At 37.0% G+C, this 71,410-nt stretch overlaps 3 protein-coding genes, 2 long non-coding RNA genes and 1 pseudogene across 12 annotated transcripts in view; 3 read left to right on the top strand and 3 right to left on the bottom strand.

The window, feature by feature from the left end:
- LOC110760735 (uncharacterized) overlaps positions 1-6,208 on the bottom strand; it is a 10,989-nt pseudogene extending 4,781 nt beyond the window's left edge. The window contains exons 1-2 of the transcript XR_015833669.1: positions 6,016-6,208; positions 5,794-5,932 (exon numbers count right to left, since the gene is read on the bottom strand). The product of XR_015833669.1 is annotated as an uncharacterized LOC110760735 (transcript). The remainder of the gene's footprint in view (positions 1-5,793; positions 5,933-6,015) is intronic.
- A 7,363-nt stretch (positions 6,209-13,571) lies between these two features.
- Positions 13,572-15,731, top strand: LOC110760741 (small ribosomal subunit protein uS15y). Of its 2 annotated transcripts, XR_002527294.2 has the most exons (5): positions 13,572-13,759; positions 13,843-13,981; positions 14,075-14,124; positions 14,434-14,620; positions 15,532-15,731. XR_002527294.2 is itself a non-coding variant. In XM_021963058.2 (4 exons), the coding sequence occupies exons 1-4, from the start codon at positions 13,664-13,666 to the stop codon at positions 15,563-15,565; spliced, it is 456 nt and encodes a 151-aa protein (XP_021818750.1). In that variant the 5' UTR covers positions 13,573-13,663; the 3' UTR covers positions 15,566-15,731. The 2 variants fall into 2 exon arrangements, 1 of the variants encoding a protein (XP_021818750.1); XM_021963058.2 differs by lacking the exon at positions 14,075-14,124 and having other exon boundaries at positions 13,573-13,759.
- Positions 15,732-22,691: 6,960 nt separating this feature from the next.
- XIF (myosin-like protein XIF) lies at positions 22,692-43,212 on the top strand. Of its 3 annotated transcripts, XM_021963057.2 has the most exons (40): positions 22,693-22,966; positions 23,085-23,213; positions 31,969-32,112; positions 32,236-32,381; positions 32,501-32,657; positions 32,807-32,865; positions 32,988-33,147; positions 33,602-33,751; positions 33,843-33,979; positions 34,069-34,215; positions 34,593-34,694; positions 34,797-34,854; positions 34,932-35,033; positions 35,116-35,153; positions 35,471-35,597; positions 35,676-35,846; positions 35,921-36,052; positions 36,263-36,369; positions 36,937-36,997; positions 37,108-37,285; positions 37,353-37,558; positions 37,933-38,052; positions 38,191-38,289; positions 38,570-38,785; positions 39,196-39,335; positions 39,439-39,540; positions 39,873-39,981; positions 40,098-40,142; positions 40,260-40,319; positions 40,395-40,565; positions 40,664-40,816; positions 40,891-41,097; positions 41,172-41,321; positions 41,416-41,486; positions 41,595-41,694; positions 41,792-41,848; positions 41,958-42,014; positions 42,253-42,333; positions 42,430-42,512; positions 42,615-43,211. In XM_021963057.2, exons 1-40 carry the CDS (start codon positions 22,964-22,966, stop codon positions 42,736-42,738), a joined length of 4,659 nt encoding a protein of 1,552 aa, XP_021818749.2. In that variant the 5' UTR covers positions 22,693-22,963; the 3' UTR covers positions 42,739-43,211. The 3 variants fall into 3 exon arrangements, with proteins under 3 accessions (XP_088104519.1, XP_021818749.2, XP_088104520.1); XM_088248393.1 differs by lacking the exon at positions 40,098-40,142 and having other exon boundaries at positions 22,692-22,966; positions 42,615-43,212; XM_088248394.1 differs by lacking the exons at positions 22,693-22,966; positions 23,085-23,213 and adding an exon at positions 24,834-25,075.
- A 2,113-nt stretch (positions 43,213-45,325) lies between these two features.
- Positions 45,326-48,963, top strand: LOC110763523 (uncharacterized). 4 transcript variants are annotated; one of them, XR_015833372.1, is made up of 7 exons: positions 45,326-46,089; positions 46,396-46,483; positions 46,742-46,868; positions 46,973-47,072; positions 47,360-47,437; positions 47,578-47,639; positions 48,694-48,963. It is a non-coding gene; the product is annotated as an uncharacterized LOC110763523 (long non-coding RNA). The 4 variants fall into 4 exon arrangements; XR_002527750.2 differs by lacking the exon at positions 46,742-46,868 and having other exon boundaries at positions 46,929-47,072; XR_002527749.2 differs by having other exon boundaries at positions 46,826-47,072.
- Positions 48,964-52,969: 4,006 nt separating this feature from the next.
- Positions 52,970-53,868, bottom strand: LOC148296175 (uncharacterized). The gene is made up of 3 exons (XR_015834146.1): positions 53,595-53,868; positions 53,226-53,503; positions 52,970-53,044 (listed from the first exon to the last, which is right to left on the bottom strand). It is a non-coding gene; the product is annotated as an uncharacterized LOC148296175 (long non-coding RNA).
- A 1,614-nt stretch (positions 53,869-55,482) lies between these two features.
- Positions 55,483-58,354, bottom strand: LOC110760739 (uncharacterized). The gene is made up of 4 exons (XM_021963056.2): positions 56,975-58,354; positions 56,622-56,886; positions 56,454-56,542; positions 55,483-56,350 (listed from the first exon to the last, which is right to left on the bottom strand). The coding sequence occupies exons 2-4, from the start codon at positions 56,857-56,859 to the stop codon at positions 56,309-56,311; spliced, it is 369 nt and encodes a 122-aa protein (XP_021818748.1). The 5' UTR covers positions 56,860-56,886; positions 56,975-58,354; the 3' UTR covers positions 55,483-56,308.
- Between the last annotated feature and the right edge of the window lie 13,056 nt (positions 58,355-71,410).

Genomic DNA, 71,410 nt, shown 5'->3' with positions numbered 1-71,410 from the left:
AGCTAACTGCAATGCATTGTCAATTCCTGTCTATTTTCAGCAGTCAACTTACAAGGCCCAAAACGTATACTTGTACTGCTCAGATGGGAATACATTCCCCATAAAAGTTGTTCCAATGGGTGTCTATTATGACATATCCAAATTTGAGCCCCATTGAAGACATATTGAAACCTCAGGCCTTCCTACACCAAGCCTGGTTCAGAAGAATCGTTTTTTTCAGCAACCAAAAGAAAACCCACATGGGTTGGTAGCAAAAGGCAGCCACAATTGAACACCTTTGAAATCCCATGTGAAGAAAGCTAGAGGTGCAGCAAAAGAAGTATGGGATGGAATTGATTCCAACCACACTAACATAGACAAGATGAAGTGGGAGTTATGGATTGTATTAAAAAAAGAATGGTGGTGTTGGAATTCATCATGATGTTCCTCCCTCTTAGCCCTATAAATAGAGAAATCTCCAAGCTTCATAAAACACCCCCAAAGAGGGGAGCTCTCAAACACTTCTCTAGAGAATTTGATTTATTTTGTTGCTTGTTACTTTAAAGCATGAAATTGGACGTGTGTTGATTTTCCTTTTCATTTTAGTTTTTATTTCCTAATCCTTTAATTCTATTTCAAGTGGAACTAAGAAAAATTTAAGGAGAATTTCAACACAAAGATTTCATTACAACAATTGAAAACTAAAAAGAGAAACTATGAGAATTTGAGGAAGAGAAGGGAGGGGAGCTCTAGAGAAGTGTTTGAGAGCTCCCCCATTTGGGGGTGTACTTGAAGACTTTTCTATTTATATGGCTAAGAGGGAGGAACATCTTGATGAATTCCAACACCACCATTCCTCTTTTAATACAATCCATAACTCCCACTTCATCTTGTCTATGTTAGTGTGGTTGGAATCAATTCCATCTCATATTTCTTTTGCTGTACCTCAAGCTTTCTTCACATGAGATTTCAAAAGTGTTCAATTGTGGTTGCCTTTTGCTGCCAACCCATGTGGGTTTTCTTTTGGTTGTTGGAAAAAACTCAATCTTTCTAAGCATATGGAGCCCAACTCAAGAAAAAATCGGAAAGACCTTCAAATGTCATTTTTGGCCCAGAAACGCAGATGCTGCCAAATTTGATCTTAAGTTGCCAAAACTTGCATAACTTCCTCTAGGAGACTCGGAATCATGAACCGTAAAATGCTCCAGAAACTAGACTTCTGCATCTTTCCAATGATATAGGGCTCAGAATCTGGTTCATCCTGAGCAAGTACATATAATGCACATCAACCCTCTCTCCGTTGGTCGATGTGGGATCTTACAATCCACCCTTCTTAGGGGCCCGATGTCCTCGTCGACACACTCACACCACATGGCAGAGTGACTCTGATACCAAATCTAACATTCCGACCCAAAAATAAAAGGAATAGTGAATTTAATAAAATTCAATAAATGTGAATTTACAATTTTGCCCTCTAATATGGACAAAATGGTCATTTTTAATTCGAAAGGATTTTGGGGCAGTGCCTAGTACTTTTAAGTACTGAGACGAGTCCATAGACATGCGAAAGGCTTGAATATGAGTTGTAACGAGAAAGTTACGAGCAAAACATCATCAGTGGTAAAATCGTAAATAATTTGAAGTCTGTTTTTAATATCAGATTCCTTCTTTTCTCTCTCCTCCCCTGCGCGCAGAAACAGCCCCCTGTTACTGTTCATCCGAACAATTTTTGGGCCGCCATCTTTTTCTCCAGCCACCCCAATCGACAACATTGGTACCAAAACGACCGGCTTGTTGTCCTCTTCCTATCCCGTCCAATTTCAGCCGCTGGAACCACCGGAGCTCGCCAAAAAATGAGAAAATCCGACTAGTTTTTTACCCGTTTTTAATAGATTTTTAACCGACGATTTCTCCCTCCTCCAGCTACCAAACCAGTCGATTAAGGTATGCTTTTCCACCTACTTTTCATGCTCTAGCTGATAGTTGGGTAGAAATTGGAAAATTTATGTATTTGGGTAGTTAAATAAGCAAATGAAAATCGGCCAGTTTTCAACCTCTGATCCAATCACGTTTTGGGGTATGTCCAAGAACAAAAGTGGCTAAAATTAGGTGTATTACCTAGGGTAAGAGTCTTGAGCCGTGATTCTGAGTTTTTCCGGTGAAGCGTTATCGCTTTGGGCACTATAGCAGAGGGGCATTCTGTCTTAAAATGATCTCCTAATTGCCACGAGCGCATAGGAAATTGCAGATCTCAATTCGGACAACGTTTGAACCCCGAACGGATTTTACATATTGTGTGATATTCAGGTTCGATATGTTAGAACCGTTGGATCGTTTCCAAATTATATATGTTGATCTATGTATTCCTAGGATCGTATAGGGATTCGCATATCGTGAATTAGAGCCCCGAATGTTTCGATTCAATAAGTTGAAGCTTTGCGTTTTATGATAACCGTCCGATCGTGCGATCGTGAGAGATCCGACCATCCAATCCGGACCAAGTTTGCAGGACATATATCCTAGATCTTGTGGAACCCACAAGAACTTTCGAATCGTAAAATGGAGGTCATAGGTCCTGCTGGCCCGATTGATCAAGTTTGGGCAATTTGACCCTTGATTGAACGTGAGTCTTCCGAGGTAGTTCCACTCTTCGAGAAGTACTAGAACGACCCTTTTGGATGAGTCTTGTCCGTCATTTGATTTATTGTTGATTATGTGGGTCTATGAGATTATTTGTATGGTTTTGTGATTAAAATCTTATGTTTTTTAATTTAATAGTTTATTTAAATTCTTTTTATATTTAATAGTTGAATTCTTTATTTTTGTAAAGTATTTGTGATATATGTGGATTTGACATATTCGAGTATCTTGAGTCATATATATATATATATATAATATCTGAGAAAATGCTATTTATGATGATTATGCAGGGGTGCTCAAAGGGATAACGCTTCACCGGAAAAAACTCAGAATCATGGCTCAAGACTCCTACCCTAGGTAATACACCTAATTTGGAGCCACTTTTGTTCTTGGACATAACCCAAAGAGTGGCCAGATCGGAGGTCGAAGACTGGCAGATTTTCAATCGCTTATTTAACTACCCAAACATATAAATTTCTCAATTCAGACCAAACCATCAGCTAGAGCATAAAAAATAAGTGAAAAAACATACCTTAATCAACCGGTTTGGTGGCCGGAGGAGGGAGAAGTCGCCGGCTAAAAATTTGTTAAAAAAACTAGTCAAAAATTGGTTAGATTTTTTCAGTTTTCCATCCAGCTCCGATGGTTCCAACGGCTAAGATTGATCGAGATAGGAAGAGAACAACGAACTGGTCGTTTTGGTACAAATGCTGTCGCTTGTGGTGGCCAAAGGAAAATATGGCGGCCCAAAAATTATTCGTATAAACAGTAACAAGGGGGCTGTTTCTGAGTGCAGGAGAGGAGAGAGAAGAAGTAATCTGATATTTAAAAACAGACTTCGAATTATTTACGATTTTGCCACTAATGATGTTTTACTCTTAACTTTCTCGTTACAACTCCGATTCAAGCCTACCGCATGTCTACGGACTCGTCTTAGGACAACCTACATAAAAATACCAGCCATTTCCCCGAAATCCTTCCGAATTAAAAATGACCATTTTGCCCCTACCCGAGGGCAAAATAGTAAATTCACATTTCTTGAATTTAATTCAATTCACTATTCCTTTTATTTTTGGGTTGGGATGTTACATCATCTCCAACCCAGGGGTGGAAACCCAAATTATGAGTTGTGAATCCAAAAAATTTCTTCAACTCATATATTTTGAGGGGTGGAAATTTGAGAAATCTCAAATTTAGGGTGGAATAACAATCTCATTAGGCCATCTCCAACCATGTTGGGGCTAAACTCAAATTTTCACACTACAAAATACAATTATTCATGCATTTTCAGGACTCAAAATTTTTTTTCCTCCAACCTTCCAGACTCATAATTTGAGTCTACAACTTTATTAAATTGTTTAAAAATGATTAACCCTTAAATTTTTTTTTTTATGGTTAATTTTTCTTGATAGTATTTTTGTTTCAACATTGGTTATTTAATTTTCTAAACATTTTAACCTAAAAAAATTAAAATTCCAAAACATGATAGAATTTAACTTTAAAAAAAAACAAGTACAACACCATAAATAAAGATAAACAAATATAGTTTTTGAAATATTTTTAAAAAATTATTTTAAAAAAACAGCACATCATGTATTTGAAAATATGACCGTCGGTCAGCTTCAAAATGTCCAGCGAGCCAGCTTAGTGCACAAGTTTCTGGCAGACATCAAAAATCACGTGGGGCCCATCAATTTTTGATGTTCACGTGGGCTTCCAACCAAAAAAAACAAAACAGTAAAAGCAGATTTCGGGCCTACAAAAAATATCAGTCCAGGCAATACTTGGGGTGGAATTCCACCCAAAATTTAAGATTTTCCAAATTTCCACCTCCCAAAATACATGGGTTAGAGAAGTTTTTGGACTCAAAACTCATAATTTGGGTTTCCACCTATTGGGTTGGAGATGGCCTTATTGCCTGGACTGATATTTTTTGTGAGCCCAAAATCTTTTTTATTTTCTTTTTTTTATCTGACTCGGAAGCTCACGTGCTGATCAAAAATTGCTAGGCCCCGCTGACATTTGCTGTTTGGCCAGCACTTTGCGCCACACAACTGGCCCGCGTGACATTTGATTCCATTCCAATGGCAACAATTTTTAAAATTGTGTTGTGTTGTTTTTTTTTATAATTCCAACAACTATATTTGTAATCAACGATCAGGATTAACTGTAGGCAATCTGAACGGTAAATTTTCACATCCAACGGTCAAAATAATATTTATAATTAATCTAAATCAAATCAAAACCCAAAACTTATTCCAAACTCTATAAATAGCCATTCACTTGGTAAATAATCCACCAAAAATCATATTTTCCTTTCTCCCTTTGTTTTCCTTTCATTCTTGTTGAAAATGGCACCAAAACCCCAAAGAGGTGTGAATTGGAAACCACAAGAAGATGCAGCATTGTGCAAAGGGTAGGTTTCTATCTCTGAAGATGGGGCTATTGGCACGAATCAATCAAACGATTCATTTTGGTTTCTATCTCTGTGGTCATGCCCACTCCAATGTCGTTGGGAAGAGATAACAAGCCAACGACGAAAGGAAATTATGTTTTTTTTAATATATAAATATTTTATTTATAAAAAAACAAAAAAGTAAGCTATCATTTCACCACTAACTGGGTTAATATTGAAAATAAGTTAAATATATAGGTTTTATATATATTTTTTCTTGAAAAACCACACTCGGCTACAGTTGCTGTAGCCCTTAGCGTGGTTCCGCCCTTGCCCTACCAGCCAACGACAAAAGGAAATTATGTTTTTTTTAAATATATAAATATTTTATTTATAAAAAAAAACAAAAAAGTAGGCTGTCATTTGGGTAGTACGAAAGAAACTAGAAAGGACAGCTCCACAGACTTGTTTGAGAACAAAAACACACACCTTTACGTTTTGAGAGAACATGAAACATACAAAATGAAGACAGAAAGGTCATCTTATCGAGCTAGCCTAATCATACGACCAAACCACATGTTAAAATCCAGAAAAATAGTGTAAGCAATCAATTAGTGCTTATTCCTTTATCTTCACCTATTTAATCGGGCTCAGTGGAGAAATGGGTTTCAATTCCACAAGTCCCACTGCACATCCAAACCTTCTAACATAATTTTCAGAGTAACAGTGCAACAAAACTCATACAGAAAAATATTAAAATTACAAGTTAAAAGGCATACCATGAGCTTTAAGAACACGCAAGATCTTGCTTCCAGTAACGCTCTTGACCTGAGCAATACCATGAGAGTCACGAAGAATCACACCGATCTGAGATGGAGTCATACCCTTCTTTGCAAACTTGCAGATGTTCTCTTCAACCTTAATCACAGATATAACCCACTCAAATTAACATCGACAATTACATACTTCAATATTAAATCTCGGGATTTTCGTTTACTTACATCTGGAGCAGTGACCTTTAACCAGCTAGGCGAACTTCTCTTGAGGCAAAGCTGAGGCGGACATGCCCTTCCCATGACTGTGCATACGACCCATGATGGGAGAGAGGGAAGTGGAGGTTGCCTCTGTCCTTAGGTTCCCTGAGACGAGCCGCAAATGGTTTCCTCTGCCCCCAGGTCGGGTTTTCTAACTAGGGTTTATATATGCAGGCCAATTAGGGTTTAAGAAGCCCATTTGGTGGGTTGGATCCGAGTTCGGCCATTGCCCAGTAGAAAGAACCTAATGGGCTCTACAAAAATAGCCATAACTTTGATTTTGGGTACAATGGGAATGGGCCGAAGGCATAATAAAAGAAGGGGTAAAAAATTTAGGTAAATACCGCTCAATGCCACTGCAATCAAGGACGGAACTGTGTATAGGCTCAGGTGGGCTCTAGCCCAGTGCAAAAATTGTAAAATATTAAACTGGGTGCAGATTTTATACGGTTATTTTCACTCCCAAAAATATTAGCCCATCATCCCTAGCTAATGTCAGCCGACATGTCTGTCTCCTTGTCTTGTGCTTTTTCTTTTGTTTAATATTAGTTTGACAGAAACAACAAATAAAGCTCATCACATTCCATGTTGTCTCTAATATAATAAGCTAATAAAAAACAACATATTGGTATATCTCTTCTCCCATCGCACAGACATTCTTCTCTTTTCCCTATTAACCTTCAGCTCTCTTCTTTGGCTTAACATCAATCAAGCCTCTGTTTTCGTTTCTCTTGCCATCGAAAACCTGTCATTAAATCTCTTTGAACTTGATAATGAATGAGCCGATACTTATTTCCTCTCAAGAGGTAAACTTCATCATTGTAGTTTTCATTTCAAAATTCAATCTATGTGTTTATGGCGCATTTGGTAAATGATAAAATATCATTTTAAATTAATATTTGGGTTTATATGTATTTCTACAGGTATTGAGAAAATAAGGAAATTTGAAATTGGAATTCTACCAAAGGCTGCAATACACTCTTTAGGTACAATAATCTTATTGATTTTTTTATATTGAAATTTTGGCGTATGTTACCTATAGTTCTAAATGGTATGGCAGTAGATGCAATTTGCAAATGCAATGCAATATAAAACTATTACATATTTTGCTTTCCGCAGTTTGGATTGCATATTTTGGATTGCTGATTGCGTTAGCATTATTGCTTCTCTATCTTTATAGTATTATTTCTTGTTTGGACATAATGTCAAATGATGATAATAATAGATTGACAAAGAGAGGAAAAACTATTGATTCATTCTTCAAAAAAAGTGGGAATGATACTTCGATTCCGGAAGAACCTACTCATATTAATCTCGAATAGTTGGCCCTAAAGAATTTGATGCTACTTGTTTAGAACGGGATCCAGGGAAACACATTGCAATTTGTGAATACCCCATTAATCAACATGATGAGGTTCGAAGGGCTTATATCAAATTGGGGCCTTATCAACCTAAACTTTATGACAAACAAGCTTATGTTAGATATCTTATTGGGAAAAAAAAAAAATTAGCCCACCCCTATAAAAATTCCTGGTTCCGTCCTTGACTGCAATCCAAACTTAATATGCAAATACCATCTTTACCCACACATTTTGCAAATACAACCTATAAATACCTACTTATTGCCCACATAACACTTTTTCTCACTTTTTGTTTTCTCTCTCAGCTTTCTCTTCGCTCTCTCTCTCTCTAGCGCAGTTCTCTTCCTCTCCCAGCGCTCTTTGTAGATCGCTCCTCGAAACCCATTTCATCCTCTTATCTCTCTCTTTTGAATCGTGAAACTCCCCCTCGACCCCATCTTCTAGATATGTCTTCTGAATTGCCTAAGGTCGCAATTGCTTACAACCTCGAAGCTCAACTCCATCGCTAACCTCAAATAGGTAGTCTTGATGGTCATTTTCTTAATGTTTGTGGGTTTCTTTGAAATTGGTTTTATTTTGATTGCCATAGGTTATGTGTTTTGAATCTTCATGCCCATCTATCTGGGTTTTTACCAATTGGATTTAGACTCTGGATATGTGAATCTTAAAACTTTAGATTTTCCATTTGAGGTAGTAGATTTATATTGTCTGATTCTGATGATTTTTTATTTGAAACAGTCAATGGGTTTGTTCTGTGTCGATTGATTTTTACATTTCATATTGAGATTTGCTTGATCCAAAACTTCTATTCGATAGAACTATGAATTCCTAGTTTATAGGAATAAGGGAACAAGAGGAATTTTAAGACAATTAGAGAAACAAAAGGAAGAAGCTAAGGAACTGCTTTGAGTTCTGCTTGTTTAATTCATTCAACTACAATGGTTTATATACAAGCCTGAATGCCTAGAATAGAAAGCTAAAAATAATAAATGAATTTAAACCACAAATGTTAAGTGGTTTAAATTCCTTAGGTAATTCAAACAATTAATTTTTAAATGGTTGAGAACCATTTCTTCTTAAACCATTCGAGTCTAATGGTTGATAAGTTATTTAATATTTATTGTTTAATTATCTGAAAAAGATCCACATGGATCATGGCTCTCCCATTTAAGACCTTGAGCTCCTGCTCAAGTTAAATGGTGAGATGTGGAAATTCTTGTGTAGCCTTGTCTCGAATATACCATTTCGATTTGCTGGGAAGTTGCCCTTTACTGCCAATACGAAAATACTCATACTTTCCATGTAGGGTCTCACGAACCTTCTGCTCCAAGATACAATCCTCCAACAGAGGGTCTTCTAGTTCAATTTTTAAGTCATCAACTGATGGAAGACGAGTGTCTTCGTCGGGATCATCATCAAGTAGAGATGGCTCAAAAAGCTTAAGATTCTCGGCATTGATGACCAAGTACATATGCATGTATGGTGGTAATTCAAGTTGAAAGGCATTATCATCAATTTGTTTGATGATCTTGAACGGTCCATAACGAATAGGCTTCAGTTTCTTGCCTTCACCGATTAGCCGCTCCTTTCCAAGGTGTAACCATACTAGGTCACCTTCTTTGAAGTTACATGGCACACGATGCTTATCATGGTGAGCTTTATATCGTTGTTGAGAACGTTTCAATTGTGGCTCCACTTCAGTATGAATCTTCTAGTTCAATTTTTAAGTCATCAACTGATGGAAGACGAGTGTCTTCGTCGGGATCATCATCAAGTAGAGATGGCTCAAAAAGCTTAAGATTCTCGGCATTGATGACCAAGTACATATGCATGTATGGTGGTAATTCAAGTTGAAAGGCATTATCATCGATTTGTTTGATGATCTTGAACGGTCCATAACGAATAGGCTTCAGTTTCTTGCCTTCACCGGTTAGCCGCTCCTTTCCAAGGTGTAACCATACTAGGTCACCTTCTTTGAAGTTACATGGCACATGATGCTTATCATGGTGAGCTTTATATCGTTGTTGAGAACGTTTCAATTGTGGCTCCACTTCAGTATGAATCTTCTAGTTCAATTTTTAAGTCATCAACTGATGGAAGACGAGTGTCTTCGTCGGGATCATCATCAAGTAGAGATGGCTCAAAAAGCTTAAGATTCTCGGCATTGATGACCAAGTACATATGCATGTATGGTGGTAATTCAAGTTGAAAAGCATTATCATCGATTTGTTTGATGATCTTGAACGGTCCATAATGAATAGGCTTCAGTTTCTTGCCTTCACCGGTTAGCCGCTCCTTTCCAAGGTGTAACCATACTAGGTCACCTTCTTTGAAGTTACATGGCACATGATGCTTATCATGGTGAGCTTTATATCGTTGTTGAGAACGTTTCAATTGTGGCTCCACTTCAGTATGAATCTTTCTGACTTGTTCGAGAAATTTTTGTGCTCGAATATGTTCTTCTTCTTCTTTCCCACTTAATGGCTGGTCACTCATAGTGAATGCTAAATCAAAAGGACTCTGGGTAAATAACCCAAACTAACCTCAAATGGAGATTTGAGTGTTGAGCCATGAATTGCTCGGTTAAAAGCAAACTGTAAGTAAGGGAGACTTTCATCCCAAGTCTTCAGAAGGTTTTAACCGATCCCTTACCCTAAAGCAATTCCTTATCTTCTTCTTCTTGTTTCTCTAATTGTCTTAAAATTCCTCTCGTTCCCTTATTCCTGTAAACTAGGAATTCATAGTTCTATCGAATAGAAGTTTTGGATCAAGCAAATCTCAATATGAAATGTAAAAATCAATCAACACAGAACAAACCCATTGGCTGTTTCAAATAAAGAATCATCAGAATCAGACAATATAAATCTACTACATCAAATGGAAAATTCCAAGTTTCAAGATTCACATATCCAGAGTCTAAATCCATTTGGTAAAACCCAGATAGATGAGCATGAAGATTCAAAACACATAACCCATAACAATCAAAATAAAACCAATTTCAAAGAAACCCACAAACATTAAGAAAATGACCATCAAGTGATAGGACCCGACCCAAATTTCACTTTGAAATCTGCGCTGAACCCTGTACGTGCCCGACACCTGGCAGGTGCCAAACACACTTGACCAAATTGCCCTTCTAACAAAAACCTAAGTTTCTTTAGGGTTTGACTTCTGCCGAAAATTATGCAGAGGCTTCCCTGTAATTGCACGTTTCCCAAAAATTTACACCTGCATGAAAAGCAATTTATAATCCCAACGTTCAGCATGCTTTAAGTTTACAATCAAGCAATCCAACAACAGAATTATAGGGCCTCCGGCCTTACAGAATCCTAGGGCAATTTCAGAGCAATACTAATCTACTTAATTACAAAAATGTACGGAAACGAAAATATATCCTACAAAATGGGAAGAGAATGAAAAGTGATGATGAATGCCCGGTGGTGGTGCTCTGGTTCACGCCTATTGCCTAGGAGTGCAAAACATTTAAAAGTGTGAGTGGACAAAAATAAAGTTTTAGAAAATAGAATATGAACATACTAACCCCACTGTTGAAACCATTTAGAAAATTCAATTATATTCCCCTCATATATTCGTACAAGAATTTCTAAAACATGCATATTTACATACATATTATTAATCATGCATTCAGTCAAAACATCGAGACTTTTAGAAAACATTAAAAAGAAATAAATCTTTTCCACCTAAGTGTACCCATTATATATATATAACCGTCAATTCCATGATCTTATATTTAATTCCCTCATTACCGTCAATTCCTTGTGTCACGTAGTGTGACACATCCTCACAGGACTCGGTAACACAAAGTCAACCCGAGCTGCAATCCTCGCAAGACTCAGGGGACATTTAGTCTACCTGATCCGCATTCCTCGCTCCGCACAGTCCGGATAACCCTAAGACTCGTGGGGCAACTGTCAAATGCGCGCTGACTCAACCGAAGGCAACAAGGATGTCCGTAGACATCGTTATATCCAAAGGCAACAATTTAACCAAAGGCAACATAATATCCAAAGACAACATTTTGGGTACTTATATTGGTTTAAAACACAAATCTTTCTTGGAAAATTATAAAACTAATTCTCATTACATCCTTAACTCCTGTTATCATTTCCTTTTCTACTTTCCAAGTCATTCTCATTTAATCATAACAAGATTTCATAAAAGTATTTAAATCCAAATATTTATGCTTGGAAAGCAAAACCCATAAATAAATCACTCATGATCAAATAATAAAACTTTAATTTCATAAAATTTATTTATAAAACAAAAGTCCACTCACTGTGCGTCCGAGTTAGCTTGACCCTTTGAGGGTCCCTCCTGCTGGTCTGATGGTGCCCAAGTACCTATTTAAGCCATTAGAAATAGTTAACTAACAAAATTTCCCAACATAATTATTTAATCCAAAACCCTAACCCCCGGCTTCTAAAAGTGCATGTACTTAGTTTAAGACCATTCGTATGCCCACTTAAACATTTCAGACGGTTAGAACGGTCTGAGAAGACCCGAGACTTGATAAGCAATAAATTCTCAAAATAGTCAACCCTGGGACCCCGTGGGGTCCACGACCTCCAATTATCAATCCGAGAGTTCTTATAGGTTCCACACATTTTAATAACCATGTCCTGCAAGTTTGGTCCAAATCAAACGGTCGGATTGCTCACGATCGTACGATTGGACAGTTATCGTTTAATTAAACTTCGAAATTGAATCAAAATATCCGGGATTCCGATTCATGATTTGCGAAATCCTACGCGATCCTAGGAGTGCCTAGATTAACATATAATAAATTGGAGATGATCCAATGGTTCCAACCTATCGAACTCGGATGACGCGTAATAGGCGTAATCCGTTCGAGATTCAAACGACATCCGAATTGGAATCCGAGCACACCTACGCGCTTGTGACAACTAGGAGATTACATTGGGATACAATGCACCTCCGCTACACTGCCCACGCACCGCCATATGCACCGGCAGCGCGTGAGTGTCCTAAGCGATACTGGTGACCGGAAAATCTCCAAACCAAAGGCCACCCTCCCGGCTATAGCTACTACTCGACGAGTGGAACACGTTATTCAACTACGCCAATGTCCAATTCGGACGGCAAGTGGCCGGAAATTCGATTGGAAAACCTGCCAAACTTAGGGTTACAAATCGAGGTATCTAGACTAGAAATTGATCAAATCCTACCCATCCATCAGCTAGAGCTCAAAAAGTAGGTGAGAATCCATACCTCACTCGTCGGAATCGGTGACCGGAGGAGGGAGAACGAACGCGGAAATTTCGAACGAAAATCGACTGGTTTTTCGTGTTTTCCAGCGAGCTTCATGGGCGGCAACCACTGGGACCGGTAGGGAAATGACGGGGGTGGAGAGGTGGTTTGATCTTGACCTGTCCCATGGCCGATGGTTGAGTGTGGCGGCGACGATGAGGGAAGGGTGGGTGGCAGCCGTGAGAAAATTGAAAGGGCCTGCGCGACAGGGGGGAGAGAGAGAGAAAAGGAATCTGAGTTTTTTTTTTTCTCTAAATAAAACATTTTCAAAAATATTACAGTTATGCTATTGAGGCTTTTTCGATCGTATCTTTTTCATTACGACTCCGATTCGAGCCCACTACGTGTCTACAGACTCGTCTCGACGTGCTTTATGCAACGATCCAATTGGAATTTCAAAATTCCTTCTTGAACAAAAAGTCAACTTTTATACTAATAAAATATTCCATGGGCAAAATAGTATTTTCCCATAATAAATTAATAATAAAAAATTTAATTAGGATCGGGTTATTACATTAGGAGTACCTATTTGAGGTCGGTGATGGAGTTGAGCTTCGAGGTTGTAAGCAGTTGCGACCTTAGGTGATTCGGAAGACAGACCTAGAAGATGGGGTTGAGGGGGAGTTTGCAAAATGTGTGGGTAAAGATGGTATTTGCATATTAAATTTGGATTGCAGTGGCATTGGGCGATGTTTACCTAAATTTTTTACCCCTTCTTTTATTATGCCTTCAGCCCATTGCACCCAAAATCAAAGATATGGCTATTTGTGTAGAGCCCATTAGGTTCTTTCTACTGGGCAATGGCCGAACTCGGATCCAACCCACCAAATGGGCTTCTTAAACCCTAATTGGCCTGCATATATAAACCCTAGTTAGAAAATCTGAACTGGGGGCAGAGGAACCATTTGCGGCTCGTCTCAGGGAACCTAAGGACAGAGGCAACCTCCACTTCCTTCTCTCCCATCATGGGTCGTATGCACAGTCATGGGAAGGGCATGTCCGCCTCAGCTTTGCCTTACAAGAGAAGTTCACCTAGCTGGTTAAAGGTCACTGCTCCAGATGTAAGTAGACGAAAATCCCGAGATTTAATATTGAAGTACGTAATTGTCGATGTTAATTTGAGTGGGTTATATCTGTGATTAAGGTTGAAGAGAACATCTGCAAGTTTGCAAAGAAGGGTATGACTCCATCTCAGATCGGTGTGATTCTTCGTGACTCTCATGGTATTGCTCAGGTCAAGAGCGTTACTGGAAGCAAGATCTTGCGTGTTCTTAAAGCTCATGGTATGCCATTTAACTTGTAATTTTAATATTTTTCTTTATGAGTTTTGTTGCACTGTTACTCTGAAAATAATGCTAGAAGGTTTGGATGTGTAGTGGAACTTGTGGAATTGAAACCCATTTCTGCACTGAGCCCGATTAAAGAGGTGAAGATAAAGGAATAAGCACTAATTGATTGCTTACACTATTTTTCTGGATTTTAACATGTGGTTTGGTCGTATGATTAGGCTAGCTCGATAAGATGACCTTTCTGTCTTCATTTTGTATGTTTCATGTTCTCTCAAAACGTAAAGGAGTGTGTTTTTTTTTTTTTTTTTTTCTCAAACAAGTCTGTGGAGCTGTCCTTTCTAGTTTCTTTCGTACTACCCAAATGACAGCCTACTTTTTTGTTTTTTTATAAATAAAATATTTATATATATAAAAAAACATAATTTCCTTTTGTCGTTGGCTGGTAGGTCTTGCTCCTGAAATTCCTGAGGATCTATACCATCTTATCAAGAAGGCAGTGTCAATTAGGAAGCATTTGGAGAGGAATAGGAAGGATAAGGATTCAAAGTTTCGGTTGATTTTGGTTGAGAGCAGGATTCATAGGCTTTCTCGTTACTACAAGAAAACGAAAAAGCTTCCTCCTGTCTGGAAATAGTAAGCATTCTTTATCATTTTTTTTCCATCTTCATTTTTATGGTTCTGGAAATACTAAGCATTCTTTATCTAGTTACCATATTACTATATTGCTTGCCTTCGTCCTTTTCAAAAAAAAATTTATTGCTTGCCTTGTTGCTTTGCATATGCAAGGAAGTAGAACAAATAGGGTTCTTTGCTTGTCAACTGCCGAGTTGTATCTGAATCTGATGGGGCAAAATATACCCTTCTAACTTGTTTTGGGGCCTAGTTAGTAAAATAATGAGAAAAGTACGAATAAAACACATACATGTTTTATTCAGCAAAATTTTTGCAAGATACAATTGAAAAGTTTGGCCACTATATAATATTATAATATAATATATTTAAAATATTATTATTTTTATTCAATAATAGGTGAAAAATAAGTGAATTGTCTGTATTAATTAAAATGTTGTAAAAAAAGGTGAAAAATATGTACAGATGTGTATAACAGTATATTATTTGTTTGTTTTTCAAAAAAACGTGTATTTTACCGATTCTTTAAGACGGTCACAGAAAACAGAAATATTATTGAAATATATGTACTTACGTATATAATACGAATATTAAATGGGAAAATACTAGCTGAAATCTGTATGTCACCCAACAGCATAAGCATGAGTATTCTCAGTTTGTATATTTGGTCAGAACATATGTGAGAGCCCCACAATTGAAAAAGGGCTTCATCTTAATGTTGTAGAGCATCTAATTAAGCAGATGTTTTGGCTCATTTGTGTATGTGCCGCCGATGTTTTTTCTCGTTTATGTGTATGTGCCGCCGATGTTTTTTCTCGTTTATGTGTATGTGCCGCCGATGTTTAGATTCATTGCTGACATATTTGTTCTCTGTTTCTGTACGATAATGCTGTGAACCCTGTTTTGTTTTACAGCGAGTCGACCACTGCCAGCACTCTGGTTGCTTAGGTTGGGAAAGCAAGACGGAAGGTTTTGGTATTCTTTACATGGAAGGACAGAGAAACCTAGATATAGTAGTTTGCTTTTGTGCTCTTCGGATTTTGTATCAACTTTTGCATCTTTATCCCACATTTCTATACCACATGATGCGTTTGGTTGTTGTGTTCCCTAAAAATAGGACTGCTTATTTTGGTTTGAGTAATGCTACACCTACCACATTTCTATACCACATGATGGATCATGTCCATATCATATGCCACATCAATTAAGTCAATGGAGTGTATTTTAATAAAGAAAGTTTAATTAACAGTTTTTTTTTTAAGTGTTAATAAATCATAAAAGAAAAGAAAATGTTAAATAATTTTAATTGATGTGGTTGTCCACTGCGGTATACAAATGTTGTGAGAATAGCATTATTCTTTTGGTTTTAATTTTTGAAAAATTTAATATGAAAAAATGTTAATTTAATGAAAAGTTTCATTTCTTAATAAGTTCAACAAATGTTGCGAGAGTAGCAGTAGTTAACAAATCCAGTCAAATGCCCAATTTTGTCAGTTTAATTAAAAAAATATTTAACTTTATTAAAAATTAACCTTTATGTACGCGCTTGTGAGAGGTTTTTTTTTTTTTTTTAAGAAAAATTTATTTTAGAATTAAAAAATATAATAGGTAGTTGCAACTTGCATTCCATAAAAAGAGGATTTATTATTTTATTTTTTAAAAATTTTTTTTAATATGAAAAATGTGAATTTACCATATTATCTTCATTTAATTCTTAATGTTTGGATTAACTAAGGATATTTTCTCGTATTTTGAATGTTTCACCATTCTCTGTCTTTTACTTTATTATTAAAAATGTAATATTTTAATATTTTAAAACTAAAAAAAAAACCTCTAATAAAAGGAAAAGCCTTGAATTTGGCATGTATGTGAACCCAAGAACCCTCTTGTTTTAGCCATTGTTGTTATAATGGATCAGAGGTTCAAAATTGTAGAGTTCAAGTTCTCCAAATTCTATGGTAAGAATGCCGAGATATGAATATATGATTCAAATGCTTACTCTATCTGAAATGCCATTGGACGAAGGCAATGACAACTGTGGATGAGTTCTAAGATTTTGTGAATAAATCAATCAAAATATTAGGGGTGGCCATAAAAACTAGAAAATCGAAAAATCGAGTTGAATTGGGTCGAAAAAAAATCGAAAAAACCCAAAAATAGGATTGGACTAGTTTGGTCTGGTTTCAATTTCGGTTCTTGTAGTGAAAAAATCGGACCAGGGGAAACCAAGTGCGGGTGTGTATTTTTTTAAATTTTTAAATAAAATATTGGCTTATTTACTGTGTCACCTCCTAAAACTTGAGCTCGCTCTCACTTAACCACTCGGAACTCAAATTTCCTCACTTTACCCTCCATTTTCCCACTCCGTCTCAAATGTTACCCCCTCCTCTCGCCGTCTCATTTTCCTGTTAAATGACCTTTCGCTCTCCCTCTCTCTCCCTCTCTCTCTCTCTCACTCTCTCTCACTCTCACTCTCTCTCTCTCTCTCTCTCTCTCTCTCTCTCTCTCTCTCTCTCTCTCTCTCTCTCTCTCTCTCATCTCCTTTCCAAACCCAACCCTTAGCGCACCTCCATCGCACCCCACCCCTTCCCTCCCTTTGCCTCTCTTTATATCTCTCTCACTCTATGCCTCTCTCTTCTCTCCTTTCCTCTTCTCAAACCGAACCCCCACAAATCGAACCCCCACCCCAAATCCAACCTCCATGGAATTACTCAACACACCCAAACCACCACAACTCAAATTTTTTATAAAAATATCTTCAACAGCCACTCACTCCCTATCTTCTCTCTCGGTAGAGATAGTGAGAGTGAGAGAAAGAGGCACAAAGGAGAAAGAAGATGGGAGGGGGTGGGGTGCGATGAGGGTTGGGGAGGAGAGGGGAGAGAAGAGAGAGGGGGATAAAGAGGGAGAAGAGAGTGGCAGAGGGAGAGGTGGGGTGCGATGGATGAGCGTTGGGAGTAAGGTTTGAGGATGGGAAATTTCCAATTAAACTGAGGTGAGATCCACTAATCATTTGTGTGCAAGATTGTGTAGGAAATATTTCTAATAACATGTAGGTCTAGAGCGTGCTAAAGTGGAGAACAAAGACATGACCCACATTATATATGCCTTGTAAAGGCCAATTATGATATGCATGCCTCGTGGAGGAGGCTATTAATGCAAAATGTCTAGGGGCATGTGCTTAAGCCCATAAGGGAGTCACCTAGGGAGGTAACCCAACTTCTGTGATTGGCGATCCCATGAAGGAAGTTCAATGTGGTAGAAACAATCCATACTGCATGACTCATATAGCACTCATAAAACTATGGAGATATCCTTGAGATATTCTTCTGCTCATCCTTAAGGCAAAAGTGCTATTTTATATGACGTCAGGAATGGATTTATCCCTAAATGAGTTTCGAGGTGGGTAAACTCCCGTAGGGTGTGGGTAAACTCCCGTAGGGTGTGGGTAAACTCCCGTAGGGTGCAGGTCACATGTACTCTTGGAGAACTCACCTAAGTTAAAGACGTCGTGAGGTTGCGACTGTGAGAATTGAGCTATTCTCTAGTAACTCTCATGAGAATCAAGATTAGGGCATGGCCATAAATAGCACTACCCCACATCCAAGTCTCAAGGCAGAGAGAGAGAGAGAGAGAGAGAGAGAGAGAGAGAGAGAGAGAGAGAGAGAGAGAGAGAGAGAGAGGCAATATAAGAAAGAATATAGATGGGATAAATTGACTAGAATGCCCATGCCACCTCAGTACACTTAACGGTTTTGTGGATGGAAATGGACGGAAGTGTTAAAGTGAGAAAATTTTAGCAATTTTAAGAAATTTAGGGGGTAAAGTGAGGAAATTTGAGTTCCTGGTGGTTAAGTGAGAGGGAGCACGAGTTCCAGGGGGTGAACAATAAATCAGCCAAAAATATTTAACCCAAATGCTAAATTTCTAAACCCATAGCTAAGCGTTCCCCAAGCCCAACTCCAAATCACCTCTCTTTGCTAGGCCCAATCACCTCCATTTGCATGAAATTGGGCCATTTGTGAATTTTTAAGCCCCAAAAAAAAAAAAAAATTGGGTTATGTACAAAAATTTATTAAAATTTTCAACCAAAAAAAAAAAATTCCAGTCCAAAATCGAAAATCGAACTGACTAATAAGCAAAACAGGTCAAATAACTTTTTCTTCAAAACTGGACCTATAACATCCTGACCCAATTTTTAACCATTTATTTAGTATATATATATAACTAATTAATTAATTAATTATGAAATTTCAATTTTGACCTCAGGATATGGTTATTTTAGTCACTTTTTAATCTGGTAGGATTTTGGGAAAATGAATGGTACCGTTGCGTAGAGCGCGTCAATATGAGTTCGTAGACACGTAGAGGGCTCAAATCAGAGTTGTAACGAACAAGTTACGATCAACAAAAGTGCAGTGGCACAACCGTAAATAACTCGAATTTGAAATTTTAAAAACCCAGATTTTTTTTCTTCTCTCTCTCTCTCTCTCTCTCTCTCTCTCATGGGCAGCACCTCCAGCCGGCCATGTTTTGGCCAGCAACCACCACATTTGGCCACCGTTGGCCACAAGACCGGTACCAAAATGAGCGGCTCAGCTTCCTCTTCCCGACCCACCCCACCTCCGACAAAACCTGCCACCACAGCCATTGGAAAATGTGAAAAATCGCCGAATTTTACATAAATTTTCCGTCATCGATTTGGATGATTCCAACCACCAAATTAGTAGATCCAGGTATGCTTTCTCATCCTTTCAATGTGCTCTAGCTGATGGTTGGGTTGGTTAGGATTGATTTTGAAGTTTTGAAACTCGTTTTACAACTCAAAGTTTTGGCTAGTTTTAGGCTCGAGTTTCTGGCAAGTTTCGGTCACTTTTTGGTTGTGGTCAATGAACAAAAGTTGCTCCACTCTTTGTCTTGATCAAGTTGGTATAGGTATTGATGGGTGTTTTGAGAGTTTTCCGGCCGCCATAATTTTCTCAAGACACCCACGTGCTGGCGGCGTGTGTGGAGGCACGTGGGCCATGTTTGGGTGACCCATTTGGTCCTAAAATGATCCCCATATTGTCCCGAGCAAGACGGTATGCTCGGATTTGATTTTGGTTATCGTTTGACGGTCGATCGAATTTACGCATATTAGGCTTTATCCGGGTTCGATATGTTCGGACCGTTGGATCGACTCCATTTCCAAATATGTTGATCTAGGTACCTCTACAATCGTGTAGGAATTCAGGGCAGGTCCTGTTACGACTGAACCGAATAAATAGTACTAATTTCAATTTGAGTGAGAACCGGACCAAACCAAACCGTACCCATCCCTAAAAAATATACACATGAAAAGATGAACAAATGAAACCGATTTGTGAATAAATCGATTATAAAACATAAAAAATAAAATAAGATAAACAAAACCAAAGTAATTCTATGTCCGCCTCCAACAAAACCATCCAGATCATGATTTTTTTTTTTGTTTCAACAAAAGTAAAATCTCAACAACCGTACATGTACAAATTGTAGACAAATACCAAAAATACATTCAATTTTCCCAAAATATAATATATCTATGTATAGGGGACAAGATTTGGACTCTATTTTAGGAGTGTATAAGGAGCCTGGTTGGAGTTATGTTTTTTTTCAATCTTTCCTTTGTTTAAGGAGGTGGTTTAAGGAACTCGTTGTAGATACTCTAAGAGCAATTTGGTTAGTTTTTACTGAAATCCAACTACTAAAACCATCCTATTTTTTTAACTAAAATACTACTAAAAAGACTGGACAATTATTTTATAGGAACTCTCTACAAAATTTCAACTCCAACCACATTATGCTAAATGTTCTGTCTCTATGAGCTGATTTTTCAACTCTCATTTTTTCCACTTACACTCTCTTTTGCTTTTAAATATTTTTTAATCAATTTTGTTCTTTTTGGTTCTTTCAATTTCCTATTCTACCTTTAGCCTGCATTAATGTTTTCATAACTAAAATTAAGAAAAGTTAACATAAAATAAAAGAAAAGAAAAAAAAAGAAGTGAGAGCGTCTTCTACTCCTTCAATGAACAGTGAACACATATCATAAGAGCTCCTTTTTTTTTTTTTTTTTGCCTAAATATTTTCAGGAAAATATTAATTTATATGTGGACGACATTTCTAGATTGATTGTCTGGCTTGAGTTTGGGGATTAATTCCTGAAGGTTTCCTTCATTTTGTCAAAAGTGGTTTTGTGGATTGCATGTTTTGCTGCAAAGAATAGTTTGCAAAGAGTTTGCTTTTTTCCAATTAAGAGGCATGATTAATGGTTACCGTATAAGTTCATGTTAGAACCCCTATTCAATCTTTAATTTTTTTTAAACAAACACATCGAAAATTGAATAAAAAGCCTTCAATTTTAAATTATTGTGTATTTTCTTGTGGGTTCTTACATAAATGGGGAAAGCATGATTCATAAAAGATCGAGAAAATAATTTCATGTAGATTCATATGCCAGAATTTGGGTATTCCCTAGAAACAACTCAAGTTCGTTGGAGATGGTGGCTGAGTTTCGTCGTCAGAGCAAGGGCGGAATTAGAAATTTTTCAATGGGTGGGCTAGCTAAAGTTATTAGCTTAAAATCTAATGATAATTTTTTTTTTGGTACTTACATTTTCTATAGTTTTTCTAGAAATAAGAGTATACATTAAATTATGCTAATTGTAAACACAAGAAGAAGAAGAAGAAAAATGAAATCAGAGCCATATTATTCATGAAATAGTGAATTTCATTTAGAAAAATGCTTCTCTTTTGAAGACAAATTAATATAAATTTTTAAAAATTGATGTTGGGACAAACTTCGACACCAAATACAAATGTGGAAGACCTCTGACTATGCCTATTGGTGTTGAAATTGTATATATATATATATATATATGGGTTAAAATATTAGGCTATATGTATATTTAATATTTTTTTCCCAAACCGTCACTGGGCTACAGCCAAGGGCAGCCCTTGCCTTGGTTCTGACCATGCGTTAGAGGTGATGAAGGAGAGGGAAAGACACGATGAAGGAGTAGAAGACGCTCTGATTTTTATTTTTTTTGGGTTAACTTTTCTTAATTTAAGTTATCAAAACATTAATGTACGGTAATAATAGAACAAAAAAGAATAAAATTGATTAAAAAGTATTAAAAAAACAAAATAGAGTGTAAATGGAGAAAAAGCTCCCTAAAATAATTACAAAATTTAGTTAACATTAAATAAATACTTAAAATATTATTAAAGTAAAACGTCATTACATAAGTACCAATTTTGGACTCCGACGTTTCATACGAGAGAGACAATTTGCCACCGCCTCTAATGCGTGTGTGGGACCCTTCTATTATAAATTGGAAACAGCCTTGGTAAGCACGACTAATGATGATTAAAGTACTCAAATTAGCAAATTGTTAAAGAATGACAATAAAAGAAATGATTAATGAGGAAAGTCTGGTTGGAAAGCAAGCAGAGCAATCTCTACTTTATTTTTAGGGCCCCGAAGCCAAAGACCTTTTCCCATGCGAATGACCATCCACCACCGGCATCAACCGTCCCAGAGAAACCCTCTCTGTCCACTCCACAGCCCCTTCGAATAATGTAACATGAATAAGAAAATAAAGGAGCAACTAAAATTTCAAAGCCAGACAGGAGTGACTGGTGGGTGGGCATAGATTTTTAAAGCGACACGCCTTGGCCCTGCTTGTTTGATTGCCATTGTAATAATAACTGTAGCCTAGGCCCCGGTTTGAATTTCAAAAGATTAACCTTGACCTCTTTCTTTTATATCAAGGTTCTCTAATTTTTCATTTGTGTGGTTATCTGTATTTGTATTGGCTCTTATAAATTATAACGATATTTATACCTGAATTATAAGTACAATTTATCATCTTTATCTATAAAAAATAAAAATAAAATTCTCACTCTAGATATCTAATCTCAGAATATGAATGAATATTCAATTGATTGGTCTAATTGACTAAAGTAATGCTCACTCTATTAAAGGTGTTAATTTATGACAACAAACAACATAGCCATTTAAAATAAATAATCAAGCTAGAGTTTTTTTTCTCACATGAAGTGAGGGAAATGGAGCGAAAGGGGTGGCTACAGACCTTTTGCTTTATGAGTTAAAACCGCTGGCATTTCCATTGCTTTTGAATTTTTTTTCAACATTCTTTCTAACTACAAGGATTGCAATCCACCATCCTAACATTCTTTAAGAACACCACTAATCTCTCTCTCTCTCTCTCTCTCTCTCTCTCTCTCTCTCTGTGCAAACGATGTTCATCTATTTCTGCTCATCCCCACATTGAAATTTGGATCGCATAGATCCTGACAGATATGGTATAAGCTTCTTTTCTCACGATAGTACTAACTAGTTTCTTCCTCAATGCATATTTCTGGCCTATCATTTCATTTTCTTAGAAAATATTATCTTTCTTGTCATTGTTGGATGATCCAGGGAACGCCGATAAACATCATAGTTGGATCACATGTTTGGGCAGAGGATTCAGAGGTTGCGTGGATTGATGGCGAAGTTAAAGAAATCCATGGCAGAGATGCCACCATTATTACCACAAATGGGAGGACGGTAAGCTACTATGACTCATCATAATTGGTGCTTAAAAATAATGTCCGCACGTTATTATCAAGGGCGGAACCATGATTTTTTTTATAAGTGGGCTAGCTAAAATTTTGAGCTTAAAATCTAATTATTTTTTTATATTAAAAAACTTACAGTTTCTATAGTTTTAATAAATAAAAGTATAATTAATTCATATAAATCATAGTTACATTGACTAATTTCTAATAAATTTTATCATAAAGAAAAAAATACATACTAAATGCAACAACCAAAAATATATATTACCAAAATGAATATAATGTATTATCAAAATGAATATATGAATAGGTTGTGCTCTTTTACTTGCTTGGTTATGATGTAAAATTATAATATAATAACACATATACCAACAACAAAAGCAATTTACTTTATAAAGACTAAATATATTTGAATAAGAAATTTAACCATTATCATAATAAGAATTAAATCTGATGTTATATCTGTTAATTTTCTTTTGCATCAATCGAATAAGCTTTAAAGTGCAAACCCTTTTTAAAACCCTCTTCCCACCAAAAGGTAGCAGAGAAAAGAATATTTTATTAAACACCGCAAAAAAGCAACAAACAATAAAAATGGGCTGAGAACAAATAATATTTCCCTCTGGTGGAGGTCTAGTAGAAAAACAGACCAAAACACAAAAAAGTCTTGTGGAAGGAAGCAAACAATCTATGGGTTTTGATGATCTACTTGTGGAAGTAAGCAAAAAATAATCAAACCAAGCATACTAGACCATACAGCCCATCGTAGTCGTGGCTATAGTTCCACCCTTGGTTATTATTGTTTTTGTACTCCATTGTAAATAGGGCGGAAAGAAAGAAAGGATAGTAGTAAACATTATATTTCAATGATCCGAACCGTTTAGTTTTTAGATATTCCATAAAAAATCATCTCTGCAACAAAAAGAATAAAAAATTTACATGAATCCGAAACCATTTGACCACTCAATTAGATGGTTTTTATTAGTCTTTTCTTGAAGAATCATATTCATGTATTTTGTTGGTCCAAATAGACGTCTTAATAATTTTCAATTTGCTTTATTTTTTGCAAGGATGGTATATCATTAGAGAATTGAAAAATAGACGGTTTAGATTGTTAATTTTTTTTTTCGTAGGAGACCCTGAACCCTAAACCCTCAAATAAAATTATTTAAGGAATCCCTCAATAGAAGGGGACTATACATATAGGAAAAAGTTTGGCTCCTCAAAACTAAGGAGGAGGAGGTACTCTTCAACTTTAAGGAGATAATGTATGAGTATGTGAGAAATCCCCTACCATTGTAGTTTTTTTCTTTGATTGAACATCCCTTTAGTTACTATCGCCTGTATTAATTTTTTTTTTTTTCTTCTAATAGTTTGTAGTATGAGTTCATTGAAAAATGACTAAGAAAATGATTTTAATAAAAGAAATCTATATATGTAAAGCAAAATGCAGAGAATGATGAAACATTCAAAAACTTCAAAAATACCCATAGTAAAGTGAAATATTAAATCACCACATTTTAATTAAAACAGGGCATAATTGTAAAAGAACAATTAGGCAGAACTTTAAAAAATTTGAAAAGAAAAGAAAACGAGGAGTTTTATGTAATAACCTAAAAATCGAATTTAATAAAAAAATAATAAGGAAACGAGGAGGCCGCCAGCTTTCTCCCCGCACCCACATCAAACCCCGACGGTAGTGTGTGATGACGAATCCAACACAACCACGACGACGAAGTACGACGATGATAATTAACGAGACCTACGAGTTCTCTACGGCGCGATTCCTCGACTTCATCAACGAAGACGGCAAACGCAAAGCGCACCTCTGGTTCGACTATGCCCCATCTCGTACGTCTTCTCTATTCCCTGTTTCCTATCATTCTTCTCCTCTTGTCTCTGCGATCAGTAAGATTGATTTTTTTTAGTCCAATTCTTTGAGAAACCATTGGTGCCGGCATGCTTGCTCCGTTATGTGGTGTTTGTTTGCTCGAAAAATTTGTTAGGTTGTAGTTGGTTCCCGAGAAGATTAGGAAGTAGAAAAAATCAATCAGCCCAAATAGTTGAAAGCAATATTATTTTTTCTCAGCAATTAAACAATGTTATGGTTAAAGAAATTTTTTACTACAATTGATGAGAGTACTCTCCATCATCGGATGCCAAATTTTTAAGGAGTAATTATATTTTCGGTCACCGGGTGGAATTTAATTTTGATCACCGAAATTTAAATTTTCTGATTTGGTCACTATTTACATTTGTTAACAAATAAAGTCAAATGTTAAATTCCGTTAGTTTCATTAATTAAAAAAATATTTTTTTAATATTAAATTAAAAATAAATACAATTTTTTTTTTTTTTTTTGGGTCTGAACCATGAGGTGGTCCTGGATGGGCCCCAACTATGGGTGGCACCTTTAAGCCTTAACCACAACCCAGACTAATCCCCACTCACACCGGGTCGGCCCGTAAGGGGTAAAGTGTTGGCCAAAGTGGTGACTCCGTACAAGAGTAGGGATCGAACCCCTGACCTCTCTTAAGGAATGAGAGTGCCGAACCACTCACACCAACCACCTTGGTTTAATACAATTAATTTTTTAATCCTTCTCTTTCTCTCTCTTTACCCAACCCCTGAACCCAACCCCTGGAAGTGGTTGCATATGGCTCGGCCCTATATTGCTTCAACAGTTCCATTCTAATTGTAGCTTCATGACTTCTCAATGCGATCAATTTTCTTCCCTCCTATTTGCACACTAAAAACAAGTCGGCAAAGTACCGTTCTCCTCTACTTTTCACAACCTCTTGTAAATGAAAACTTGTGTTTAGTTTCACTAACAAAAGAAATAATTCACCTCCACTCTCTCTCTCTCTCTCTCTCTCTCTCTCTCTCTCCTACTGGGTTTGTTCAAATCCAAAACCACACCCACCTACCCTCCCCATCCCACCCAGAACCCACCCCCCTCTCTCTCTCTTCGACTAGTTTTTTTTCTTTTTCTGCGTTTGTGATGGCTGTGAGAAGGTGGGGGAGGTGGTGTGGGTGGTTGTTGAGAAGGATGAGAGAAGGGGAAGAGATAGAGGAGAGAGAAGGATGAGAGAGAGGAGAGAGAAGGTGGTGTGGCTTCTGGAAATTATCATGAAGCTCCTCCAATGGCTGTTTGAATTTGAGAGGTTGGGTAAAGAGATTGAGGTGAGGTGGTTATGGCTGCCAGGAGTTGGGTAAAGAGTGAGAAAGAGGAGGTTTAAAAAAAATTAAATTTATTTATTTTTAATATTATTTATTTTTTAAAATTAATGAAACTGACGGAATTGAACATTTTACCTAATTTGCTAACAGATGCAAATACAATGACCAAAATCGGAAAATTGAAATTTTGGTGAGAAATTAAATTCAACCCTAATCCTAGTGACAAAAAATGTAATTGCCCCAATTTTTAATGGGATGAGAGTACTCTTAACGCTTAATTACACCAATGCCCCCTGAAACTTTAGTTAAATGCCACTTTGCCCCCCAAAACTCAAAATGACTCACTTTTATCTCTTGACCGAGGTTTGGTGATCCACCTTACCCCTTCTGTCAGCTCTATTTAAAAGTCTGTTAATTTTAATGACATGGCAGGGGGTTTTTATAATTTCATACACATAGATCATTATCTACCAATTAGGTGAGTGACGTGGCAAGTGGAGTCCACCTCCACATAGATAAAAATATAATTAAATATTTTTATAATTAAAAATAACTAAAAATTAAAATAAGTAAGAATTTTTTTTTTCAAGTAATTAAAAATCCAACCCAGACCCCTTCCACAACCCATATTTGAATTTGGGTTTGTTTTTGTTGGGTATATTTGAATCGGGTTGGCTTGATTTTTGGGGATTCTACGGGCTTGAAGCTGCTAGTTTGTGCGAGAGAGGGGGTTGGGGAAGGGGGCTGGGTTTCAAACAACCCAGATTTAAAGTTGGGTGTCGAGGTTGGTAGGAGATCAAGAGAGGGAGGCTTGCGATGGTGGTAGGGTTCGGGTTCAGGGTTTAGGAAGATAGTGTTGGATGCTATGTGGAAGATCAATGAGAAGATGGCTGAGATGGTTGTGAGGTTCTATATTGAACTTGTGATGGTGGAGAAATTGGAGGAGCTACTTGTAGATTTATGGCATGTTTACTAATTCGTAATTGGATTAGCAGGAATTGAATTGAGGAGGAGTTGGATTGAGGAGAATTAGATTCCGGAGTTCCTGTTGAAGTTGTTTACTAAACCATATAGATTGAGGAGAATTAGATTCCGGATTCCCATTGAAGTTGTTTACTAAACCATATGGAATTGGGGTAGGAGTGGTACTAATTATTAAAATGTCCCCATTGTTGGGTTAAAGTAGATGACAAATTTGAAAATTTGAAAATTGGGTGAGGATATAATGGGTAAAAAAGATGAATTCCTAATAGGTTTGTTATCCAGGAATTAGAATACCACCTCCCACCCAAGAATTGAATTCCTCTAAAATCAAGAATTCAATTCCTAATTTTGTGTGGGCCCCACTTACTTTTTAATTCTTTGATGTGAAGTAAACACATGAATCCTCCATAGGTTGGATTCAATTCTTGATTAGTAAACACACCATTAATGAAGACTAATCAAGTCTCATAAGTTTTGTTGCTGGGGGGTGGTTGTGGGTTAGGATTAATGGTGGATGGGGGTAGGGGAGGACCGAAGTTTTAGGGGGCATTGGTGTAATTAAGCCTATACTTAATGGGCCGGGGTGGGAACCCATCCCCGTATTTCAAATAATTTTATAAATAAAAAAACATAAATGTATAAAGCTAGTTAATGTAGAATTTTAAGTTTTAATTTGTGTTGATATTTTAGTTATTGCGATGGTTAGGATCCCGAGCCTCTGCATTTAGAGTCCACACATTTACCAACATTTAGGTTGTGTAAAGTTTACTTTTTAATTTTTCTAAACTTACGTTGGAGTTGCTGTTTCCCCAAAGCCTCTCTCTCTCTTTGGTCCTGTCTCTCTCTCTGCCATTCACACCACTTACAAACAATCTCTACTACTCAATTTTGAAACCCAAATCAAAATCCCAAAGAATATATGGAATTTCATGGATGCTTTTCAACTTGGAATTTTATGCAACAAGACAATTAGCTTCTATACACAAAAATATACAGAAAAATGAAGAAAAAATTATATAATACCATAAAGATTCTGCAAAAAATCAAACCTTCCTCTACTATCAAAGAACGTTTAGTTATTTAACTCTAACCAAAGAAATAGATGAACACAACGTTTTCAATAAACAAGGGAATGTTGATGATAATAATCAAGTGACTACACGAGTTCTGATTTGAATGAAATTTTACAAAGATGATATGAGAATCTAAAAATTAGACGATTACTGAATTCAACCTGTGGCTTCATTTTGTTAGTTTAAATTTTTATAGGGTTAAATTATCTTTTTCATATTAAATTTGTCTTTTTGTTTAAATTTTTTCAATATTATCATAAGTTTCTTAGTAAATATGAGTAACACTATTGATTGTTAAATTTAATTTCTTTCTGATTTGGTTTATCGGTGTTATGCAAACAATTAGGATGAAGATATGTGAATATGCGGAATAATAATTGAACGATAAAGTAAACACACCAACACAAAGAATTTAGCGAGGTTCGGCTAACTTTGCCTACGTCCCCATGTGATCGCTCGTGAGAGAATCACTAGCACTATGGGGAAAAACAATTGATTACAAGAACTTATTGAAATCCCTATGCTAATCTGCAAAACTTTACTACATATACATAGGTTGACTTGTTAAAATAAGATTCCTAAAACCTGTTGGAATAAGGAAAGATAACTTATTTCCTAATCCTGAACCAATATGGATAAGAGAAACTGTTTCCTAATTCTAGTAGGAAATCCTGCGCGCACTATTCCTTACCCAAATTGGAGTTCCCTAGAATCCTAACTCAACCATTTTGGTATTATGACCAGCCAAAACATAACATTGATAAATATGAATACTTAATAGATTAAATGAGTTTAAACATGCTAAATAGGTTAAGCGTCAAATCTCAAATGAGTTAAACAGGTTAATAGGTTAACCTAATAAACAATTCAACCCAACCCATTTAGTAAACAGGTTACACAGGTCGTGTCATGTTACTTGTTTAATAAACGAATCCTATTCGGGTTGGAGATTTCTAACCGTTTAATACCTTGACATGACACGACCCATTGCCACTCCTACATGAAATTTACTTTTTACCCTTTGAAAAAAGAAAAGAAAATTGCTACCCATATTACCCGTAACCTCACAAACCCAACCTGTCCTCCCTTCTCCACCATAGACACCGGCCATTGTCATCGGTGGGACTTTGCGGAGTGTGATGGCCTTGGGCTAGGTGCGGTCCCTTGGGGTTGGTCGGGTTTGGTGGACCGTGGATGGGTGGCTTGAGGTTTCTATTTTTGTTTTTTAAGGATTTTCCACAAGTTGTCCATGACTTTTTTTAAGTCCTCAAATTCTCAAATCAATCAATGTGATCCTTCATCTTTTGGGCTAGACATCAATTTGGTCCTTTATGTCACATTCGAACAGAACTTTTGTTAAAATTGGTCACATGTCATCACTTGATCAGCTTTATAGATATATTATAATCAACATATAGCTCATTTCAGTCCTAGTTCCACGTTTTTGCTCAACAATGTCATATGCTCTTTAATTTGGGTTTCACATTTGGAGTATCAAGGAAAGTAGATAGCCTCATTAAGTGATGCAGGGCAGCGGCTATAAGCTGCTGTCCAGTGACCCAAATATACCCAAAATATAGAGAATAGAAGGATAAAGCAATAGAATTGAAGTTAGAACGAAGATAATTGAGTTATAGGGCAAAATCCCAATAGTAACTCTATAGACTAAAGTATGAAATTATATTCATCAACAAAAACTGAATACAAGAGTCTAGCCTATCAGAAGCATTTTTGCTCACCACTTTAATCTAAGAACCTCACCATCATTATCAACACTTGACACGTGCCCTTAGGCATAACCATGGTTCCATAAATACAAAGTAAGTTGACTATGGTTATGCATATGGACACATGTCAAGTGTTGAGAATGATGGTGAGGGTACACCTTGGGTTAAAGTGGTGAGAAAAAATATTTTCTTTATACTACAATACAGAAAACCTAATTAACATAGGAAACAAAAACCTAAACAGGAAATTAAGCAAAATCCTAGGAATAGGAGAACAAAAGAAGTAACTAATAATTTAAAGAAACTAGAACCCTAACCCAATTGACTAACGGGCCTAAGTACTTTTAGAAAGCCTTGTAGATGCTCCTGCATCAAACTGCCTTGGTTGGAAAAGACTGTCCTCAAGTCTAGATCGTCATCACCAAAGACTCCATGAGAAAACTGAACTCTTCCTTTCCAAACAAATAGATATTTTGAATATCGAACCACTCTGGAACACTTATGATTATTCTCTTTCATCATTGAGGAAAAGACGTGAGGTTTACCTTATCTCATGAGTGGATATAGGTTGTATTTTGATGAGAATACCCCTTTAATGGATGTGAGGCGACCAATTTTAATGAAGATTTTGATGAAATGCGATGAGGAGGACCAAACTGATGTGTGGATCAAAAGATAAGGACCACATTGATTGTTTTGAAAGTTTAAGGACTCAAATGAAGTCTTTGGAAAATTCAAGGACCATTCGTGATAAAAACCTTTTTATTATGATGAAAGGGGGCAAAAACTCCAAAAACAGCACAGCTAACTAAACACAGAACCCACCAAGTGAGTTCTAGCAACACCTAACAAGTCATCTCAGATAATAGAACCAAGCCATGGAGCATCATCAAAATAACAGACCACGATTTAAACCCTTTTTTAAAATAAGTTTTATTTGAATTTTTATTTATTTATATTTGTATATTTACTTATGGTTTTCATTTTTTTAAATCTTACTTTTTATTTTTTAGGGCTTTTGACGGAAATGGTCCATGAACTTATGCTCGAGTTCCATTTTGGTCCTCTAACTAAGTTTTTCACTCCAGTGGTCCTCAAACTCTCCTTTGTGTCAAATTGGTCTTACTGTAACAGTTTCCGTAAGTTTAAGAGATAATTAGTGCCCAAATTGACAGTTTTACCCCTCAATTTGAGGGAATTTAATGGCGAGACCAATTTGACGCGTGTGGAAGAGTTGGAGGACCAAAATGAAACTCAAGTATAAGTTGGAGGACTATTTCGGTTAAAAACCTTTTTTTTTAATTATTATTTTAAATTTTTTAAAGCTTATACCAACGAGGGGTTAGTTAGAATAGTTAGGCCCATGGTTTGCTTCTATGTTGTCTGAGGTTCAAACCAAAAGGTACCTACCTAGCTATTTGCTAGTGTTTCCTGCCACTTAAAGATTTTTTAGGGTTTGGCAAAAAAAAAAGGTTATTTAATCCATGCGGTGCTATAGCAGTGGATTTTGTGGGTGTGCAGCTAATGATTGCAATTGTTAGAAAATGAAAAATCCCATGTCGTACGTTTGGAGTCTTGCATTACAATATACCGTCCACCTTTCTACTATGTACCAATTAGGTTTTGGTTGGATTCTCTAATTCTATCATAATCTCTCCTCTGAATAAAAACGAACCTGATGTCATGTCATCGTGTCACACAAACCTAATTGTGATTTATATTCAACACTTGCATAATAGGTACGTATACAGGCTAATGCTAGCATTTACTTCAATTTCAGATAGTTGCAGACATTTCCAGTATGTACCCAAAAGACACAGAAGCACCACCAGCAGGGGTTGACGACATGACTAAGTTGGCTTACCTCCATGAGCCGGGAGTCCTGCATAACCTAGCCTGTCGGTTTGCTCTTAATGAGATATATGTGAGTCAAGTCACCGCATGAATACGACATATGCATTGAATTTATTTAGCAATGCCCTTGAAAGCAGATAACATAGATGTCAAAAAACTAGTTGTCTGACAGTCGGTGATATAATGTGAGCAGACTTACACTGGGAACATTCTAATAGCGGTGAATCCGTTCCAGAGACTACCACACTTGTATGAAATCCACATGATGGAGCAGTACAAAGGAACTGCTTTTGGGGAGCTAAGTCCACACCTTTTCGCTGTTGCAGACACTTGTTACAGGTATATATGCCGTGCAAACTGGCTAATTAGATCCCATCATGTCATCTCAGACACCATGCTTAGTTATTCCCTAGCTATTGGTAAGAAAATAAAATAAAATGACTAGTACCATTCACCAGGGCAATGATAAACGAACAAGGAAGCCAGTCAATTCTGGTTAGTGGGGAGAGTGGTGCCGGTAAAACAGAGACAACAAAAATGCTCATGAGATATCTCGCATTCATGGGGGGCAGATCAGGTACAGAAGGAAGAACAGTAGAACAACAGGTTTTAGAGGTCAGTTTCGTTTTTTCCTCTGTTTGTATATTATAGGAAAATGCTTCATAACCCAACCTTCCTTTTCTTTCTAACAATTGGTTCCTTATTATATACTGTGAGTACATTGATTTATTTGGGATGAAGTGTAAATATTTCCACTTCTTCAGTCCAACCCAGTCTTGGAGGCATTTGGGAATGCCAAAACTGTGAAAAACAACAATTCGAGGTGAGATACTTGTTAGCTCTTTCCTCTACTAGATAGATTTCTCTCATTTCCTTTTTAAAAAATTTTCTATATTGCTTTCCCCACTTTCTCTTCAAACTTGTAAAACATGATGCTTGTACCAGTCGTTTTGGTAAATTTGTAGAGATCCAGTTTGATAACAATTGGAAAATCTCTGGAGCTGCAATTCGTACATATCTTCTCGAAAGATCACGTGTTTGCCAAGTCTCTGACCCAGAGAGAAATTACCATTGTTTTTACATGCTTTGTGCGGCACCAGCGGAGGTTTGTGTGTGACATTATATTCTTTTGTTGTTAATCTAGATTATACATTTTTAAATAATAATTACTGTATCAATGGTTAAGAGTAATAGTCTGGTAACATGCCGATAATTTGGTCTAGTGGCATCCCGTCAACATTCTGTTGGAGGAGGTCCTGAGTTCAATCTCATGGACTACTGTTCAATGAATAAAAAACGGTATGGTAACATAAATGTTAACCAACTAGGGAGTCAATTAGCCATTTGATTATTATCGTGATTAAGTGTTTATAAAAATATTGTGCTTGCAATTTGTTTGATCACCGTTTAAAAACTATGGCATCAAGGGAAGACCACACATGCGATCCCTTTATATGATACATCCCATTATTTTTTTTAAAAAAGAGGGATCCCTCTTAAGAAGCTCCCTCTCTATCTAGGTATGTTTGTCGTTATGGCTGACAAATGTTCTTTAACAGGATATCAACAGGTACAAGTTAGGGGACCCAAGAACATTTCACTATCTTAATCAATCCTCCTGTTATGAAGTAGCAAATGTAGATGATGCAAGAGAGTATTTGGAAACCAGAAATGCCATGGATGTTGTTGGGATCATCCAGGAAGAGCAGGTAGTGACCCTCGCATCAATACAACTACAATGCTGTAGTGATGATTTCCTCTAACCATAAATATTATTAATGGAAAAGTTTCCTTCTTTAGGATGCCATATTCCGAGTGGTTTCTGCAATCCTCCATCTTGGGAACATTGACTTCATCAAAGGGGACGAAGTTGATTCTTCCAAATTAAAAGATGATAAATCATTCTATCATCTCCAAACAGCTGCAGAGCTACTCATGTTAGAACTTTGATCGATTTTGAAATACCTAAATGAAGATTATCTACTCGTTTCTAATTCCTAGTGTCTTCCAACATGTTTTTCTTCAGGTGTGATAAGAAGGCTTTAGAAGACTCGCTTTGCAAGCGTGTCATAGTGACTCCTGATGGTAACATTACAAAACCGCTGGATCCAGACTCAGCTACATTAAGTCGTGATGCCCTGGCAAAGACAGTTTACTCCAGACTGTTTGATTGGTAAGTAAAATAGACTTATTCATTGTACTTGTATTCAGCATTAGTTGTTAGTATTTCCTTCCTGGCTGGGAGGAACAAGTGCTCCATTATGGAAGTTAAGAGTCTTAACTTAGTCAACTTTTGACCCAGGCTTTTATTGCCCCAAAAATGTGATATCAGTGCAACAGATCAGGAATCACAGAATACTTGTAGTATGCAAACTTCTTTAAAGCCAACCTATTACAGTTTCTATTAGAAAGCACCTCGACTTGCAGGACCAAAAACGCCTTGCCTCTATGCCTCCCCTTTCAAAACATTGGTTTCTAATATCATGTTCTTATAAATTTACCTAACTTTATAAGGATTAACTACATGTGGTGGTTCCTAATCTGTGGCAGGATTGTGGATAAGATAAACAGTTCAATTGGTCAAGATCCAAATTCGTCAAGCTTAATAGGAGTCCTTGATATTTATGGCTTTGAAAGCTTCAAGATCAACAGGTACATAATGGTAGAAATGATACAGCTTAACAGAAGAATTAAATGTACTGAAACAATTTTGCATTTGGACCTAAGGACCTAATCTAATGCTTTATTTGGTAGTTTTGAGCAGCTTTGTATCAACCTAACAAATGAAAAGCTGCAACAACATTTTAATCAGGTAAAGGGAATTTCTAGGTACAGTTTAAACATATTTGTACTATGATTATTTTATATAATAAGCATCTTCCCCTGCAGCATGTGTTCAAGATGGAGCAAGAAGAGTACACAAAGGATGAAATTAACTGGAGCTACGTAGAATTTGTAGATAACCAGGATGTTTTGGATCTTATTGAGAAGGTATTAATTTTCATATAGTTCTTTGCAGGTAAAAATAGCAAGATTTATATAAATCTGTTATAACAAATGTCCTTACATGCAGAAACCTGGGGGCATAATTGCTCTTCTTGATGAAGCCTGGTATGTAACCTTGGTCCTCATGATACCATTGATATCTTATCTCTTACAACAGATAATCTAACTAATAATATGGTTACCTCAGTACTCAAGTCTCGTCTGATTAATTATTAGGCAGTTAAGTTTGAAGCTTCATTCAGCACGGTGTATAATAATAATAATAATACTTGTTCCCTAATCCAACAAAAATACGCAGTCTCATATTGTTTCTTCTACCAGTGAAAATTAAAGAAAAGCTAAAATGCTTTTTTGAAAATGGGAGAAAAAAGATCATGACTGCTGAACCTATGCATATATGAACAAGTTCATTTTATCTACAGTATGTTCCCCAAGTCAACCCATGAGACATTTGCACAGAAGATGTATCAGACATATAAAGGACATAAGCGCTTCAAAAAGCCAAAACTTGCTCGAACGGACTTCACAGTTAACCACTATGCTGGAGATGTAAGAAAATTCTTGAACAAATAGCTATATTGAAAAAAAAAAACATAGTTTCCCTTCATTTATCCTTCTAGTCAACAGGTCACATACGAAGCAGACCATTTTCTTGATAAAAACAAGGACTACGTAGTGGCAGAACATCAAGCTCTTTTAAATGCCTCCACATGCTCATTTGTTGCAAATCTATTCCCTCCACTACCTGAGGAGACGTCAAAACAATCCAAGTTTTCTTCCATAGGTACCCGTTTCAAGGTAATCCACATTTTCATAAAGGTCTATTTGACTCTGAAGATGCAACTTGCTCCTGAATCAAAATTCACATGCAGCAACAACTACAAGCTTTAATGGAGACACTTAGCACGACAGAACCACATTATATCAGATGTGTTAAGCCCAATACAGTTTTGAAGCCTGGAATTTTTGAGAATGTCAATGTATTAAACCAGCTGAGATGTGGGGTGAGTAAAGTCTAACTTTTTTCACAGAATATCTTTACCCTTTCAAAAATATTTTTGAGGTTGTTTAAAAATTAAACAAAACAGAAAGAAAGAACCCCCTAAAGGGAGATTTCCAGGGGGAGGTAGGGGTGGGGGTGGGGGCTGAGGCAGCAACCATGACTTGTTTAGGTTGCTTAATTTGATGATGTTTTTCCAATGGCACTTGTACAGGGTGTGCTAGAAGCTATAAGGATTAGTTGTGCTGGATATCCAACAAAAAGAACATTTGATGAGTTCCTTGACCGCTTTGGCTTGTTGGCTCCTGATATTCTGGATGGGTATAAATTGACTGGAATTGATTTAATCTGATTTTCTATTTGTCAATTTTACCTTCATTATGTTGAAATGAAACTAGGACCTCTAGGTCAAGACTGAGATGACAGTGTTTGCATGAAGCTCATGCCTTAACTTTTACAAAGATATTCATGTTGGCTTGATATATATATTTTGTCTCATTACTTAGTTGTTGTGTATGGGATCCACTGGGATTGGTTGCCGAATACGGCATTAGAGCTCTAGTTGCAGGAGGTTCTAGTTTGAAACATTTATTTCTCATTCCCAACTTATTGTTAATTTGCAAGATGCAGAATGTGGTTGCACCTATATGTTTCACTATTTCTGCATATGTCTGCCTCTCCGACTGCAGGATGGGGCAGCATGTTGGGTTGCCATTCATTATTGGCCCATTCCATAACGGCTTTAAGCCTCTGAGGTTCAGTAGTTGTTTAACAAAACTCACATATCTGGATATAAGTGACTGTTTATCTAGAGCGTATAGTAATGCCACAAGAGATGATCATCTAATGCATTCACCACCTTGATGGTTACTTGCTTTGCCTGTGCAGATCTGATGAAAAATCAGCATGTATTGCCATATGTGACAGGATGGGCCTGAAGGGATATCAGGTTTGTTTAGACATCAAACTAATGGTGTGAAAATAAGACGCATTAGTGTTCATTGTCCCCCAAACTTTGTTCGTGTTATGCACAAGTTCCCCACCAATGTTGTATTGCAGATTGGAAAATCAAAGGTGTTTCTTAGAGCTGGTCAGATGGCTGAATTAGATGCACGCAGAACGAAAGTTTTGGCTGATTCTGCCAGATGTATTCAAAGGCAAATCCGAACACATCTAACCAGAAAGGAGTTCATTGCCGTGCGAAGGGCTGCGATTCACTTGCAGAAACTTTGGAGAGGTAATAATGGAGTGACAATTTGAAAGTTGGAATGACATGGTTTTTATCTCACCACTTCCTCAAACAGGACAACTTGCACGTAAGATGTATGAACAGATAAGGAAGGAAGCTGCTTCAATATGTATACAAAAACATCTACGCGCTCACACAGCAAGGAAGTCCTACATAAAATTTCAGGCTGTATCAATGGTCATCCAAACTGGTTTACGAGCTATGGCAGCCCGAAATGATCATCGAAACAGGAAAAGAACCAAGGCTGCAAACATTATTCAGGTCATAAATGCTCTGGACTGGACAATCTACAGAAACTTGAATTTTATCGATGCATACATATTTTTTTTGGCATTTTTGGGATATTTAAAAATGTAAAAGTAAATCGTAGAGTACATAAAGAAATGCAGTTTAAGAATACTTATGAAGAACTTGATTGATAACTTAGGAAAATATTTCCAGTATCAGGTTTAGAGGAATAATACTATTGAATTGTGCAGAAAATAATCAGACCTCTATTATTTATTTATTATACAGTGAGCTAAAACCTACACATTTTTTATGAAAAATTATATTACTACTTATGACAGAGATCGGATCATTCGGTATTAAATAAGTTTAAGCTAATAAATTTTAAAATGCTGTTCTTCTGACAGACTAATTGGCGAAGATTTGAAGCTGTTTCTGAATATAAACACCAGCGAAAGGCAACTCTAACTCTTCAATGTCTCTGGAGAGCAAAGGTAGCGAGGAAGGAGCTTAGAAAGCTTAGGATGGTGAGCTTCACTTCTCTATAAGAAGAATCTACTTACTGCCCACCTATTATAAGCATTGAACTATGTCAAGAAAACCAGATTTATCAAAATTAAGGAATCAGGAAGATATAAAGAAATAAACACAATTCCCTGATGCAGGCTGCACGAGAAACGGGAGCTCTTAAGGCAGCTAAGGACATGCTGGAGAAGCGTGTTGAAGAGCTAACATGGCGACTGGACTTTGAAAAGCACTTGAGGGTATATATTCTCCACCAATTTGGTTAACAAATAGAAGTATCTGCCTCTTAGTTCTTCATCATATCAATTAGAAAATACTAATTGATATGATGAACACCCATGGTATTGCAATTGTTTTGGTATGATTTATTTGGAACCAGTAACTTGGGTCATTTTTATAAAAGTATCTGTAGTCATGTTGAGTTTGAAATTTACCAGTCAAGGGAATGGTTGGAGAAATGTCATACCTTGACACTGAGGATATAAAGTTGATTGTACATAATTTACAAACAACTTGCAGATTGATCTTGAAGAAACTAAAGGGAAAGAAATTGCAAATTTGCAATATACTTTACATGAAATGCAAACACAAATTGATGAAGCCCATGCCGCAATTATCCATGAGAAAGAAGCAGCAAAATTAGCTATTGAACAAGCTCCACCAGTCATCAAAGAGGTGCCAGTTGTGGATAACACCAAGCTAGAAATTCTGAAAAATCACAATGAGGAACTAGAGGTAATGCGGTACAACTTAGCTTCCAAAGATGCATTTCACATCAACTGAATGATAAACTTTAGAATAAAATTATCAAACCATTGTATATGGTGGAATTAAGAATATATGAATTATTCCTATGAAATATTCATACAGTAGAAACAACTAGGTTTGAAAGGACATCTTTTTTAGAAGCCCAAAATTAAGCCTGTGGGCTCATGTCTAACAATGTGGTCTTTCGTAAAATGTCTAACAATGTCGTCTTTTTGGTCCACAGAGTGGTGTACAATGAAAAGATAAATAAATAAGATAAATCAATAGATAGATAGATAGATAGATAGAGAGAGGCATTAAAAGAACAGAAAGCATATGTAGTGGGTGCATGTGTGGTGATGTGCACGTGTTATATTGATTATTGGTATGAATGTTAGGGTGAGCTAAGTGAGCTGAAGAAGGAAATTGAGGGATTTGAAGAAAATTACTCTCAAGTTGAAAAAGAAAGTAAAGCAAGGCATAAAGAGGCAGAAGAAGCACAGCTGAAAGCAACACAGCTTCAAGAGACTATTGAAAGGTAGTCCCATATATTTGCTTTTTTATTTTTGTTATCAAAAGGAATTTCATGAATGTCTCTATCAACATAAACTGGGGTTGACTAACTCTTGTTTCTTAATCAGGTTAGAGTTGAACTTGTCCAGTCTTGAATCTGAAAATCAGGTGCTCCGCCAACAGGCTCTGGTTGCATCAACAAATGAGGACTTCTCTGAAGAAATGAGAATGTAAGAATGTGTGCAATCTAGTAAAAGTTTTCACCTCATTGATAGGTGGAATTTTAGAAACCTGTTTTTACTATCTTATGCTTGAACACCAGTTTTGGAGATGATGGAAGAAAAATACAAGTGGTTGCTCTATCATAGCAACTGAGTTCATTATGGTTGCTCAATCTAAATATGAACAATTTGACCTTTAAATGAATCATACTCATAAACAATTGCTTATTATGGTAGAAGCACCAAATAAATGGATATTCAACTCGAATATTACTTCATCAAAGTTACAAAGATATCCAACTACCCATTGAGTACAATGCTAAGTATTCGTGTTTGTCCAGCCTGAAGAGGAAGATCGCAGATTTGGAGTCAGAGAATAAATTCCTCCGCAACAAGACTCTAGTCATGGAGCAGAAAGCTACTCCAGAGAGGTTTCAGCCACAAGTAAAGGTATAGTGCTTTGCATAACCTTTTCTTCCCATACCAAAAGTTAAAAAAGAAACTTTTTCTTCTTTCATCTTCTTTTTCGGTAAAATTACTTCCTTTGACATTCTATGATGGTACAGCCTTTTGAGAATGGGAACGGGACAAGGGAAGAGCTTCGGACCAAAGTATTACCAACTTTCCAGAATAAATTGTTGTCAGAAATAGTGCAAATAATTATAAGATACTTTAATTATCATCTGTTATAGACTTATCATCAACCTATAATGAAATTATGTTTTCAGGAGCCATATCCTGTAGTGTCTCACCTTAGTAGACAAAGATCACTCACAGATAGGCAGCAGGTATTTATAAAGTTGAAATTATTATTATTATTATTTTAAAAAGCTTCTTCCATAACTCACTACAACTATAAACAGGAAAGTGTTGACGTGCTTGTTAAGTGTCTTGTGGAAGATAGGCAATTTGACAAGAACAGGCCTGTCACTGCCTGTATTGTGTACAGAGCACTTCTTCAGTGGAGAACCTTTGAAGCAAAGAAAACAAACGTATTTGATAGGATCATTCACAAAATTCGGTCCATTATAGAGGTATTAGCCTTCAACCAACATGCATTAAGCTTGACCAGTTGGATGGGGTATTTATGCTATTTGATTAACTCAATATGAAATGTGAAATGTTCTTGAAGACTCAAAACAATGTCAGTGAACTGGCATATTGGCTTTCAACAACTTCTACCATTCTATTTCTTCTACAAAGTACGCTCAAGGCAGCCAGTGCATCTAATACAGCTTCATATCGTAACCGAACTCCTGCTACCATATTTGGTAGAATGGCACATGTAAGCTGTCACGTACAAATTTTTTAGCATATTGAAAACCATGTGACACAGTAATGCAAGAAATACTATGCCAGGGTTTTCGTTCATCTTCTATGAGCACGGGAGTTTCAAGTGGCTACAGTGGAACGATGGGAAAGCCAAATGAGCAATTAAAAGTGGAGGCTAAGTACCCAGCATTATTGTTCAAGCAACATCTAACTGCATTTGTTGAGAAAATATATGGGACCATCCGTGATAGTCTAAAGAAAGAGATTAGCCCATTCTTGAATTTGTGCATTCAGGTGAGCATCTTGTATAACCGAGAATATGACTTGACAGATTGAACCATGAAAAAGTTCTTATTTAACATCAACAGGCACCGAGATCTGCAAGGGGCAGGTCGATAAGAGGCTCATCTAAAACTATACATTCAAATATAAGAGCAAGACAACAGGCATCAAATATGCACTGGCAAAGCACTGTCAACAAGTTAGATCAAACCTTGGGTATTTTGTCTGTGAACCATGTAAGCTTAAATTTAATTTAATTTTCAAGATTCTTGTCCATCTATTATATAAATCAGTATAAAGAATTTATAGAGTTAACTGCTGCAACTTCAGGTCTCTCCCATGATCGCAAGGAAAATCTTCAGTCAAGTTTTCTCATTCATCAATGTCCAGCTCTTTAACAGGTAAACAGAGTTTGATATCCACTCATTGCTTTAACCAATTGACTAGGATCAAAGTTTAGCTACAATGCATCATTAGTCCTAATGAATTTAATAAATCCTTGGTGGCAGCTTATTGCTTCGTCGTGAGTGCTGCTCATTTAGCAATGGAGAATTTCTGAAAGCAGGTTTGCTTGAATTGGAACAATGGTGTCTCAAAGTAACAGATCAGGCAAGAAAACTGTCTGTGGTCTAACAAATGCTGACAAAATAATATAAGGAGGAAATGAGGAAACATTATTTACTTATTTACTTTTCTACTTTTACAGTTTGCTGGATCGTCCTTGGAAGAGCTTCAGCACATAAGGCAGGCTGTAGGATTTTTGGTTTGTTTCTTGAGCTTACATCACCAAGCCAATATTCCGTTGTTATTTGCTTAAATAATTACGTGAAGGAATTTACACTGCTTTATGAAAGTATTCTTCATTCATGCAGGTTTTGCACCAAAAAACTCAGAAATCAGTGGATGAAATCACAAATGAATTGTGTCCGGTAACTCCACCAGTCTTATATCATATGAAAGAAATTCTTTATTTTAGTTCTCCTCTTCACTTCTTTTAATCTTTTATTTTCATTTTGGAGATTGAATCCATTCTGCAAAAGTTCTTTTTTTTCTTTGGCCAAACTTTTGTAACGTTATTTCAGAAAGAGAACAAAGAATATGATCAAAGAATTCCAATATAGTGAACCTAGGACTTCCTGTTAATTTAGTTTACATTTCATTAATCAGATACTGAGCATCCCTCAAATATATCGCATTGGAACAATGTTCTGGGACGACAAATACGGAGCGCAGGGATTATCTGCAGAAGTGAGTGTTCAGTAAATTGATTTGTAATGAGCATGCTAGAATACGCAGTTAACTATGTATCCCATTGTTTCTCTTTCCGGGGATTTGTTGCATTAGGTTATTGGCAAAATGAGAGTGTTGATGGCAGAGGATTCAATCAACATGCCCAATAATTCTTTCCTACTCGACGTCGATTCCAGGTAAGTCATTAACTTCTAAACTTGGTAATGTATTGAATTCAGCCCCGATTCTCTAGCATGGTAAAAATTAACTGAAGATAGCGTTGCAAAATTGATTTGCAGCATACCTTTCTCTATTGAAGAGATGTGCAGATCCTTTGATGATATCAGCCTATCTGATATGAATCCGCCAGCCATCCTCCGACAAAGATCTGACTTCCACTTCCTGTTGCAACAAACGGATTGAGGCTATACTTGATATCTTTCTAAATTTACACGGTCAAAGATTGGGAGCGGACAGTTATATTTCCATTTGTCTTTTGCTTCTGAGAGATGGAATATTCAGATATATATTTCGTCTATGATAGAAATTTAGATCATGGTCTAGCAGTTTTCTTTTGTTTTGATGCATGAATCTAAAGGAAAGAGCAATTGGAGTGCATTTTGTACCAAAGACAAGTTAACCCTCTATCCTCCAATTTGTGTAATGTGCAGGAGAAAAACAATATTGTTGTCATGTACTGTTACCAATACCAACTTTTACCCCCACTGATATTGCACACAGGACAGCGTCTCCAATGGGAAGATCTAAATTCAGAAAAGTAAAACTAGGGTTAGGCACAGGTCGGATAGGCTGGTTTTTGGCCTACCCCACAAACCGAACTGCCATGTTCAGTTTTAAGATTTTCAAAACTACAAGGAGCTTGTAGCTCTATTGGTTAAGAGTAGTTTACCCATGCACATGAAGTTCTCTGTTTTTTTTTGGGACAACATGAAGTCCAGTGTTCAAATAATCATTTTCCCAATATTGCTTGTATAAAAAATAAAAAAAATCAAACACGAGACTGATTATATCTATATATATAAAGCAAAAGGCAGAGAATGACAAAATATTCAAAATACCAAAAAATGCCATTGGTTAATGCAAACATTAAGATTTGAAATTATTAATTAAATGAGGATAATATGGTAAGTTCACACTTTTTCATATTAAGAAAATTAAAATTAAAAGAAAAATTAGATAATAGATTCTATTTTTATGGAACACTACCCATTATCTTTTTTAATTCTAAAATAAATAAATATTTTTTTAAAAACCTCTTACAGGTGCGGAAGCACATGCGGAGAGGCTAGTATATACATTAAAATGATTCTAAGAGGAACCAATCTCGACCAATTGTTACATTACAATTGGAGGAGAGGGAAACAATTGCCTAAGGGTGTGGTGGATTCCACACACAACCTGGTTTGATGGGCCCACGTGAAACCATGCACATGCCAGATGGGTTGGTTTTTGGCCTAACCCACAAATCAAATCGTCATGTTCAGTTTTAAGATTTTCGAAAGGCTTATTTGCTTCAATTATGTGTTTCTCTTCGGATTTTAGTTGATTTTTGGAATATATTTTAAGCTTTGATGATCGATTTATCTTTTGTTACTATTTCAGTTATGGATCTCATTTTTGTTTAGCAATAGTTCTATGACTATGACATATTATTAACAATGTACTTTTGACATAGTATTAACAATGTACTTCTATGACATAGTATTAACAATGTACTTCTATGAAGAGCCTCTGCTTGGTTTTCGTGAAGTTTTTTTAATAAATTGTTTGAGTTTTTTAAAAAAAAATATGGGCTCGGCTTGTTTTGAGTTGGTCTGGTTTGTACTTTCTTCATCCTTTCTTTGGTAGACATGCATCATAAATAGCAACATGACAGTAAATTAGTAGTGTTATTACCCTAGACTGGAACATTACAGGGGTAGAGATGGATTATAAATAGGATGTCATAGAAAACTAGCAGTGTTATTATCCTAGACTGGAACATTACAGGGGTAGAGATGCATTAGAAACAGAACATTACAGGGGTAGACATGCATTAGAAACAGAATGCCATAGAAAACTAGCCGTGTTATTACCCTAGACTGGAACGATGTCATAGGAAACTAGCAGTATTATTACCCTAGACTAGAACATTATAGCCATTAATCAACATGATAGTAAAGGTGTGGAACATTATAGTCATTAATCAACAAGACGTTGAAGCTATAGTTTTCGAGACGTTTTTTTTTGTAATGAATTGTTTGGGCTTTTTTATAAAATTGGGTTAGGCTAGTTTTTTGTGTTGGGCTTCTTTTAAGTTGATCAGTGGCAGCCACGTAATTTATAGGAACTTCAACACCAATATCTTGTGCAGTAAATGGATTTTGGGTGTGAATATGAAGTGCAGTCCATGTGGAGTTTTTTTATATAATAATTTCAGCCCTTATTTTGGGTATATTAGTGAAGCTCCTTAAAAAATAATAGTGAAGATTGAAAATGAACTAAGAACATAAATAAAGTTACCCAAGGAAGAATTAAATAGGAAATAAAGAAAATGATTATAGAGATTTAAGTAATTAAGTAACAATTTGAGGGGGAATTGAGTAATGTAAGTACTTATAATGAATAATATAATAACCAATAACATTAAATGGATTAAATAGGAAAGAAATAAATTATATTAAGTAATTAAGTAATTGATCAACAATATAGAACAATAAGTAATTATGTTAATTTCTATTTTGAGAAACAGCTCGCAAGAGTTTTAAATATGAGATTCCATAGGTAATAATCATAAGGTGATGACTTGCGTGGTGGTTAAGTGACTCCAGAACTTGGTATGGAGGGGTTTGAACCCCTGTGTGTGTGAGTTAAGAAGAGATGGGCTTGCATTTGGGCTCTTCAACTTAAATGATTTTAAGCTTTGAAAATAAGGCCTATACGACTAGATTATTTTAAAAAAACTAAACTAAACTAAACTAAACTCGATTGGGATAAGCCTTATCGCCGCGGCTCAGGTGGGAACTCCTTTTTGCGAACCCCTATTTGCTGCTTCATCTCAGCCATCAAAGTAATCTCAACGGCTGGAAAGAAAAAGAGAGCTTACAATAGAAATGGGTACGCTGCAATTCCCCTTAAGGCACGTATCCTGGCACGCCTTTTCAAATCCCGCCTTTTTCCATCCAATCGCGCCTATTTTTTTCGGACTCCCTCTTTTTCCTCTCAGACAAATTCTCCTCTCTCTCTCACCTGTTTATTCTCTCTGTGAGTGGCGATTAGGTTAGGGTTGATAACAGTTACTGTTCACGTTTTTCCCATCTCCTTCACCTCCTCCACGCACATAGTACCCATACACCGACATCGCCTCCCTCAGACATCTATGAATCCCAAGAAAATCTTTAAGTTTTTAGAATTCTAACCTTCAAATATATTTCATAAAATCCTAATTTTAATTTTTTGTGTTCATTCTCTCTCACGACTGCCTTCCTTGCCCGCCAGTGTAGGAGGTAAAGTGAGGGGCCTTGGCTCTGTCTTGGGCCTGTTTCCCTGTTACTTGGATCTGTTACTCTATTTTGCTGTTTCAGTGAGCTTTTGTTGTTGTTTGGGATCGTAAGATGTTTTTCCGTAGACTAGTTTTGGCCTCGACGGCTCTCTTTCTCGCCGGCGCTCTCTTTCTTGATGTCTCTCTCTCTCTCTCTCTCTCTCTCTCTCTCTGGTTCGCTCGGTCTCGCGCTCTCTCTCCATGGGAGCCTCCCTTCCTCCATGGATCCATAGGTAACAACTGTCCTTCCTTCTCTTATTATTATTTTCTATGTTTTTTGAAAATTCAATTTCTATGCCCCTAATTTGATTTAGGGTTAAAATGTTTGGGTATTTAATTGTAAATTATCTGTGAAAATCATTATTTTTTTGTATATATTTTCGGTATTTAATTGTATAATTATCTGTAAATTATGACTGTCAAATTCCCTTGAAGTTCCATTTTTTTGATCAAATTAGGCACTTTTCAGTTCAGTTGTTGGTTTTTTAATGCGAACCTACACTGAGTTTTACCCGTGCAATTTCATCATTCACATTTAGGAAACACTGACTGTCTCTCCATCTCTCTCTCGCCGGCTCTCTCTTTCGACTGGTCTCTCTCGCCGTCAAACCTTCCTCTATTCCATAGGTAACAAATGTCCTTCGTCCTCCTAGAATTATTTTCTATAATTTTTGAAAAATCAATTTATATATCCCTAATTTGATTTAGGGTTAAAATATTTGTGTATTTAATTGTAAATTATATGCGAAATCATTATCTTTTTCTATATATTTTCGATTTACATAGAAATATTAGTGATTATATGTGGATATGCGTTTGTTCCTCAATTGTTTATGAGATTCTAAATCAGATGTCCTGTTGTTTGTGATTTGTTGTTGTAACAAGAGATGAGAATCAGATCTCTTGGTGTTTGTGATGACTTTACCTTCCAATTTCCTACCAACTGTATTATGTTAATGGAAATTACAGAAACCCATTTGATTGAAACTTGGCAACAAAGAGAATGCTCTGTGTAAGTTTCTGAACCAATATTTCTTTTTTGCTTTTTCTCCGTTTCCTTTGTATCTGCCAGGAAATGCATTTAATTATTCACTATCGATGTGACTTGGGCAACAGATGAGATGAATAAGGGCATTTTGTTGATATGGGGCAGTATTATGAGATAAATATGCAATATTTTGCTGATAATTCAAAGCTTAAGAAACATGGCTGTAAGGTGAGAAAACACTATCTCTAACTTAGCACAAAAGTATTGGCAAAATGTGAATTATGCCATTTTTACGTTTTGTTTCTCCATCAATTTGATGACTTTGTATCTGTATTCAGTTTTAAGTTTTAACAGGTTTGACCACCTAAGCTGTCTCCACCACCACCATATCCCTTTAGTTTTCTAATTGTTAATTTAGTTTGTTATGTAATTTTGATATATTGTTCATGTTTGGATAGTGTTTGAGTTTTTCTATTTCTAGTTTAAGCCTCAATCTAAAACTGTGATGTGTACAGGTTTTCTGTTTTCTTAAAAAAATAGAACAGAGACTTTGGCACATCTTTTCTCAAATCGGCTGATTCCTTTGCTGCAATGTATGTCCCTCTCCTTATTGATTGTTTTTTCATAAATTTTATGCTAATTTTTTTGGGTACATGTATGTTTGTGGATACTGGTGATTTTGGATATAAGGTTAACAGTTGATCCTACGTTTCTTTTATTTGTATTGTCACAGAGGTCAAGGCCCTCCTACTGCAAACTCTCCTTCTTTTGGTCCTTCACTTTGAGCTCAAAATGGTTAGCGTGCTCCATTATAGCCTTTAGTACAGTTGGAGTTGGATTAATAAATCTAATGGTTTCTGATGCACTATTGATGGGTTACTGATACAATATTGACAAATTATGCACGTGTTATTACTGATAAAATAGACTAGAGTGATAATCTATTCACCTGTTGTTGACAAATTATTGATGGCTTCTTGGCATTCATAAGTATCCTAAAAGGTAGCTTCAACTATGATGTGTGAAAATAAAATTTTAACTTTGGGAAATTTGAAGTAATAATTGGAGGAAGAGTTGTTGTAAGGGAGAGTAATGGTGGTCAACATAGTAGTATTGGTAGTATAGAAATAAACTTGACTTTGAGAAATTATTTGAAATTTATATGTCAAAATTATATTTTAAGGCTTAAAAGATGAAGGAAATGTGATTAGAAGTTTGTAGGATTTTTTGGTGAATGTGTCTAATTTTGTATGAATTTATTATGATTTTTGGAAGTTAAAGCATTGGAAAATACTAATAAATTAAAGAGAATGACACATGGCAGCGTCAGATTGGTGCATCATCAGAGTTTTTGACATGTGTCAGTATCATGTAGCAATACGTGTCATCACAGGTTCAATTTTGTATCTTAAACTTCAAAAATTCACACAAAAAAATGATGAAAAATCAGAAAAATGCACCAAAAATTTATAGAAACTTATTGATATCTGCCAATGATAACGAGAGCAGTACTGATAGCACCTCCCTTCCAGTTCCTTTACTAGTAAGGGAAGCCATCACCATGGCACATTATCTTCGACTATGATGTGTGAAAATAAAATTTTGAAGTTGGGAAATTTGAAGTAATAATTGGAGAAAGAGTTGTTGTAAGGGAGAGTAATGATGTTCAACATAGTATTATTGTTAGTATAGAACTTTCAGAAATTATTTGAATTTTTTATATTTAAAAATTATATTTTCAACTTAAAAGATAACAAAATGCCACAAGGAATTCATAGGATTTTAACGATTTGACTTTATTGTTTATACATATTTTGTCGTTGTTGTAGCTCATCATCTTTTGAAACAGATGTGGCTGCTTCAGTTGCTGAGAATATGCACCCTACGTAGAAGACGCAGAATAGTGAACGTATTGTGCAGCCTAATCCGACAAAGGCATTTTTGCAAGACTTTGATTTAATGCACGGACCCTGCATTTGAGTAGTTATCGTTACATTTTCACATGATTGTTGAGTTTTAATCAATCGTTTGTGAGACTTTTTTTTTTGGGTCTGAATCGTTTGTGAGACTTATGTATGTTCATATCTGATACTGAAGGTTAATCTAAAATTGACATAAACTAGCCTGTACTTGTGTTGAAGCCATAGTGAATCCATTGGGAAACAGAAAACAGTATCTGTTGAAGCCATAGTGAATCCATTGGGAAACAAATAAACACACTCAAACATGCTCCAAAGTAATTTGAGAAGCTGAAACCATTTTTTGAAGTCGAACGCAGTCAATAGAGTATCAACCGGCATTCTGCTGTGTCAGTCAGTTGTTCCATTATGCTTCATTAAGCTCCAATCTTGGTTATGAAAATTTGGATCTAACAGTTGATGTACATGTGGTGGAGGATTTGCCTCCATTTTTAAGCTTGTAGAAAAAAATGAAAATGCATTTCTAATAGTGTAATACGATGCTCAAAAAATGGAGACACCCAAAGCGGATGGAGACATTCATTCCGTGCTAAGTTGGGAATTCACACCTAAAGCAATAGTTGGGAATCACGCTGTGCTCCATATTAAACAATGTGCTCTCACAAGTTGTTTTCATGCTACAAAACCCTTATCTTGCATTCATGCATGTGTTCTTGGTTCATGGAAAAACTTGGATGCAACAACCATTATGTTCATAGATAATTTTTTTTTTTAAAACACAGAAAATTCCTATGAACATCTTGTGATATTCTCTTCTCCTTAAAGCTCCAAAATGCTAATTCTAAATTATAAAAATACAAATCAATAATAAGAACTCAACTTTGTTCATAGATATAAATCAAAACATTCTTTCACATACACTCTTGTTTCTTTGATCAAATGATTCTCATTCATTTAAATATATGAAATCATAATTTTAGATCTCCATCGAATGTTGTGTCATAAAACACAATAAATTACAAAAACATGACACGTGTTATCATCTTATAAGGCCACACATGAGAAATACTCACAGGGTGCTCTAAAATTCATAATAAAAAATTAAAAATCATAAAAATACACCGAAAATTCATATATTCTCTTCTCCTTAAAGCTCCAAAATTCTAATTTTGAATTATAAAAATACAAGCACAATGATAAAAACTCAACTTTGTTCACAGACAAATCAAAACATTCTATCACATACACTCTTTTTATATGATTTAACTTCTAAAATTCACAATAAATAAATTAAAAATTAGAAAATTACAACAAACATTCAGAATATTATTTAATACCCATCCCAAGTTATTATGTTTTGATAGCATAAAAACACACACATATATATAGCATGAAAAGTTTGTCATATGAAAACGCTTTCCATAATACTCTTTACCCACAAACTCTAACCCTAAACCCCAAACCCTAACCCCTAACCACTAAACTCTACCATTTTAAATCAATTTTAAAGTAAAAAGAAATAGTTAATTGCATGAGATGCCAGGTGGCGGCGTCCCTTGCTGACACGTGGAAGTGGATGGGATGTTGGGATCACCTTTTGCTGACACATGTCATATTTGTTATATTTTAATCATATTTTGTTGTAAAATTGTTTAAAATATAAAAATAAATGAAAAAAATACAAAAAATATACATACATATTTCTCAGCACCAATACTTGTATCCCAAGTCCAAAAAGTGGTTTACAATTGTTTTAAAATTAAAATTTGGGGGTCATCCCTAAATGTGAATGATGCAAATAAAAACATAACTACATTTTGTAAACCCTAAGCTATTGTTTGTTTGATCACATAAGGATCAGATCAAAATTTGAATGCACTGGCGAAATTTGACGTACGTGCTCGAAGAAAATGTCATACCAATCCCGACATTATATTTTGGGAATTTTTTGAATTATAAACGATTTTTAAATCAATTTTGAAGTAAAAAGAAATAGTTAATTGGATGAGATGCCAGGTGGCGGTTTACCTTGCCGACACATGGAAATGGATGGGATGCTAGGCTCTCCTTGTGCTGACATGTGTTACGTTTGTTATATTTTAATCATATTTTGTTGTAAAATTGTTTAAAATATTAAAATAAATGGAAAATTTACCAAAAAAAAAAATACATACATATTTCTCAACATCAATACTTCGTATCCCAAGTCCAAAAAGTGGTTTACAAAGTATTGATCACTACTTTACAACAACTATTCCTCTAATTATTACTTCAAATTTCCCAAAGTCAAAATCTTGTTTTCACACCTCATAGTTTAAGTTTCAAAAATCACAGTCACCATAAATTCTCACAAACTCATTATGACATTTTCTTTATCTTTTAAGCTTTAAAATATAATTTTTACACATAAAAAAATTCAAATAGTTTATCAAAGTTTCAATTTTCTTCCTCTTGCAGCACCACATGTCATCATATGTTTTTTTTTTTGTTTAACTGACAAAATTCACAAAAAATGATTTTAAAAAACACAGTAAAATTTCTCCCTATATTTTCGAGTATTATTTGAAGATAATCATGTTTTGGAAAGTGTAGAGTGTCATAAATGTAATTTTACTTAATTTTCTCCCTAGATTCTCCTTAGTAAAAATGTAAAGTGTCATAAATGACTCAAAAGATTATCAACAGTTTATCATGTTTTGGAATTTTAATGTACATATAATGTCACAAACACTGATATGATTTGATTTTAATCTCTTGTTGTGCCACGTGTAATATGATTATGATTATATTTGTTTTCATAAAATTCATAATTCCCTTTTTTTTTGTTAGCATATGAAGAATCCTATGACTTATGAGTTGTCATCATGTGAGTTGTCATCATGTGAAACACCAAGACCAAACGTAAGTCCCTACACTTGACCAAACCTTTCCCTCCTTAATTCATGGAGGACACTTTCCCTACACCTTTTCTCCTTGTCTCATGGAATACTTGTTTCATGGAAGACTTTCTCTCCTTGTCTAATGGAGACCTTGTTTCATGGAGGAATCCCAGGTAGAAGTTGTGTAATTAATGTCAGGCAACACTTGTATAAATGTATCATGAGAAATAGAAAGTAATAACAAGAAAGAAAACCAGAAAACATCTTTGTGCTGTTCTCATTCTCGACATTTCTCACTTATTCTGTCGAAACCAGAAACCTTTCTTATGATACCTTTGTGATACTCTCCTGATACTATTTTGACATTTTTTAGGGTGGGGCATGTGCCAGATATATCCCTAAAACCCCACACAAATCTCTCCAACTCCTCATCTTCTCCGCCTTCTTCTTTGCTCTTCGGAAAATCCAATCTTCTAAACAATGTTTTGATACAGTGATGTTGAATATGTGTTGTAGGGTGCATAACGATAACCATAATGATACATAATCCCCATAGACAGCCTGAAATATGCAACAAGCATGATACACAATGATGCCATGATACAAAAGAGTTTCTGAGTGAATATTATCCTGCTTTTAGTGCATACATATCATACAGCTTCAACGCATCCTCAAGGGAATCAAATTCAAGTCCTAGTTTTGGTTTGAACTCCACACTAACTTCCTGTTTCACCTCTGCTTCAGACTCCATTTCACAATTCTTGCAATTTAACCTTGAAAATCATATCATCATCATAATAATATTGCCACATGCGTTTAAAGAGAATTCAAATGTATATTAACCACAATACTATAAACACAGAAATATCAAAATTTCAACAAATATCAAATAGACTATCAAACATTAGTAAATAATCGAGTCTGAAACGAAATAAGCTATGAACCATTAGTGCATGCACGTGCTTCACCTACGAAGCTGTTTGGAGTCACTAGTGAAACCTTAAACAACCTACATCCAAACTAGCGTAAATTATGTCCATATACTCAAATTAACAATTACTGGATATCAGTTACCTCGTAAGTGATTTTGATCTTCAAATTTTCACCAAATATCAAATAGACTATCAAACATTAGTTAATAATGAAGTCTAAAACGAAATAAGCTATGAACCATTAGTGAATACAAATGCTATATCTACGAAGCCTTTTGGAGTTTCTAGTGAAATATTAAACAACCGACATCCAAAATAACGTAAATTATGCAAATATATTTGGTAAAAACAATTCCTCTAGGATACTGAAATTAACAATTACAAGATATTAATTACCTTATAAGTGATTTTGATCTTCAAACTTTCCACAAATATCAAATAGACTATGCAACATTATTAAATAATGGAGTCTGCAACAAAATAATCTATGAACCCATTAGTGAATATAAATGCTACACCTACGAGGTCGTTTGGAGTCTTTAGTGAAACCTTAAACAACCTATATCTAAACTAGCGTAAATTATGACAATATACTTGGTCAAAACATTTTTTCAAGTATATTGAAATTAACAAACACAGGATATCGCTTACCTTGTAACTGATTTTGAGTTTTGAAATTTCAACAAATATAATAATGTCGTCCATTTAGAGCGGAACATCTACCCCAAAAAATTCAACCTTCCTCTCCTCAACGATTCAAACTCAACTCTAGTTTCCCGTTTGCTCCAACACTTTAAACCGACAACTCTAGAACCAGAGGGTCTCAAATCCTCAAGTATTCGAAGTCAACGCCAGTTTCGACTGTGCTCAACGATTCTAACAAGGTGTCACGCTCACTAGTTTTTTGGTAACTAGATGGGTCCTCAAGGCTTCACAAGAGTGCAGAACACAATCATCAAACCAGAAAAATAAAAACAGAAATAAGAAATACAGTGCTACATGTGCTCTTCAAGATAATACCTTGCTTTGTATGCTTTGAATGACCAAACCAGAAAAATGAACAGCTGTTTTGGAGGGGTAGATGTGTTCACTGTTTTTCCAGAAATAGAATATCAAACCAGAAAAAAGAAGAAAACCATGTTCTTTGACAGAGTGACGAAGAGAGACACAAACAGACAAAGAGAACAAACTTTTTTTGGAGGGAGATATTGTGGTCTTCAAGAGCACAATACATCTGTTTTGGAGGGAGGAGGGCGCGTTCTAGTGGAACAGTTTTAGACATGTTCAGTTACAATTGCTTTTGAGCAGCCGTTAGATTTGATCCAACGGTGTTCTCAAGAAGAAGTTTGCAAAAAGAAGTTCCCACCAGAGAATAGCCCTAAGGCTTATAGGGCTGGATGATTTTCTTAGGTGTAAAACTGGCATTGGAACTAGTTGGAACCAGTCCAGTTTGGTTTTTTGACTTTCTGTTGAGTTTTCTATCAATTTTGTGGTCTCGATGCCCACCCCTAGTAAAGTGTACCGTATACTAGCATGGTAAAGCATACCATGTACTAGCATGGTATCAGGTATGTTTATATTTACTAGGAATTGAGATGCAAAAAATTTGAGAACTTATTAATGGAGAAAGTAATGAATTGGTATACGAACTCTAATAAGTAAATGAGCATCTCTAGTAGCAAATTAAAGTTTGTTGACCTATGTGGCACTTTGAAAAGGTTTCTTTATTTTAATAATTTATGCCTCAACGCAAAGGACTCACTAATGTAGTGGTTTGGAGCAATTGCTCTCCCAGAAAAAGGTTGTGAGTTCAAGTCCTAGCATCCGTGTAGTGTGTGTGAGTTTAGTATGTTATAACCCATCTCATAAAAGAAAAGGTGCATGTTTTTAATAGAGTGCTGCTAAACGAACCCTAAAATTAACTGTGTACACCCTAATATTTAAATCAAAATGTAAAATTAACTAAGTACACCCTATTTAATTACCAAAAAATCTTTCGTACACCCTAATACACTCTATCACATAACACCAAACCCATTCTTTTTGGCGTTGGCTACCTCATCACCCTCATCTGGTAAAGGCTGGACCAGGGTTATTGTTGAGAAACCCTTTGGTCGAGATTCAGAATCCTCTGCTGCTTTGACCAAGGCCCTTAAGCAGTACCTAGAAAAGGATCAAATAGTTAGATAGATTTTTTGAACTCGGTTGGTTTTGGTCATGCAATGAATATGGACCATAATCTAATAATAATGTTTTTGTTTTTGTTTTTTTGACAAGACATACCACTATTTGGGCAAGGAGCTTGTGGAAAACCTATTGGTTCTTTGCTTCTCCAACCTTATTTTCGAACCCTTATAGTCAATGCAGTATATAAGAAATGTACAATTAATATTCTTTGAAGAATTTGGCACAGACGTGGAGGGTACTTTTCTTTCCTTAGTAGGCATAACCCTTTTATGGGGTCGGAAGTTAGACATGAATTTCTAATCTTTCCTAAACTTTGAATATGGTGAGTAAGGTGTATTTATTAAAATTATATTTGTTTCATATTTCAATATATCCTTTTTGGTAATTTTATATTAGGGTAAATTAGTAATTCATTAAATAGTTTGGTAATAGAGTGTACTCAGTTAATTTTAGTGTTCGTTTAGCAGCACTCTTTTAATATTTTCAAGGTAGATTTTGTTTTTCCAAAGTAAAATTAAATGTTTTGAAGCCAAAGTCTGAAGAGAGAGAAATAGGTTGCACCTTTGATGAAAGAGTTTGACAAGGTTTGTTGGAGAGAGTTTTGATGACATGGCTCACCTATTTTAGCATTCCAAAGTTGTTGAAAAAGTTATTGGAAATACTCTGAGAAAACTCTCAGGCAGTATTGTGGCCGAGCGATATTGCAAAAAGCATTCTTCTCAGCTTGGCACTTTTCTCTCGGCCACCATGCATGTATTCAAAACAAATAAAAGTTGCCTTGGTTTTAAGAGAGAAGAAATTTGTTCACTTATTAGATATTTCATATGGTTAATGTGGCTGAATTATAGGTATGGTGGCCGAGATTATTTCAGAGGGCCATCAGTTCATAGTTGTCTACATGTTGGATATATGTGCATGGCTAGCTCTCTCTCCTCAGTGTTGGATATGGAATTGGGGTTGGGTTGTATCCTCTAGGGCTTGCATTTTTTCTCAAACTGACAGTTTATCGAATCGACCATTTTGGGTGTTAGAGAAATTCTACAAAAATATGCACTTTAGGGGATTCAAACCCTTGACCTAAGGGTTGAAATGAGGCCATATTACCACGAATATGTGTTTTAACATTTTGCCCAACCAGTAATTCAGAGAGTGGCACACTAGGGCCAAGTGAGGTTTTGCTTGTGCAATTTGAAGGAGCAGGGGCTGCACCTTAGAGAGTTTATCAGAGTCTTGAACCGGGTTAAAATCTGGAGATCTAAATAAATTCCACAGCTCCCTTAGCCTATCCACCACAAGACCAAGGACTTCATCAGACCTTCTCAGATCCCAAAGAATCTTCTTTCCTTCTGCACTGGTAAAATTAGCAGAACTTGAGGATTTTGGAGCTGAGGTACTAGGGCCACTCTGGCCTGGAGTTTCAGAAGCTTTTTTCCCAGGAGCATCACCCGTTACACCCACATTCAAGCCTGATTGCTGCTCTGATGTTTGGAGAACTTTTTCATCTTCCACTTTCACCAAATTCACTTAGCCCTATAAATCGAGATTTTTTACCATTGGTGGAAGGCTATTGAACCATCACTTTCCCTTGCCTATGCAAAAGATAAACATTCAATGTTAGTTATAAAGAAAGGGCATGTAAAAGAAAAACAAAGAATAACAACTGAAGACCTAGTCTAGGGTCTGAAAGTTTACGTGAGCTACTGGAATATCAGGCGTTTCAGGCTCCCTTTCCTCTCCAGAAGGCGAATCCACCCTTGTCCTCTTTTCATGTCTTTTTGAAACTACAACATGAATATACACGTTAGTTCGCATAGAGCTTTCCATAGAGTTTTTTGAGTAGGCTCGAAAATAAGCTTTTACCTTCTACTAGAGCCGATTTAGGCTCAATCCCTGAAGCAGGAGCAGCACGAGCCTCATGTTTCCTCTGAAAGGGCTGAGAGGAAGAAGGTGCAGCTATTGTTCCTCTTCCTGCTTCCTCCTCTTCATCTGATGAATCTCCATAAGAAGTTGGAGAAGTCTCTTGATCTGCTGACAAAATTACAAAATCAGCATAATTCAATAGGGAACATTCTGATAGGATCCTTACCATCCTTTTCATGGCAGCCAAGCTTGTCCAGAACGATTTCTGTCAACCACCAAAAATAATCCAAATTGTTAGAATCTTGCACATCAAGTCAAATCAATTGACTATTGGTTGAAGGGTGAGAAATTACCTATCACTTCCAGCCTCTGAAGATGCTTCAGCCTCCTTAGCATGGATGCCTCCTCTTGCTCTGTATCATTCGGGAAAAAGGGCAATCCTTGAAGGTTGTAGCATAAAGAAGCTTAGCAGATTCTGGAAGCCACAAGTAGAGTTTATTTTTCCAGAACTCATGGAAGGCTGAAGTGTAGAGTGGAGTTGGCTTATAGGGAGGCACCTTTACGCTCTTGATTTTGGGAGTCATATTCATCTTCCTCCAGGAACTCCCTTTGTTCACAGAACTATACCTTAGTTCTAGAATCGCCTTGACCATCCCAAATTGTCTGTTGACGAATTGGGGATTACACGCTCCCACCCCATAATGACATTTCTTGTCAGTATGTATCCCGCCAAAGAAAAGGTCCTTGCTGGTCAGGCAAGAGACACCCCTGTTAGCATGGATGATGGCTCTTATTGTGGTCAGGTCTTTCCAATGAGCAAGAGCCTGGTGGATTCCCATATGCGCAAACCAAGGATGATGCAGGCCAGTGAGCGCATCCAGATTTTCTCCTCCCTTTTCTTGCAATCTCTGAAGAAGACGAAGCACTCCTCAGTGCTGACAAGCCTCTTCATGCTAATGGCTAGCGCTGTGGTTGGAATGTCATCTTCAAGAAAGTTCAAAGTTTCGTTCCCAAGCTTAGTGAAATAACATTCTAGCCATATATGTGCCATCCAAACCGAACCACAGACGTTGAGGTCCAGTAGATTGATGGTGATCTGGTGGAGGCAATGATAGAGATAGGCCAGCATAAATGGCCCTGTAGCCACACCCACTTCATTATGCAGAGCTTCTGCCAAGTGCATGTATTTCGGCTTCACTTTCTCTTTAGCATTAGGGAAGATGAACTTATTCATCTAGAAGAGCAGGAACATCATGTGTTCTTGATCCTTACCAGCTATTCCTTAATATGTCATCACATATCCGGAATACGTTCTCAAGCACTACATAATCTCCGTCATTGTGGCCTTCATTGAATTCGCAACCTTACGGTTGTTAGACTCATAATCCCCCATCCACGCTCATTTCACAAGGCCTAAAGCCGAAAAGGGCAACCATGTCTAGAATGGTAGGGGTCATTGGGCTTGGCCCAAAGGCAAAGGTATTAGAAGTGTTGTCCCAATAACACAAGGCAGCACTCAGTAGAGGCGCATTCAACTCAATTTGATGCCTCGATAACATGATGGCATAGTATATCACATTTTGCTTCCATCTGCCCTTATATCTGGGCATTAGTTCATCTACCCATATGTTCTTTAGAGAGGGCCACCTTTGGGTTCGGACCCAATCTATCTAGGTTTGTTGCCCAGGAACCCCAATCTATATCCTCTAAACCGTAAGGAAATGGGGCTCTGACCAGTTGTGTGTCCAAAACCTATAGCATTCCGGCTTGCCATGATGATAGTTTGGACCCAAAAAAGGAGTCCTAGGAGGATTTCTCAAATTTAAGGGAAAATGGGAAGAAAACCTTGCTAAGCTGCCTGCTTGCTCTTGTTCTAATGCAGCTTGCAATTCCTTGGCATTTTCTTCAACACCTTGTCTCGAAATCCAGTCTGGAACGACGGCAGAAACCATTAGAGCTTTCAATTTCTTTGGAGCCATTTTTCATAATTTTTTAGAGAAACTTGAAAAACAAAGTTGCAGCAAGATTAGATTTTTCAAATGAAAGTTTCGTGATGGTTTTTTCAGAAAGAAAAGATGAAGTTCGAAAAAATAAGAAGTTGGAGAGTTTAGGTCAATCGTCCGAAATTAATGCTAGACATGGGCATGTCAGTTGCCTTTTGTCAGTTTGGCTTGTTACTTTCAAAAAAAGTACATTTTTAGGTATGATTTGACTTCTTAAGGACGTGAAGGGGTTAGTTTCAATTAGCTTTAGTCAAGCACATTGAAACTAGGGGGCAATGTTTGTACCATATTTGGAAAATGGACCAAAGTTGATTTACTTTTTAAATATTAAAATTACATTAGACCCAAGCCCAGTTTCATTCTTTCAAAACCAACAAAAAGGGTTTTTGTTTTTATATTTGGGCCATTGATAAGTGCCTTATTTCTTATATTTTTATACCTTTTATTTTTGGTTTTTGTTGGGAAAGTTTATTAAAAAGAGCCTTATTACTTTTAGCTTTTCTGCGCTCTTAGGAGGTTTTTGATGGAAAATCAACTTTTCGGAAGAGTTTCAGTGTAAGGCTAATTGGAGAAGAAAGCTAAGACATTGAAGATCATTGTGTCAAATTTTCATAATTTTCTATACAGTCAATTCTTCAAGAATTGCAAGTCAACACAGCCTAAGTTGTAATCCCGTCAGAATTGTGCTGCTATGGGAGATTGAACATTTGAAGACCTTCCCGATTTTTCTAAATGACGTGTAATATATCTTTGGAAATCTTAGAGATAAAGCTACGTTTATTATATTTTTCCAGATTTTTCTAGGAAGTGGAACGCCAAAGATTTCGTGCAAGTCAGCTGACATGTCTCCTAATCAAAGAAGGATTCTTTCCTAATTTGTTTCCATAATTGTTTATGGTTTTGATTTTGTTTTAGGGGAGTTTTTCCAAACGTTTTGAGATTAGGGGTTTGTTATTTTGCAGTAGGTTGCCCTAGGTCTCTAGAGAAGGGGGTGGAGATTAAAGAGAATAATATAGCTTTGGGCACGCTACCATGTTCCGGGTTTTATTATTTTATTTTATGTCTTTTCTCATTTTTATAACTATGTGTAACTAAATTTCTTTCTAAGGTTTATGATGAAGCCGTGACATGATTATTTACGAAGTATTTTGTTGATTACTATTCAATTATATGCCGTGTTAAATTCTTAATCTTTGTGTAAATTTTATTCTAGGTTTGAAGTCCTATTACTTGATCACCACTAGGAACTTTGCATCTAGATAATTGGATAACTCTAGGAGAGAAATGCCATCCACTAGGTTTATTGGAACTAAGATTAAGAAGAGTAGATAGTTAGGACAGAAACGCCATCCACTAGTCCTACTTCGTTGATTGAATTCTTCTAATCTTAACAGGTTCTTGTATGCTAAATTTTAACACCCTGATAGGGTAGAATTGCATATAAGGATACACGATTTATGACTTGGATAAGCTTACTCCATACTTTAGAAAGAACGAACTTTAACATTGGTATCATAATTGGATAGTAATTGGCTCTAAGAAAAGGAAATAGGATTATCATTGGTGGATTCATAACCTTAAATCTTCATAATTTGATTTCTTTTAAACTCTATCTTTGTTGAGTGTTTTATTTTTCTTTCTTTTAATTCTTACAATTTAAGTTTTCTTTAATTCATCACTCAAATCAATCAATCGTTATTTTAATTGGGTTTAGTGCGATGTAATTAATTAAGTTGTTTTTATTAGTCCTTGTGGATTTAACCTCGTACTTGCATATCTATATATTACTGTTAATTCGTGCGCTTGCGAGTAATTTAATTTGTGATTTTTGGATACTCTTTTTCAGGTGTTCAAAAATTTACGTGAGCCATTACTTGGTAAAATTCACTCAAAGGCCCAAATCTCGAAATACCTCCTCCTTGACCCACACTAAAGTTAGAAAAAGGGTAGCTGTTACCATGTTAACCCACGTGACTTCCTGAAGATGGGTTTTCACCATAAGAATGACTTGACTGCCGTCTCTCTCAGCAAGAAAGCAGGTCGGTTGATTGTGCGAAAGGACGACAAATCAAAGGGATATCCCTTGAAACCAATATTTTCATCTGAGATACCTTTTCTCTTGTCTGTGGATCGATTCACGAGGACAGGTCTACAACTAACTTTGGATGACACTCAAGTATTATCCTCCACCCTTCACCATCATCGTTGGGATTTTTTACCTGTAAATATAGAGGCTTAATAGTAGCACTCGAGGACTCTCACTCCAAAATCAAACGCAACGTCTTGTAAACACTTTAAAATATTCAAGTTTTTCAAACAACCAACCCGCTATCCAGATAACCAGTTGACAACTCCCGCGTTTATCTTTTACTGCTCTGCCATCCTCTTGGGTATGATCTTTGTTAAACAGTTAGTCTAGTTTTCTTATAAACAGCTAAAACTTGTAACATATTAGATAGAGAAATCTCCTATCTCGTCATTAGTGTAACTTGTTCTTTAAAACAACTAAATGGAGAAATCTTTAGCTTTTCTCTTAAGTAGTTTTCATGTCGAGGCTGGATAGAGAAATCTCCAACTTTTGGAACTTTACTCCCTTTGCAATTTACCTTAATCGCACTTTACATTCCTGCCATTTGTCTTTTTCGTACCCTACTTTCCTGTAATTTACTTTCCCGTATTGTTATATTTGAATCTTCACTTTTTAAGAATAATATAACTGTTCATTACTGGACATGCCCAGAACAAGGCTTGATTAGAGGTCCAGAACAAGCGCAAATTCATCAAACAAAGCATTCTACATCGCTTATACCAGGTTTATTGGGCTGGTCTCATCCCCAATAGTGGCACGCCTACGCAAACTATGAATCGGGCCAGAAGAAGCGAGTAGCCAGGGCCCAGTCCGTGCTCACCTGCCATGTTCAACTTGATCCAACTTGCAATTTTGTTCAAAATTGAACGATTCCTCTCACGAGCCAGAGATCCAATCGGAGCATTGGTGCTGACCCGACCTTCTCCCTTCTCCCACTCCATTCTCAAGAAGGGTAGACATAAGAGGAAGAAAAAGGCATCAACAAAAACAAAACATTGGGCACTTATGCGTAATTTATTAATATTTTAAATGTAGTTTTTGATTTTTTTAACATTATAACTCTTTTATTTGTTCTTTCTTATTCACATGGCCCAAATTTAGTATATATGCCATCAACGAGTTTGCATTCGTCATGTCATCGATTAAGATCTTTTTTTATATAAAGAAATTAAGGTCTTATTTAATAGATTACGCCATAGATGTTTTTGAGTCTAGCAATGCAACATTGTAAAAATGAAGTACCGAATTGACAAGTGGCATTCAAGGTGTATTCAATGTAGGATTTACAAATATAAGTGTATTCAATTTAGACTTATAAATACTCCACAAAAGTTTAGGTGTATTAAAAGGCTTAATTATTGATATGCTTCATGTGCTTTACCAAAAATCTCAATTTACCCCATGTATTTGCAAGTGGCTCAATTTACCCCCTCTACTTTATTCATGTGTCCTTCGTTCCCCTATTCCATCTAGTTCCTTACAACAGTCGTTAACTCTGCTTATGTGGCATGGGTATATTAGTGAATTCAAACAAGTGGATCCAAATGGGGGGACCCATCGAGGGTTTTTTTTGCTAGTTGTCAAGGGACATCGAGTTAATTGGATTGTCTAGTAGGGTTTCACAATTAGACATTTGGGGCAAAATTTGTAAGGCTGCAAAATGCGAATATTGGAATAGGGTTCTAAGTTGTTGAAATTGGGTCGCAAATCTTTAAATAGGGAAAGGCAATGTGTTTGTCTGTCTTTGAATATTGATTGAGTCAATGAGAAGTGAAATCGGGAAAGAGAATCTCACTGTTACTGGAGATTGAGGCTGTGCTTTGAATATTGATTGTTGTCAAACTTTAAGGCTACAAGAAGATGACTATGCTAAGAGAAGCTGGAGGTGTTTAATGTGTGTGTAAGTGGACCCATCCTTCACTTCTTTTTCTAGATTTGGGCATATGGTTTTGGAGTGTTGCTAGTTTTTTAATCTTTCTTCACTTCTTTTTCTGATTTGCGCATGTGTGGTTTTGGAGTGTTGCTAGTTTTTCAGTCTTTCTTCACTTCTTTTTTTGGATTTGGGCATGTGCTTTTGGTGTTGCTAGTTTTTCAGTCGTTGTTTATGTCTGTTTTTGGTCTAAAGGTCTTTGTTTATGTCTTTATCATTTTTAATTGTCTTTCTGTTGTTTGTGGACCTGGTATGTTTATTTCTTTATGTCTTTAGCATGATACTTTCTTCCCTTTCACTACTACAAAATAGTTAAACCACGACACAAAATAGACGACGGTGCATCTTAAAACCGTCGTTATGTTTTAAAAGACGACGGTGTTTTTAAAACCATCATGATATATCATTTTATACACTACTAGCGTTAGATTGATTTTTAAAAGACGACGCTTGTCACTAACAAGCGTAGTCTTGACAAGCGTCGTCTTTTAAAACACGTTGAACAAAAAAAAGGTCACTTGATTTTTAAAAGACGACGGTTTTTTTTAAAGAACTGTCGTCTATTATATGTAAAGACGACGATTTTTTTAAAATAACTGTCATCTATTATATGTAAAGACGACGATTTTTTTTAAATAATTTTCGTCTATTATATGTTAAGATGACGATTTTTTTGGAAGAATTGTCGTCTATTAGATGTAAAGACGACGGTTTGTGACAAAAAATCGTCGTTGTTTAGAGGTAAGGATGACGTTTTTGTTAAAACCGTCGTTAATTGTAGGCAAAATATGATGGTTTTTATTTACAAAAAAGGGCACTTGATTTTTAAAAGATGACGCTTGTCACTAACAAGCGTCGTCTTTTAAAACATGCTAAAAAAAGGTCGCTTAAGTGAATTCGCGCTCGACAAATTTACAGATTTTCCCCTGTCTCTAAAAACCTTATCTCTCCCTCCTTGAAACCCTCCTCGGCTCTCTAAAACACCCTCATGAAACTCTCTACAAAATCATCAGAAAATCGATATAAATGAAGGAGTTGAGAGATTGAGGTCTTCATAGATCCATAAGATGGAGAGGGAGGTTCTATATTTGAGAATCAAAGCTGGTTGGATGGTGAAGATCTCGATCTCCACGCTCTTTAATGATGATCTCCATCTCAGGTGTTCAACTCTCTCATCAACCTCAGTGGCTTGGTTCGGTTAGCTTTCCAATTTCGTAGTCGCGATCTAGAAAGACTCGTCGAAATCTGTCACGTAGGCCACTTCAGGCCCTTGGCCCTCGCACTCCTCTGAAGGTCCAAGCCCTATAATTGTCCTAATCTCCTGATAATTGTGAAGTTCGAAACCCTAGCCTCCTACCTTTCGAAAGGTTTGATTTGAAAGTCATCTAATTGTTGGAAATTTTTAACAACAATATTAAAACCTTGCAAGTGCACAAATCAAATGATAGTATAGTAAGCAAACAAGGGTCATTCCCACAGAGATTATAATCTAAAGTGATGTTTATCAATGTCACACAAAGAAAACTAGAACACAATTAAACACGAAAACAAAATAAAGATTGAAATCACAAGGACTTCCACACACACGCCAACACCAAGGGGGTTTTGATTTGATTTTGTAAATAAAAGAAAACAAAACAGAATTTAAATTAGAGTTTAAGAGAAATTAGTTTAAAATCAATCAAGAACAATAGCTAGGACTCACTATCCACCTCCAAACAATCAATCAATCCATAAACAACAATAGATAATCAATTTCTAGTAAGCATATGATGACGACACTCACAACAAGATCATGGCATTTGACTCGAGTTGTATGATTCTCTCTTAAGTGTATGTAAAGTGTATGACATTTACATCAATACGTGTATTCTTAATTGAAATTCAGTATGGCATTTACTCAAATTAACAATCAAGAACCCATTAAGATCAAAGAGAATATGAGTGTCACAAAAACCCTAAAACATGGCATTTGTTATTAGGAATTCAAGAATCGATTTCTCTTAACTAGTTCTTACCCAATTATTCGTTGCAAATGAGAACACATTCAATATGGCAATTGACCTATGTTCTACAACAATTTAATTCCAATACATGCTTCGAAGTTAGCTATTCAAAGAAACAAAATATCAGAATTCACATAACATAGAGAAACCGAAATCATCATGCTTGTAGAAATTGAAAAATCCATTCAAACTTGTTTATAGAATTGAAATCATGTTTAGGGCTTCAAGATTAAGCCCTAACTAACAAGAAATTAGTTACTCATGTTCTTGGATGAACTCAAAAATAAATACATAAGAACTGAAAATTAAAAGAAGAAAGGAAAAGAAAGAACTCGCTGGCAGCTTTCTCCTCTCCTCTTGCGCGGTTGATCTCCTCCGGACGTGAATGCTTTGTATGGGGCTTTGGCTGGCCTTTTTGTCGGCTGCGCAAATCTCACGGCCTGGGGTTCCGGGCCGAGGGGATGTGCGTTAACACGTAGCTTCCTGCTTTTGGATGCGGTGCGGTTGTGCGCGGGCGTGCCAGTACGGTCTACCGTGCATCGAGATGTTGATGTGGATAGAATGGTCAAGTGGTGCGCTTGTTTGAACTCGTCTTCTAATCAAACGATTGTAGCCGAGAGAAGAACTGATCTCGGCCGTAAGGTTCACGGCCTGAGCTACAAGGCCGTTAGGGGTGGTGCTGATGGTGGGTTTTGGGCGGTGCTCCGGCGCGCTGCTCAGTGAGCGGTAGTCGTATGATAAATGGGGTGAATGAATGAGTAACAAAGATGGTGCTCCGGTGCCTTGAAAATCAAGGGTCGTATGATATATTGATGAATGGATTTTTCTTACAAACTAACACTACTCCTAGGAAAGCAAGTAAAGATATTGAAAGTGCATTACAGGAAAATATAATTTGCTCCGTGGGAGGCTTTTGTTTGGTGTTTGAACTCTGGGAATGTAGCTTGAGCCTTGTATTTATAGGAAGAGTTCTTGGAGGAGTAATCGAGGCTAAAAATCTGCATGGTGGAGCCTAATTAGAGCAAGTGGGTAGTCCAATCGACATTTGGGATTGTGAAGCATGGTGGTGTGACCCCATAAATCCCGGTGAATTTCGGTCGCCGCCCTGATCGTGGGTTCTGCGCTTCTGGCCGTGGAGACGCATTTATTGTTTCTGATAGTTGGTGACCCAATCTCTCAAACTGCAAGAATTCTTGTGAGAATGTCTGCGTCTAATCACTTTGATTCCTATCACCAAATCATGACTTCAATCACTTCCCACCTTCCCTCGTGCATTAAATGCTTATTCGTGGTCAGTGGGTTTGCTGCCATAAACAGAGGCATTGCTTCATTAAATGAAGAGTGGGACCTTGCTGCCACTTGATGATCTGACTTTAGTACCTTTGGCCGTGATTTTATTCGACTTCGGCCTCGGCCTATAATCAAGGCCGAGATGATCATGCCTTCGCAACTTTTCCTTTGCTTTTTAGGAAGGCCAAACATCTTGGCGAAACGCCGCGTTTTAGTTTCACGAGAAGGTGTTAGGGCCGAGAAGAAGGGCTCCTTCGGTCAGTTCATGGCCGTGATTTATTTGGCACAAACATTGCCCCCACATCCCCGGATTCTTCGGTCTCGACATGGGTAGGGGCCGAATGGATTCCAGGGGATGGACCCTTTGCGTTCCTTCAGAAGTGATTGACAACTGGTGCATTAAATGAGCAGGCTAGTCGGCACATTTAATGCCCAAGCGCATTCAATGTCCAAGCACGTCGTGCATGCCATCATTGCCCAGACTTACGCGAGGCGTCGCTTCGTTTCGTCAGACGAAACGACGGCTCTAGGCATTCGACACGTCATCGTGCTTTTTGAGCACGCTGTCAGAACGTTACGTTTCTCGAGAGAGCCACGCCCTTTCGTTTTCGAATTCTAGCGCCAATATAAAAACCCAGACTTCTTCGTTTCTTCCTTACGCTTTCAGAATTCTCAGACGCCCAAGCTTTGCCAAAAACCTCTCTCAACCCTTCAATCCCACCACGCTCTTAAGTCCCCAAGTTTACCAGAGAACCTTGCCTGTAACCAAGGTATTAAATATCGATAATATCCCCGATATTATCCCGATAATATCTGATTTTTGGGAGTCCGATATTTTAACAACTAACCATAGTGTTATCGTCAATATATCGATATTATCCCGATAATATCGGGAAGATATTTTCAACATTTTTATGAATGATTTGGGCAATATATCGAGATATTATCGATAATATCCCGATAATATCCCGATACGAAACCCAAAAATATTTATATACATGGTATTTGTGAAAACCATTTTACTCCTTCAACACCTTAACCACCATATCACTTACGTTTTTGTGAAAATACTAAAATATTTATATATATATACATGGTTTTGTTTTGAATTCTTTTTGCAAGAAACAAATTTTCACATGAGATGAGTAGTAACTATGGTTATACTTAGGACTGGGCATCTATACCGTATATACCGAAACCGTGTCAATACCGTGTCATACCATACCATATAATACCGTACCGAACTCCCACCGAATTAAAACGGTATCATACCGTACCGTACCACACTTGTATGACACGGGTGCGGTATCAAATATCAGCCACCGTATGCCACCGTACCGTACCGAATAGTAACCCTAAACAAAAATACACGCAAGTTTTTTCACTCTCGACAACACTCGATCTCTCTCACTCAGACCCAGACTCTCAAACTCTCCTCCCACTCCCAGCCAGCTCTCTCTTTCTATCAAACTCTCGATCTTTCTCAGTCGCCCTTGATCGATCGAACCAGGCCAAACCCTTGGATCTCTGTCTCTTTCTCACTCTCTCACTCTCACGATCTCTGTCTCACTCACTCAATCTCTCGAATTTGATCGATCTCTCGATCTCTGTCCCACTCTCGATTCAATCTCTGTCTCTCTCTCTCTACTCGATCTCTATCTCTCTCTCTCGATCTCTCTCTGTCTCATTCTCTCGATCTTTCTCTCTCTGTCTTTGAAGCCCCAAATTGATGACCTGTTGATCTGTCAATCTGTCTGGAAGCCCCAAATCGACGAAGCCTGCTCCTCTCGATCACTCTCTCTATCTGGAACTGGAAGCCCCAAATCGAAGACTCAAACTCAAATGGTAAGTTTATGTTCAACAAATTCTCTGGCTGGAATTGAAACTTTTGATAATAAGCTTTTGATTTGCATTGATGAATTGATGAATTGATGAATTGATGTCTGGAATTTATGAATTGTTGCTGAATTGATGAATGATGAATTGGCATATTTATGAATTGTTGCTGAATAGATGCCCAACCCTAGATATATTTGTGTCGTATTTATGTATGCCCAGCCCTAGATATATGTATGTTGGGTTCGGTATTTATGAATTGTTGCTGAATTGATGAATTAGGACAATATCTACATTTATTTTGATGAAATTGTTGCTGAATTGATGAATTGTTGCTGAATTGATTAAATATGTTGGAAAGAATGCATGTGAAGCAGAAACTGAAATGATTGGGGTTTATTTTGATTTTGTTAATTCTTGTCATACAGTCTCAATCAAGCAAGCATAAGGAGAACAGTGGGCTTGCTATTTCTTCAACGGCAACATCAGCACCACCACAGTGGTTGATTAGGATTTGGATGTTGAATTTGTTGATGAATATTGATTTGGATATTGATTTGGTTGATTTGGATATTGAATTTGTTGATGTATATTAATTTGGTTGATTAGAATTTGGATGTTGAATTTGTTGAATCTTTGAATCTTTGGTGAATTCATAGGTTGAATATTCAATTGGTTCATTTATGAGTTTTGTCATTTTGAATACCGAAATGGTACCGTACCGTACCATACCGATACCGATTCGGTATGGTATGGTACGGTACCAACTTTGGCAAACCATAATCCCATACTGAACCATACCGGTTTTAATTTCCGGTATCGGTAGCGGTACGAGCCCAATACCGTACCGTACCGAACCGTGCCCACCCCTAGTTATACTCATAACCAACCATTTCCCTACCCTTCATATCCCATTCCTGTTGGGATGGAATCAAGCGACTCATGGAAAGAATCCGAGACTCAATCTTGAAATGATTTTGCTTATGGACAACGTCAACCAATCTCGAATCCATATGGGTGGCATGTTAACAATTACATGCAAAACTATTTTGGGGATTTATCATTTGATGACTACTCTTCAAAATATACTTACTCTACACATAGAGATGATGAAGATAGTGAAAATTTTGAACCTCATAGGAACTCTATGTGGTACTAAGTCACTCATGTATCTTACCATGCAATGTATAAAGTGTAAAATATTGTAGTAATTCATTATATATAAATGATTATGGTGTGTTTAATCTTCTTTCATTAATTACTACATATTTTCTACACTTACAGTGTTTGCCAGCTCGCTATATAATCAACTTAAATCAGTTAAATCCATCATGCAATGCATTTCCTTCCAATTTTTTGTGATAAACTAATAGATAATTGACTAAATAAACATCCTGCAAAGTTTCAATAAAAATTTCCAAGTTTTTCTTACAATTTCCGTGGTTTTTATTCAATTTTTTCCGATGCTGATAATATCCCGATATTTCCTGCGATATTTCCGTGTTTTTTGACTTTCGATATTTCCGATATTTAAGACCTTGCCTGTAACCACGATTTTCTTTCATTCTTGAGTTCCGTCCTTTCAAGAACCCACAACCCCTCACCTTTTTCTGGGCTTTCTTCCAGTGTTCTTCACGTTTATCGCCTTTTCTCTTCATTTCCCTCTAAACACCCAACTTAGATCTGTTTTAATGGCCTCCAGTACCTCTACATCTGTTGAAGCTCGGTCCCAAGCCTTCCAGACTGAGTTCGAGGATATTTGCCGAGAAATCCAAGGCTCCGTCCTACCCAATATCATCATGCCTTGGACTGATGATGATGGCGTTGCCACTGATTCCCGCATCCTCGGCCCCTCTGTAAATGGTGGGATGCCAGAGGGGTTGGTAGCTCATCTGAAGAACAATCTGGTGGACCTTTACGTTTTTGACAGGGGGGATTTCCAAGATTGGAACGTCGTCAGGCCGCAGCCCTAATGGCCAACCTCGACCCCAGACTGGGAAAAATGGCTACCGAGGATGGAGCACTTCTTCGGCCAGCAATGGAAGGATCAAGGTATCTATCACTTGATCAAGCTGTTCGATCGGCCGCTCGTTATGGATCGATCGCCCTTGGCCGCAGCCCTATGCTTCTGGTCGTCGGCCACCAATACCATGAACTTTCGGTTTGGCATGATGACGCCAACCGTTCTAGACATGGCCGCCCTTTTCGGCCTCTCTCCTCTCGGCGTAGAAGTGAACGCCGCACTCATTGCTCCTGAGCCAGAAGGGAGCTTCAAGGCCGCCTGGCCTACTCTTACGAGAGTCACCGGGAGCAAGGTGAAGAACATGCTCAACTACTCCAGCTTTTATAGCAATATTGGTGTAGAGGACAGTGCCGAAGACGACGCCATAGCCCCCCTCGACGAAGTTGAGCACGCCGCATTCCTGCTGTACTGGCTGTGCAAGTTTGTATTCTGCACCCAGGCGAACAAGGTCACCCTGGAGTTCGCCCACCTGGCCGACTATCTTGCACAGGACGGCAGGCTAGCGCTCGGCCCATTCCTGCTCGGCAACATCTACCGCACGCTTCACGACATCGTCACCGACGGGATGAAGCCGAAGTACGGCGGTCCCCTTTGGGCCTTCCAGTTCTGGCTGCAAGCCTACTTTCCGGAGCTGAGGGCGATGGCCAACATCACCGACACCGAGCCGCTGGCTAACGCATTTGCCCGAGCCCCCAGGAAGCATAACACCTCGGCCCTCTGCTACAAATTTTTCTATGGCCTGGCCGAGAGAACTGGCACGCAGTTCCGCGTCTGCCTTGCTCGGCCATTCCCTCTGTTCCTGGCGCACGACCTCTCCGTCATTCCTGATGGCGAGACAGAGAACGACTTGAAGGAGATCTGGGGCTCCTTCTTAGTTTCGTGTGATCTTCACTGCGGCCTATCCATGACCGGGGCCGAGGTTTATCTGCCAAATTTCGTGGCACGGTAGTTCAGCCTGATCTAGACGGCCCCACTTCCCCCCTTGTCAACCAACCGGCTCTCGTCCTGGAGGGCTGATGTCACCTAGCAGCACGGCATAGCTGGCATTTCCTTCCAGCTACAAAAGGGGATGACCTTCCTGACTCTGACGCCTTGGTCGTGTCGTAATGCGTATGACGAGGATGGAAGAGTCTGGTACGAGGAGTGCATATCGGCCAGATTTATCCGGCCCGTTGAAGAGGCCGCGAGGGTGGCTCTGAAAAATGCAGATTGGGACCCCCTCCCCCCCAAGGGCAGCAAAGTGAAGAAGGTATCAACCGGGTCTCCTCGATCGAGCACCGTGGCTGTGACCGTTCCTAGGGTGGCGGCCCCTCCTTCGGCTGGAGCAACGGTCGTGGCTTCGACTGCGGCCTCAACTCCCAGGGCGACGGCCGCGGTGGGGGCGTGAAAGACCCTGGCGCACAGGACCGTGCCGTCCTCCTCTCCTGTTCGACCGAGTGCCGCTGCTGGTAAGCACTTTCCCCTTTTCTTTTTCTCTGTTTTATTTTCCTCGACCTTTTTGAACCACGCCTGTACCTCGTTTATTTTACCCCTTACCTCCCTTTGCCTTTCTCTCTTCATGTATGCAGCCCCGGGTCGCAAGTGGGGTCGAGAGGCCCCAAGCACTGAAGCT

Source organism: Prunus avium, chromosome 2 (assembly GCF_965620075.1).
Source record: "Prunus avium chromosome 2, drPruAviu1.hap1.1, whole genome shotgun sequence".
NCBI lineage: Eukaryota > Viridiplantae > Streptophyta > Magnoliopsida > Rosales > Rosaceae > Prunus > Prunus avium.
Note: the sequence above shows the minus strand (reverse complement) of the source record. Positions and strands in the feature narration are given on the sequence as shown.

Bases quoted from the DNA above. Each gene is read 5' to 3' on its own strand.
- LOC110760739 (XM_021963056.2), bottom strand. From the start codon at position 56,859: ATGAAAAGGATGGTAAGGATCCTATCAGAATGTTCCCTATTGAATTAT. The intron at 56,543-56,621 runs GTAAAAGCTTAT...TTCATGTTGTAG, and splicing joins TAAATCGGCTCTAGTAGAAG to TTTCAAAAAGACATGAAAAG. The intron at 56,351-56,453 runs GTAAACTTTCAG...TCTTTTGCATAG, and splicing joins CTGATATTCCAGTAGCTCAC to GCAAGGGAAAGTGATGGTTC.
- LOC110760741 (XM_021963058.2), top strand. From the start codon at position 13,664: ATGGGTCGTATGCACAGTCATGGGAAGGGCATGTCCGCCTCAGCTTTG. The intron at 13,760-13,842 runs GTAAGTAGACGA...TCTGTGATTAAG, and splicing joins TAAAGGTCACTGCTCCAGAT to GTTGAAGAGAACATCTGCAA. The intron at 14,621-15,531 runs GTAAGCATTCTT...TTTGTTTTACAG, and splicing joins CTTCCTCCTGTCTGGAAATA to CGAGTCGACCACTGCCAGCA.
- XIF (XM_021963057.2), top strand. The intron at 34,855-34,931 runs GTAAAGGGAATT...CTTCCCCTGCAG, and splicing joins TGCAACAACATTTTAATCAG to CATGTGTTCAAGATGGAGCA. The intron at 37,286-37,352 runs GTAATAATGGAG...TTCCTCAAACAG, and splicing joins CTTGCAGAAACTTTGGAGAG to GACAACTTGCACGTAAGATG.